Genomic DNA, 71505 nt, shown 5'->3' on the forward strand with positions numbered 1-71505 from the left:
TGCCCCCAGCCCTGGGAGGGGTGAAGGCTTGCTTTCCTCCTGCCATGCCATCGGGCATGGGAAATCAAAAAGAGGGTAAGAAATAGCTGAGCCTTCCCCAAGGACCATCCAAGAGGAGCTAAATAAATATGGGGTTTCTTTTAAGTAAAGTTGGGATCAAAGAAGGAAGGAGATTAGAGCCAATAGGGAGCTAAAAGGTAACACCTGGGCCTTTTCAGGGATCACCAGTAGAAAGAGGCTTTCTCTGGGGAAGGAGAGTGTTCAGAGGAGCCTTTCCTTCAGCACAACTGGAGATGCAAGTGGGGAAGTGAGGTTTGGAGACATTGCTTTGATGCCTCCTTCTGGTCCCAGCATCTCCACACTGCAGGAGAAAGGCATCAGGCCTGAAGATGTGGCCTTGATCACCCTAGAGGACACTCAATCCATCTGTGCTCCACAGGGAAGTACCACATGGAGGCCCTTGAGCTGCCTTCAAGTGACAAAGCGCTGTCAAAAAGGGACAAATACTGTTCTGGTGCTGCCACAGCGTTACAGGGCCAGGACAAGGCAGTGAGCCCAATCTCCAGGCAGCACAGTGACATCCAGGGATGGACACATGAACAGAGAAGCTTGAGGCTGCTCTCCCATCCCCCTCTCACAGCATTCAGCCTTGACATTAGTGCCATTCCACCCATCCATTCCCCACGAGTGAATCCTTCCTGTGCATTTCCATGGGAAACACGGTACAAGATGAGTAGGCAGGGGTGAGGAGAAGCTTTGTGTCCTGCTGGGATGGCTGTGGAAGGCCTGATGGGAGTCCATCAACCCGCCCTGTCACCAGGGGTGCCAATTAACCTGAGTAAAGTGCCTCTGGGAGATAAGCAAAGCCAATCATTGACCTTCTGAGGGCTGAGCGATAGCAGGACAAGCCTTTAAGTTGACAGCTGAGCGGGCAGCACATGACACGTCCCTGGCTCTAGAGGGAAAAGCAAGCTGGCTTTTCCCAGAGGTTCCCTGTCTGCTTTTTAAGCCCGTGGTCCTGTATTTTGGTGGTGATTTTGTGAATTCTTTAAGACAGGAAAAGGGTGGGTGTCATTTTCTCAGGATCGTTGTATTTTTCCATCCTCGCCGTCTGCTGACCCATCTGCCAGAGCTCTGCCACGATGTCTGGCAGATCCAATGTCCTGCAGGCTCCTCAAGAGTGACACACAAGTGTGTCTGCCAGAGGATGTGTGTCAGAGTGCCTGCCAGGGGTTTGTCCTTAAATGTGCTGTTGGTGACATCCCCTGCTCTGCTGAGAATGTATAAAATACCAGACTGCTGCAAAAATCAGCCCTCGAAATGAATCACACCTCACTGTCCCGTTCAGAGTGTTCAGGCAGACCTGGTTTGCTCTGCAAACCCTTCAGGAGTTCCCTACCATGCTCTCCATCTGCCTGGGGTCGCACATGGCAGCAAAGGGAGGGAATAATCTGTCCCCACATCCATCATTGACAGCAAAAACCATCCTGGATGTATCTTGCAGCAAACTCAAGGAACTTTCTAACAGGCAGGATAACAAAGTCAGGATGGGAGTACCTGGGGGGGATGTGGTGTCTCCATCACCAGGTCGAGCTGGCTCTGCCATGGGGCAGCAGGATGGAGGAGGAGACCTCTGGAGTGCTCCCAGCCCTGGGACCCACACATCTGTGCATGCAAAAGATGTGATGATGAAATAATTTTGCTGCTCCCTGAGGCTTCTCAGCCACAAATTCCCCTCATCAGATCCCACTTCTTCTGTATGATTCTGGCAAGAAAATGCATACTTTGAAAAAATAAAATAAAAAAAAAATTAAAAAAAGAAAGAAAGAAAATAAAAACCCTGGGTTTGCTCTCCATAATGATACCAGATATCCTGCCAACAAAAATACAAACCCTGAAATGGATCTAGTTCTTTTCCCACATTTTTCTAAATATAAGGTCTGAATAGCAGCTCCAAGCTCTCACTTGGAAGGAAAACTGCAGCCCAGGGCTGGGGTTTAGCTCAGCAGGGGGATGATTGCCTCCGGCAGTGCCTCAGGATTGCATCCCGGATGGAGGGTTTCCTGGGAAGCTGCGCTGCTCCATCGGGGCTGAAGCACTTGGGCAACCGTGTGGGGCCAGCCCAGGCTTCCAGCAACACCTTTTGCTGCATCCAAGCTAGAGGGAGCCTTTTGGTGGGATAACAAACGGAGCAAAACAAGCCAGGAGCTGGGATCCTTGTCTGGGTGGACTGGGGCACCGAGGGGATTTGCAGCCAGGTGAGCAACCACTGCTGAGCTCAGATCCATCCTTGAGGGTTCCCCACCTGGCTGTATTTTGATCAGATCCCAAAGATGCCTACCTGCAATCCTTATCAATTTTCTTCAAGACAGCTCTAAATCAGCAGTGAAGGGACCAGTGTTATTGCCTACACTGGGCATTTCTAGTTTCCTTTTCCACTTGCTTGAATTGAAACAACAATTTTTTAAAAAATCATTAAAGACAGATGAAAAGCACAACCTTGAGAGCAGAAGTGGGGTTTTTTCCCATTTGTCCACACACAATTCCCCTCCCTCAGGTCTTGCCATAGGGTCCAGGATGGAAACACAGGGATTACAGCCCAGCCATGCACATGTATCAGAAGAATATAAAGGTCCTTGTGAGCTCAGCAGCAGCTGGGGCCAGTGCAATTCAGTGAATGCTGTATGTGGCCAGGGTACACTCACTTCTGATTGCTTCAGCTCTCTCTGGATGCTGTGGAATTGCTTATGCCCTGCCTGGGATATGCTGGGGCAGGGATATCACTCACAGGAAGTACAGCTGAACCTGGGAGCATCACAGGCAAATTAAAGGCCAGGTGGGGAATCTACTGAAATAGCAGCCTTCTTAGTGGGTTGGGGTCCCCATTAAAATCTGAATATTTGTGTCTTTTCAGCTGGACTGTCCCATGGACTGCAAGGTCAGGTTTTCTTCCACTAACAATTTAATCATCAGATCCTTTTCAGGGTCTTTTCCAGGTCTTGGACTGCATTAGGTTTACAGGACCATCCACCACCTCCCTTTCAGGTTGTTCCCATGGAGTATTTTTGCTCCTTTCACCCTCCCTTTTGCCTTGGCAAGAGCCAGGGATGCTGGAGATGCCAATGGAAACACAGACGGCCCTGGAGGACAGGGTGCTCTGAGGAAGCCTGAAGGAATGCTGGAGGTGGGAGTGACCAACACCTGGGGACTCTGCTGGACCGTCCCCGGAGCCAGTGCCACCTTCCCAGCAGCTTTTTGAAGCCACACCTGTCAAACAAAGTATCCATTAAATTACCTTTTTTTCCAAACAGCCTTTTGGAAAAGATCACTGTTTTGGAAACAGTGCTTTTTTGGTTGGCTTTTTTTTTTTTTCTTCATAAGGACATTGGAAAACGCTGATTTTTACTTTATTTTTCCCCTCCGTTTTCATTTTTTCCTCTCATTCTCTCTCTTTTTTCTTTTCCGTTTCCAAAGTCTGGATCCTCCCGTCCTCCTATTAAATGAAAATGTTCCTTTGAGTGGGAAGCTGCAGGGATGTGTCTGGGTGAAGCCTCCTAGGGATGTCTGGCCCTGAGCTTGGTGGGAACGGGCATTCATTCACTCAGAGCAGACTTTTTTTGTGTGGCAGTCTCTGAGCAGTCCCTGGTATCAGCCTGCACTGTTTCAAATATAAGTCATTCAAAACATTCCCTGTGTTTTTTTGCTCATAAAACTGCTGAGGTACATCCTGTACAGTGAGCAAATTACTCAGCTTTAAGCAGATATTTATGCTAATTATCCATGGGAAACTCTTTCTGCCATTGTAGTTTTTCATCTGCTGGCATAATATTCCAAAGGTTTTATGTGGCGTTAACTATCAGCAGTAAAATCCCCCGAAAGTAACATGAGAAGGAAGAATCTGCTCTGCGTACATTTATTTTCTTTAAATGTTCCTGATTTGCCATCTATGAGATGAAAGTGTTTACACTCAGCACTCCCTCCCCATCACTGCAGCAGCCTCCTCTCCCTGCCTGCTCTTACTTCAGTTTATTTACCGAAGAATATTCATATTTTGTAAATCCCAGGTATTTATTCCCTTGATTATTTTGGCATGGTGCATTTTGAGGATGTTTGCTTTGTTTTAAGCAAATCCTTTTTCTGCCTTTGAAAAGAGGAGCACTAGTAAAAACAAAGGCAACAGCAATATTTGTTAATGTAAGTCCACGCTCCTAAAATATTTATTCTTTTTTCATATGAAGAAGATTAAATGCTTGCAAAATTCTACAGACACATGCACATATTTGACCCAGAAGGATGTCTCTTGGGATTTGTAACAGCAAATGTGTGTTGAACAAAACGTCTTGGCCCTGTACAAACTTACTTTGTGTTCTGAAAGCCAAAAACTTCATTTTAGCATGACCTTAGAAGAATAGTGATACTTTTAGTATTTCCTGGTATTTGGTGCAAGGAATGTTTTTATTTGAATGCAGATGTCATTTGGTTTACAGGAAGGATTTGGTAACATGTCCATGCCAGTACTGCACTTATCCCAAATTTCCTGCTATGGAGGAAGAACATATGTCAAAGCTCACTGTTTGTTAAATTGAAAAGATTCAGTACACCAGAAGCTTCTCTTCTAAACATTGTGACTTTGTGCAATTTACAGAATGTTCTATCTCCATTAAACAATAAACCCTTGACCCCTGGAGCTGGCTTTCAGGATCCTGCTATTTGAGAAGGTAGACATAATGGATGGCAATAATAAATGAAAAGTTCAAGAGGTTAAGAAAAACTGTTTAATTATTTCTCTAGAGCGTGGGCTGCAGAAGAACTGCATATCTGCCTTCTCTCCTGCAGGAACCCTGCAAGGAATGGCTGGGGCAGTGCAGCTCAGGCAGGGGATAAAGCAGGTTGCTGGCCCTCAGCTGTGTTTATGAACAAACAGTCTCTGGATACTCTTCCATCGCTGAACCTTTCAGCTTTCTGTGAGTTAACTCCCTGCCAGCAGCGAGCCTGTGCCAGCCCCACAAACCTCAGCATCTGTTTTGCAAGGCTCTTTTATTTGTTAGCATGTGAAAGCTATTGCTCATGTGTGCTTCCCAGCTGTGGTGTGCTTGGGCTTGGTATCTTTAAAGAAGTCTTTGCTTTATTCGCTTGTTAAACCCAGACACACACAAAGCAGAGAGTTCTCCCCTCCCTGTGTGAGCCAGTAATGCAACCTCTGCTGACAGGTCACCCTTCCCTGCCTTTCCTCTCTGCGAACCCAGGACAAACTTCACGACTCAGGAAGCTTTTCCTTCCTCCCTTGAACATGCAGCTCTCCTTTCTTACGCTCCTGTTTGGTTTGTGTCACAGCACTTGCTGCATTCAATTACCGTGGGCTGCATCATGGGACTGAGAGCCCTGAGCTAAAATCATCATCCTCCAGTTATGCAAGTCACTGTACAAACACCCAGCCAGGGAAAGGCTGCTCCAAAAACATCCACAGCAGGGCAAGGGGTGAGGGAGACACAGGGATCAGGAGTCATTGCATCCAAGCTCAAGCACATCCAGGGCAGAGCCTCAGATAGGAGCCTGCTCGAGGTCTGGCCTGTGGCCACCTGCTGATGAATGTTTCCTTCTCTTGGACATACAGAATCATGGAATGGTTTGGTTTGGAAGGGACCTTGAAGATCACCTAATTCTAACCCCCTGCCATGGACAGGGACACCTTCCACTAGACCAGGTTGCTCCAAGCCTCATCCAACCTGGATTTAAACACTTCCAGGGATGGGGCAGCCACAGCTTCCCTGGGCAACCTGTGCCAGGGCCTCCCCACCCTCACAGCAAAGAAATTTTTTTATACCTTTTTTTGTGGTGTCTCTTGGGAGGTCTTCCATGTACATGGAGTGTGGCAGGACACAGGTATGGGTTGGATGCAGTGGTGGGGTCACCCAAGGAGGAGCTGGAGCATCTCTGTCACTGGGACACAGCCCTGTACTGCAATGGGAACACCCCAGTGAATCTCCACCATCTAATTCCGAGGGCAAATGCTCTGCTTTGGGATCACAGCTTGCTGTGCAAGACCTGGTTGCTGGCATGGTTTAGTGGAGGGCTTGGCAGTGCTGCTTTAAGTCTTCGGACTCAATGACCTCAAAGGTGTTTTTCCAACCTAAATGATTCTACGATTCCATGTTTGGCCCCCTTTTTTTATGTGCCTTGCATAGCTCAAGGCTTCCTCTGTGGGTGCTGTGGGAAAGGAAATTCATCATTTAATGCTGGGGCCAGGAGATGGAGCAGACCCTCCTTTGGGGTAAATCAGCTTGTACATGTGACCTCCAAGACCCTAGATCACTCTGTGTTGGCTAGAATGTTGGCCAAGGGCTTTTCATGACTATTTTATTACAGGTTTTGAAAGGTTTTTAATAGATTTTCACACTCATTTTCTCCATCTCATATATAAGCCTTGATCTGCAGCTTATACCATCAGGAGTCATTTTCCCAAGATGGGCCTGATGTACAAAGAATGGCTTGACTTTGCTCCTTCTAAATAACCCTCTTTCAATCAGCTTTCCCTCTCTCCCTACTGTGTGGGATATGAAAGCATCCCAAACACAATCCCTCTGCTCTCCCCACAGCTCCGTCAGGCGGGTGGGAAACACGACGTCACTTTGTGACCCTGGTGGGACCCTCTCTGTTTAAATAAACAGCCCAGGTTTCATGTAATGTTACACTCCATGATGAGCCCTGGAACAATAACAGAGTGGGAACCACTCACGTGACTCCTCTGGGATGGATTGACAAACAGAAGGAGCGTTGGGCACGTTGGGCACTGGTGGCTCGTGCTGCAGGTTGGATGGGACTTGTCCTCAGCCTGCCACCAGATGAGCAAAAGGGCTTTCCACAGCCACCACCTGTAAAGCACCAAATAAAAGAGCTTTGCGTGGCAGAGTCTTCAGGCCCAAAGTAAGTTCTAAGAAAAGGTACAGGTGAACATTGTTTCCAAGCATGGATTTGAGGTAAAAGGGTCTAATGCTTGTTGATAAGGCAGTGAAGGGCGTCATCCCCAAAAAATGTGATTGCAAGCACTCTCCTTTTGCACCCCTGAGGTTGTGATGCAGCCTCCTGCCCAGGTTTGGTTTCTTTCCACAAGGGAGGTGATTTTGGTCCATCAGCCATAGTGAGAGACTTCAGCCAAGGCCTGCAGGTGACGAGAAAAAAAAAAAAAAGGTCCAGAGAGTGGGAACACAATCTGTTTATGGGACATGGGAGCTCATCCTGGCAGAATCTCCAAAACAGAGGGATTTCTCCTCTCTGTCCCGGTCCTGGAGTACGTGACATTTTCCTCACACTGGCTACTTCTACAACGAGAAAACCGTGGGATTTTGAGGTCAGTCTTCCTTGGTAAATTCCCCATCAACTAATGACTAAAATAACGATTCCCCACCCTGTCCCCTCCCTTCCCCTCGTGGGTGTGGTGGGAGAACAGTCTCATTTCCACTCAAGAAGGTGCAAGGAGGAGCTTTGGCTCCTGGTAAAAGCTGTCCCCACTTGACCTGGCTGCCAGTGGTATCTGTCCCTTTGGCCCGGGGAGGTTCAAGGAGACCGAATGGGATCATGACCAGGTCCCTCCCTTGGATGCTGCTGGCCACACAACCTGGCAAGCCTCAGGCTGGGAAGCCTTCGCTGCATCCCCCTCTGGGCACACTGAGTGTCCCTTGGCTCCACGCCACCGGGACAGCTCCACAGCCAACCGGAATCCCGGCAGCTCCCGTCCAACCGCAGCACAGAGCAGGCTTTGGGCCACGTTCAAACCACTCACTGCAGCCCCAGAGGGAGATTTAGGCACTTGGACTTGCAAATGACCCCAGGTTTTTCCACCTTTCCCTGTGGGTGATGTGTCCCCTATCCTTGTTGCTCCTCTCCGGAGTGCCTTCAAGTGCTTCCATTTTTCTGGAGCGAAATGTGACCATCTCATGCGTGGTTCCCCTTCTACCTAAACACAAAACCTCATCCAAAAAAGACTCTGTGCTCCTCATGGCAATGTCACCAACTGCAGGGTCTCTGTCTCCAGAGTTCCCCATTGCCAGAGGCCGACAGGTACGAGCAAAACCAAGGCAGACAAAGCCCTGAAGTCACTGGTCCACCCTGAAATCAAATGGAATATGGGCAGCCTCCTCTCGGGAGATTTTGGTTTTACCTTCTTTTGGGGGAGGGCACCCTGGAGCACACAAGACACATGGCTGAGGTGGGATATGATTAAATCCCAGGGTTTTTTTTGCTTCACATCACATGTCAGCAACGATTTCTCACTTCTTCAAAGCCACCCTTCAGCCCAGCCAGAACAGATACAGACCCACTGTCATCTTGGTTTTCTTTTTTAAAGCAGCTCAGGTATCTTTGAGGGTCCCAGTTTCTAAGAAATAGGTGACACTGTGTCTTGGCAATTTGGTGATGGACCAAACCAACCAAAAAGGCAAATTTTCTGCTCCTGTTCCTTCATCCAGAGGAGACTGGCACTGCTGGAGTCTCCCCCACTCCTGGAAATATCCCTCATCATCTTTGCACAGCAGCATCAGGAGGGAGTTCCTCAGCTCTGCCAAACGAGCAAGGGGAACCTCGTACAAACGTCTTAGGGACACCCTGGCCAGGGGAAAGCCAACGAAAATAATGACTCACTTGACCCCTCACAAGACAGCCAGCACCCAAAACTTTTCCACACAGTGTTAAAAACACCATGCACTGGCCTCAAATCGTGCTGGCCATGCCAGACTCCCACCTGTTTATGTGGAAAACTTTATGCACCCAAAGCATGAAGTTTTTTCAACATAATGTGTTGGGTGGATCAAGGTTTCCATGTGCTCCAGGGCTGTCAAAAAGCAGTGTCCCGGCCAACATGGGACGATGCGAGGAGGGCACAGAAAGTTTGAGTCTTCAGGAATTCATTTGCAGCAGCTCCCTCATTCCTTAGGCACTCAGAGAGCTCTCACCTCCTGCCCTTTAATGCACAGAGTGCAGATTGAAGCCAACTCTGGAGGATGAAAGAAAAGCCCCAGTCCTGTACTGCTTTGCAGCTGTGCCCTGGGAGAGGGCCTGGACAGAGGTACCCCCCAACAACAACTAAAACTGGGAGGATGGTGGGTACAAAATGTGACAAAATAGAGAGTGGGCTTAGGTAAAACAGTGGGAGAGGCAGGGCCTAAAAGCAGAAGAGCAGATGATCAGAAAGCCTTGTTAGGAAAGGTGTGTGGACTCACATGGTGACTCTTGGAACATCCTGTGCAGGGCTGAGAGTTGGACCCAATGATCCTTGTGGGTCCCTTCCAACTCAGAATATTCTCTCATTCTGTGACTCTGCACAAAACATTTGTGGCAAAGAGTGAAGTGCAAACATCCTCTCTCAGGAGAACTGCCCTTGTCCAGGAGCAGTGTCAGTGCTGGCTGGCCTTAATCTAGGATGAGGGACTTGTCTAAAAAACTGGGGAAGGTACCTGGACAAAGGCAACAGCACTCCCAGATGCTCTGGAGCCCATGAATGAGACATGGTGCAACCTCCCAGCCAGGTCTAGGGCAAAGGTGTTGCAAAGTTCAGTTGCCCGTGCTGCTACTTGAACACTTGCCCCATGTGTCGCCTCCTGAAGGTGTGGAGAACAGAGCGTTTTTCCTTCAGCCACAGAACTGCAACACTGTTCGTGCTGGGAGGGACTTGGCAGGTTTGGAGGTCAGGATCAGAACTGAAGCCAGATCAGTTTGCTCAGGGCTTTTCCAGTCACATCTAGAAAGCCTCCAGTTTTTCACTCTCCAAACTCCTGGCTGTCCCCTTATGAACTTCCACTTCCCAGGCTGAACAAGATCTGATCCTTCTGCACCTCCCTATTGGACCATCCAGCCCATCTTGGTGCCCATCTGCTAAACTCAGTCCAGTTTATTGGCATTTCCCTTGTGCTGGGGACACAAACCTGGACACTGCATGCCAGACAAGATCTAATGGTCCCTAGGAAATGGGAAGAATCACAACCTCTCATCTGCTTGCTGGGCTCCTGCTGTACATTTCTCACATGTCACAATTTGCTATGGGTGTCTCAGCAAGCAGTTAGAAAAGCTCCTGGTTGGAATAATTTCCAATAGCAGAATGCAGTTGCATTTCTCAAACCCAGAGTGAGAAAACATCAAATAGTGATAATCAAAAGCGACGTTGTTTGACTGAAAAATACACAACCCAATTATTACAAATTCTGGCGATGATTTCTCTTGCTTCTTCCCTGGAGAAGCCACGCTGCCAAGGGCTGGGTGTCCTGGGGACAGTCACACTGAGGCAATGCCATTCTCTCTTGCTGAGTTCTGCTCTTGGAGACTGATGAGTTGAACTCTGAGTTGATCGAGGTCCCAGGACTGCAGCGGTGAGTGACAGCTTTGTTAAGCTGTGATTGATGACTTTGCTACCAAATTCTGATTAATGTTTCCTTCCAAAGCCTCCTTGCCCTCACAATATGCTGTCCATTAGCCCCTGCCAATATCTGCCTGGAATAACCTCCTGGCTGTGATGGGCGTTGTGTGATTATGGTTATCTAAACGTGTGAATAATTGGGAGGTTATGCCATATTACATGCTTCATCAAGTCCTCTATTCCAGTCTCAGGGAAATATTTGAAGTTCAACACTATGTCTCAATTATGCCTGAATTTCTGGCAAGGGGGAAAAAAAAAAAGGGCCATTAACGAAGCTGTCAAAAACACATTCTGCTTTAAATTTCCTGGGACAATTGGACAATGAAACTTGCTCATTCAGTAAAGAGCTGCTTTCTTCTCACAGCATTAACAGACTCATGAATTTATTGGATTTCTTTCTTGCTTAGGCTCTGAAATGAGATCTTGATAAAAGGGAGTTGCACAGTAAATGAGTAAGCTCTGTAAACAATAAATTCTGTGATGAAACATTTATCTCCAGACAGTCTATATAGAAAGCAATGCTGTTCTGGTGGGATATGGAATGAGTTTGCACTGTGGTGATATTTGTAAATTATAAAAGAAATAAAATAGGTCTGTTGTTGCAGTTCTGGGACAACATTGTTACTGAAAGCAAGACTTTATTCTCATGTGTCTGGCCTGCAACTCTGCCCCAGGCAGGTTTATACTTCAGGACTTTAATGGGGAACAAACCTTTCAATACTCTGACAAATTCCTTTGAAATTTCAGGAGCGAAGAGCAAAATGCTATTGTAGAGTTACAGATGTCAGCGCTGGACATCGTGACAGGCTCTCCAAAGCAGAGCTGGGCTTCTAACTGGGAAGCCAGACCTCCAGCTGTTTGTTGTCCCAGTGCTCATGTTCTGTGTGCTGGCAGCACGTTCTGCCAGGACAAGGGACATTGGTACAGGCTGAGTTCAGTGTGAGCAGACACAGATCAAGAGGTGGCTGGAAAAGTCCAAGAGGTGTTCAAGAAGAGGTGGGAGAATAGCAATATCCATCACCTCTTCAGCTTGTTCTGCCACTGCTCCCAGTGTCAGACTGGTTTGGGACTGGGAGTCCCCACTGAACTTGTTGCGGTAGAGGTAAGTGACATCATCAGAAAAAAACCTTTCTTTTTTTTTTAAATACAGTATAAAGAGCTTTTTCCCTGCACATCATCTCCATGGAGTGGAGCCCATCTGCATCTCAGCTTCCTGCTCAGTTGTCATTGTGTGGAGAGGAGGGATTGGTACAGGGACTGCACAAGGTACCACAGGGCAGTCAGTGGTGCCAGGGCAGGGCTGGGGATTATGCTTTATGCTCTGTGTGTGCTGAGCAGGGGCCACCAGCTGTGGCAGCTCCTTAGTTCATGGCCCTGGAGGGATAAGTCACCCATGAGATGATGATAAAGCCAGTCCCACACCTTGGCTTGCCCAGTGTGTCACCTGTGGTACCTGGACTGGCACGACCAGGGACATCTCCTCACAGCTGTGGTTTCCTTGTGGTGGGAAAGCAGCTGGCAGGCTCAGTGACAAAGCTACAATGACATGAAATCACCTTTAATAGGGACAGTATCCACGTAGGTGGTAGCTCTTCCCCACCTTCCCCCCCTCTTTGGGTCCTTCCCTTCCTCTCTTGGGGTGCTCCCTGCTGCAAATCCCACAGGGAACATCCTCTCCCCAGCAAGGGGCTGGCCATGGTGAGTTCATAGTGCATAGTTCATGCAACAATAGTTTGTGATGAGGCAGTGAAAGGCTGCAGGAAAATCTCAGCAAGGTGAATGCTGAGACAGACCAAGTTGTGTTTACATTTCCCGAAATATTGCAAAAGACATCCAGCCTTGGCCTACAGTGAAAGCACAAGCAGTGGAGGAATCTAAAGCGTGCAGATGCATTGCATAGCAGCAGGAAAAGTGACAGCAAGACAGGGCCAAAGCAGGCCAACCACACTCCCTTGGGAGTCTAGGAAATAAGTGAATCAAACAGGGCTTGGGGCCAAAACAGGCCAAAAAAAAAAAAGGATCCCTTTAGGAGTCCAGGAAATAAAATGAATCAAAGTGTGTTTGGGGCTGATACAGGCCAACCACAATCCCTCTGGAGTCCAGAAAATTAGTTTAAGTCATGTCCAGGCCAAGACAGGCAATTAAGCTTCCCCCCACAGCAACAAGTCAGTTGTGAACAGCAGAAAGTGGGGCCGTTCTGCCTTGCCATGGTCAGGACCCCAGAGCACAGGTCAGCAGCCTCCTGCTCGCCCAGTTTCCCTTGGGGAGCCCCAGAGCCCTGGGATGCACGTCAGGTGTTATGGGATAGAGTCACCTCCTGGCCAGGACCTTCCCTCCCTAAATTCTCTTTGACTTTCCACAGTCCCTTTAATCCCAAAATACCAGAAGCACTGAGGCAGGAAAAGACCTCCAGGATCATCGAGTCCAGCCTGTGCCTGATCCCCACCTCATCACCCAGCCCAGAGCACTGAATGCAACTTCCAGGCCTTCCTTGGACACCTCCAGGGACAGACACTCCACCACTGCCCTGGGCAGCCCCTTCCAATGCTTAACCACTCCTTCAGTGAAGAAATTCTTCCTGATATCCAAGCTGAACCTCCCCTGGGACAACTTGAAGCCATTGCCCCTTGTCCCATCCCTGTTCCCTGGGAGCAGAGCCTGCTCTGCCCCCGGCTGCCCCCTCCTGTCAGGGACTTGTGCAGAGCCACAAGGTCCCCCCTGAGCCTCCTTTGCTCCAGCCTGAGCCCCTTTCCCAGCTCCCTCAGCCGCTCCTGGGGCTTCAGACCCTTCCCCAGCTCCATTCCCTTCTCTGGACATGCTCCAGCCCCTCAAAGTCTCTCTTGCACTGAGGAGCCCAGAACCCGACACAGCACTTGGTGCCCTCACCAGTGCCCAGTACAGAAGGACAATCAGTTCCCTGGTCCTGTGGCCACACTATTCCTCATCCAGGCCAGGTGCCATTGGCCTTCTTGCCCACTTGGGCACACACTGGGCTCATATTCAGCTGCTCCTCTGCAATCTCCCTGCATTTCCTGGGAGGCCCAGCTGCACATGCCCAGGGCTGAGAATTGTCCTGGCCTCTCTGCTCATGGAGGTCATGCCTGTGGCACTGTTGAACATCCTCATGGAAGTGCTGGGCATGTTTGCAGCAGCCTTGCCCAAATTCATGGTGGTGTTGCTCATGTTTGTGGCAAAGATGATTCGTGAACTTCCAAAAGGATCAGGAATAAGCTGCTTCCACCATTCTAGGCTGACATGTGGTTCTGGGCCCACAGATGCTGGGTGAGAAGCATATTCTGCATTTGGGCATCTCCACATGAGGATTTTTAAATTCTTTTTTTTTGGCAAATGGTCACAAACCATGGTGACCTCAGCACCTTCTCTCCAAGGCTGTCACTGCTGTCACTGAGGGGTCACCGAGGGAGCAGAACTGGTGGCGGCTCCATTTTATCCCTGAAGCAAATGGTGGGTAAATGGGGAATAAATCAGAGGAGGTACTGACAGTCCGCACTCAGGCCTGGGGATTAACTGCTGCAGAAGGTTTATTGATAGAGCTGTGGATGCTGCAGGCCTGTCTGTGATGGACTGTGGGATAATTTAATGATCAGCAAGGACAGAAAGCTGAGATAAGGATAACTGTAGTGTCTGTATTAGCAGTGTTCCCTCTCTGTGCTGGCTTACCTCCCTCTGAAGGGGCAGGCAGAGATGAGGTAAATCAGGTCTCCCTGTCCTGTGCCCCTCCATTAAGGCAAATTGTTCTTTACTTACACACCAGCACCCACCTAAGGGCGGCAGGCAGTGAATTGTCCCCTCAGGCTGAAGAACAGAGGAGGACCATGGAGGTCCATCAGGACAAACATCTCAGCATGGTCTTCAGAGGGACAGATGGCACCAGCACAGAGCTGCAGCTCCGGGAGGTGGAGTGTAGAGAGACAAACACTGCCAACCAATATCTAAAATGGGATTTTTAAGTAAGTGACCCAGTCTTAGTCACCCCTGAACAGCACTGGCAATGTCATGAGGAGTCTACCATGTTGCTAAAAATGCTGCTACCACTCATGGCACTTCTGGTGACCTCCAGAGAATACAGAATTCTTGGCTTTGTGACACCCTTTACCTTCTTAAAATGAACTGAGAACTCAGAGTTGGCACCACTGGGGTTTCTCTCAGCTTTTTAGCTTTGGGTCAAATTGCTATTGAGCAGGGTAATTTCTGTTGTAGGGGGCAGAGATTGAGACAGCAGCACAAGTGTCCACTCTGTCCCCAGCTCAGTGTCTGTTCCTGATGGACACACTGAAACAAAGTGCAAAAATCATTTCCTTCCCTGTCTCTGTGATGCTGGAGTAAGTGAACTGACCTGGAGCAACACAGCCTGTTAAAATAAGTTTCTGGAATTAAACTGAATTTCCTGGATTAAAAATGCAAACCCATCAAATGCAGCAAAATCACTGCAAATTCCTTCTTATTTGGTTTAGTGGTGGACACTCCCTCAAGTCTTTCTGAGGAAAGTCAAAAACCATGTGTGTCTTGTAATTAGATCTAAATGATTATGAAATATTGGGAAATTGGTGTTTATGACACCTGCTGAGGTGAACTTCCTCCTCCTGCTGAGAGATGACAACGCAGGAAAAAGACCAAGCCTAACTTGTCTGACCTCCCTCTGACCTACGACAAAATCACTCAAGACAATTTAACTTGAAAAAGTGATGGGCTCCCAGTTGTTTGTTGAACTGAAAAAAATCCCTTTCACTTCCAAGTACTAATTTCATTATTTTGCATCTTCCTTCGGGGGAAAATCCAGAGTTATTTTGAAACCACAGGTGATATGACCCATTAAAGCTGGGATTTAAGCATTGGTTTCATGCAGCAGATGGATAAACTATCAGCCACTCGCCTGTAGGTGGAAAAATCTTTGCTTAAGCCATTAACACTCCCCAGCGTAATACTACCTGTGTTCAGCAAAGGGAAATCTGTTTTCTTACTGTGATTTGATAGTGGGAAATAACAGGAGGAGATAAGCTTTATAACAGCACTGGAAACGTGTCTGTGGTAAGAAATGAGCCACGCAGCAAAACCATCTTTGGCATGAGCCTGGCTCTTCCACAGGGGGCAAGGCAGGCCTGGCAGAAGCTACAGACAGAAGGGACAGAAGAAGAAGAAGAGCATTCTGCCTCATCCTGTGGGCTCCCAACATCCCTGCTGGCACGGGGAGGGATGCCCCAATTAATGCAGCGACAGCGATAATGGAATTTCGGCTGCAGCTCTCGCACAGCACCCGCAGGTGCTCTCCCGTATCGCTGCAAAGAGCTCTGCTCCACTGCCCAAATGCTGTCCTTAGCTGCTCCCGCTCATTTCCGCACACTCCGAGTGTCCAGATCCAAGAGGGGGATGGCTTCCAAGGCGAGGAAGCACAGATGTTGGGAAATCCAGGAAGGAGGCTCATCTAGAGTATTTAAGTATGTAGCTGCTTAAGTGCACAGCTTCTCCCTGGAAACTTGTGCCTCTGACAGGCCCCATCCAACAGTCACTGGAGGCAGTGGAAAGGTGTCCCTGGAGTCAGGTGAGGTTAAGCTGCACTTGCAGGATCTGGTATTTATGCTCCTTTGAAATGCAGGTACTTAAAAAGCCATTGGCCATCCATCCATCACAGGACACTTGACTTGAGTGTTTCCCCCGAGTTACTGGTTTTCCATGATCCAAACACGTGCCTGTTTCAATGCTACTGCCTGATCTCTCTGCTCCTTGCTGGAAGGGATCTCTGGCTAGTAACTAAGGGAAGGTTGAAGGCCGTGTGTGTATGTTCAGCTCATTGTACCTTTCTTCCCCCGTGATTCTCTCTGTGATGGTTCCCGAAGCCTCACACGTGGATGCAAACAGCACAAGTTTCCATGGATGATAATGAATCTGGCCAAGGTTTCAGTCCTTCCCACTGTATGAAAGCCAGTGTAGTCCTGTGCTGGATATTTTATATGCTAAGTAGTCATTGGCTATTTTCTGTCTTACTCCCAAGAAATGTAGGGTTCCTTTTTTCCTCTTCCATGCCATGGGGAGCGAAGGACACATAGCACACCTTTATCGTCCCTTGCCTCTTGACACGTCTGTAGCAAGGACTGCAGAGGCCTGGAACAGCTTCCCATAGAATCAGGAAGGGATTTAAAACATAATCCCATCCACAGACTTAACAAGCTCCTTCTTCAAACTCAAGAGGATCTTTTTGCAGGTCTGGTGAATCCAACCCATCACTGAGCATGAGTGCCTGGATCCCACAGGACCTCCAGCGTTTCACAGCTCAAGGAATGGCCCAGCTCAGAGATGCCGATGCTCTGTGTGTTTAAACTCTCTCGAAGATGTACTTACCCTAACAGGTACCTTATTTCCTAAATGAGAGTGTACTCCTGCATTCCCTTTCTTGCCTTTTGCTCTTTTGCTCTTTTTCAGCCATGAAGGCCAAATCCACAACAGACATAAATCAGATGTGCAGAGCCCAGACCAGTTTGTCCCAGCTGAAGATCCTTGAAGAGAGATTTAGGATCTCTGCATCTCATTTATGCAGGTCCTCAAAGCTCCTGACACAAGAACATTTTCCCAGCCCTTTTCTGTGGAAGCCAGGTGAATCTTGCCTTTGTTTTTGCATGTGATCTGTCTCCACCATTCTTTTCTCTGATGCCACAAGTTGTTTATAAGGTGGCTGTAGAGAACACCCTGACTCTCATCTCAGTGTGACTTACATGCTGTGCCTCTTGGTAGCTTTTCCTGAAACAGTCTACAAGTGTGAAGTTTTTTCTCTATTTCCCCACTTTCCTCTTTTCTTCCTCTGCTCCTGTTTTCAATCATGGACTGCCCAGGCAGCGTAGTGGTCAGGCTTAAAGACTTGCTAGAACTGGATTCAAGATTTATGAGAACTAGATGTAACCAGGCCTCTCCCAGAGGTTTGGGAAGAACAGCTGGAGTCTGGCACTTTCCATCATGACAAGGACTATTAAAAACTACGAGTTGAACTGCAAAAAGCAGGGGGGGGGGGGGGGGGAAATGTTTAGGCTTGAAACGCAAAACAAGCGCCTGCAGTATCCAGCCCGTCTGCACAGGGGCCAATTCTGACAGCAAACGCCTTTCGCAGCTGCCCAGACTTGGGCTTATTTTAGAAACCACTTTAGAAACAAGAGGTTAAAAGACGAGAGGGAGGGAGGGAGAGAGGGAGAGAGGGAGGGAGGGAGGGGGATCGGGAGCTGTCTGTGTGCGATCCCAGGATGCAGAGCCTGGACTGGCGGAGTGGGTCACATCCTGCGCTGTCTGGAGGCCGTTCCGGCCGGACCACCCCACCCAGGGCTGAGGTAATGGCCCGGCCGGCTGTGTTTGTGGAGATCACCAAGGCGTGCGTGTGTCCGGCCATCCCAACTGCGTCCGGCCATCCCAAGCCAGGACGGCAAAGCTCCTCCACAGCAAAGAGGGAGGGGACGTCGGCTATGCAGGGAAATTTGAAGGCTCTGAGCTCCTGCTTCCGCGCTGTTTTCCCGTGGCATTCCGACCCGCTCCTCGCCTTCCATGCTCTCTGTCCCTGTGGGGCCATCTCAGCCCTGTCCCCTGTCCAAAGACTGCCAAGGGTCACCCCCAGCTGGGGCTGGGGGACTCATGGGCCTTCAGCTGCTCTCACCTGGCTGCAACCAGAAGTAGGATGGGAGACCTGGAAAGGGAATGGTGTCACTGCTGGAAAACTGGGAGGAGACCACTGGTGGTAATTCTCCTGGGCAGGTGATTTGTGCCTTCACTGATGGAAAGATGGGGGATGTGCCAGCACAGTCAGGTAATTATTATCAGGTTATCATGGTAATTATTCATTCTCTAACCATATGACTGTTTCAGACCTGAACTACCCACGGGCTGAGGTGGCAGTGTTGATTCAGAAGGGGTCCCACACTCCTGACTCCTGTGTCCCACTCAAATACCAACAGCTCTATGGGATGATTCCATACCAGGGTGCCAGCAAACAATCCAGTTGGACTTACCTGCATTTTTACCTGCCTTTGATCAAAGCTGCTCCATGCTGTTAAATAATATGGTTCTAATTCACAAGGAAAATAAACAACTTCCCTTTACCTGCTTTGCCTCTCCTGCCCCACAGCTTTATCTGACAGCCACCGACAGTGTGACATCCCCATGTGGCCAAGATTAGGGGGTCTGTGCCTTCTTTATCTCCAGGGGTTTTGTCCCCCTTTTCAATGGGAATTCTGACTAGGGAAAAACTCACCTTCATCACTGGCTTTGCCTCATGCTAAATGGTGTTTCAAAGCTCTCTGTTAGTCCCAGACAGGAGCCATAAACACCCAAAAGACTTCACAGGCTGACCTCAGCATCTGTCTGGGTGTCCACACCATGGGTGGGGCATCCCTGTCCCTTGTCCTGCAGTACTCACTGAGGTCCCACACCACCTCCTTGGACCCTTTTTCCTCAAACAGAGGTACCATGAAGTCCTTGAAATTCTGGGGCTCCTGTTGAAGCAAAAATAAATGACCCATAAATCGCCAACTCCCAACACCATATTAAAAAAGAGGGATAGCTGCACAGAAGACACCCTCAAGCAGGGGCTGGATGGAAAAAGAAAGGGAATTCAGCCTTCAAGTGCCAAATATATTAAAAAGACAAATAAAACTGCCACTCTCTAATGAGTGGCAAGACTGGCTCCCAGCTGGTCTTTGGATGAAGCCAGATTGCCTCAGGAAAGTCTGGTGGATCTTTTGTGCACAAAGACACCCATTTGACCCATCAAATGTCCAGACATGGTGGTGGCACAGGCCAGGCCTCCTCAGGGATGGCAGCACAGCTGTCTCTCAGCAGAGAGGTTATTTGGGATCCACATCTGGCAGCACAGGGTAGTCCAAGACTAGGCTTCTCCTAAAATTAAGCTGAACTTGTTCCAGTAGCTCTACCCAGGAAGGGTATCTCTGGTGAAAAGCACTTTCTCACCTCTCCAGGTGAAACTGAGAAAAACTGAAAATATCAGTTTAAAAGTTTAATTTCCATTTCCTGCCTTTGGCTGTTCCCATCATAGCAGTGCTGGCCCCAGAGACTGTGAGACTGTGACAGCATCTCCTAAAACAGGAAGAGAAAAATACACATACCCATATTTCTGAAATGTACCTTTTCCTTTAAGAAATTTCCCTGGTCTTGGAGAGTCTGTGATATCATTTCAACATAGCTCTTCATAGGATGTAAAATAAGGCACAGGCTGGCAAACAATGGGAATATAATTATTATGAGCTTTTCCCTAAAAATGTTTGTTTCTGATTTTTTTTCTTCTTTCTTAATGTTAAAAAACCAGCATCTTTCCCTCAATTTTTTTGTCGTCTCTTAGCAACTGAACAGTTTTGATCACACACTGCTTGGGTAAGGAGATAGGAAGTGATTTGGTGAACACAACATTCCAGAAAGGTGACCTTTTCCTGCTCTGGGTTTTCAGCTTGGGCAAATCTCTTGGGAAAAATTACAGCCAGCACCAGCCCCAACTGCCCCATAACGCTTCCACATACTGGCAACAATGTCCCATTAAAAACCTCGTTGTATTTATTGTTTCTCCTCCTCTTTGGGGCTGCCCTCTGTGTGAGATGGAGCAGAAAGAGGGTCTCCCAGAGCTCGTAACATCTGCAGGAGGGTGAGCACAGGTGTGTTCCTGCTCCACACTTGTTCCTGCTCCCTGTGAGACACAACAGGCAGAATGTGGCCCCATGGAATTTTGCAGGAGTGGGATGTTATCATACCAGGACTGCAGGCTCATAGCCCTGCCAAGACACAATAAAAAAGAGCTGTTTCATGGTGGAGGAATATGAGGAGCACATGTTTGGTCAAGCTGGTGGGCAACATTGTTCCTTCACCTCCCAAGGCTGGCTGGGCTCTGGAATGCCCATAAAAACACCCCCCACTTCCTCCCCTTGCTGCAGGGGCAACAGAAAACCTTGATTTCATCCCATGCAATTAAAACAAACGGTTGCCACATGTAAATATTTGTGTTGTTACCCATCTCGCTTCATCTGTGGGGCTCTGAAAAACAAACAGCAAAACACAGCCCTGGCCATTAGAGCAGGGCCTGGGATGTGCAGCAGGCCAGGAGGCCAAGTAGAGCCTAGGATGGGCCACTGGCTGGATTTTGGATCAACACAGAGCTCATGGAATGGTGCTGGTGCTGCCCTCGGGGGTGTCCCTTTGAGAACACCCTTTTCTCACAGCCTTCCCAGCTTCCCTCAGCGTGATGTCAAAGGGACTGTCTTGCACGTCCATGGAAAATTCATGTTCCAGAGGTGGAAAACCCCTGTCTGGTCTCTGAAACATCCTCCCTGGTGATGTATCCAGAGCCCTGGTCCTCAGCACGTGTCTGCCACCAGCAGTGGGGAATGATCCCTGTGGGTCCCTTCCAATTCAGGGCATGCTGGGATTCTGTGATCCCGTACAGGGATCCCTGCAGCCAAGGACAAATCCCTCACCCCTGATAAGCACCACATTATTTTAATGCAGTTTGCACCCACAGGATTGGGTCCAGAGAGAGGAAAAACACAGCTAAAACCAGCCCTGGCTGCTTGTGCCTGTAACCTGTGTGACACCTATGCATGAGCTTGTGCACAACCCAGGTTTGGTTCAGCTCAGCACAAATATTACAAAATCAGGCCTTTGCCACGTTTGTCTCCAGGGTTCTGCCTTTTGGCATTTGGGAGTGAGGTGGATAATTATGCAGGATTTTTCCTTCCCTTGAGAAAAGACAAGCAACCTGGATCATTTCTGGCTTTCCTTGGTGTCTGTCCAAGCAGAAGTTAAAGCTCTCACAGCAATTTCTAAAATCCCCTTTCAGATAACACAGCAACCGGGTTTCAAGGTTATTCTCAAGGGTGTAATAGCAGTATTTCTTCTTTACTGCAATACCATGATCTTGTGCACAGTTTCAAGAAGCTTTAGGACAACTTTAAAACTGGAAAGTGTTTTGTTAAAAAAGAAAAAAAAGGGAAAAGAGAAAAAAAAAATCCAAACCACCCTGTTAATTCCAGTCTGCTTTCTTTGTGCTGTTTTGAATAAGTTAGAAAGCAAACTGGGAAAATTTAATTTACACCAGGAAAAAAAAAATAATACTGCATTCAAGAGAAAAAGAAAATCTACACTGATACTGTTCCACTTCAACAATTATTTGTAGCATATCCTATATATATGTACAGGGTATATATACACATATTTAGATATATAAATGTTTTTCCCCTCGGGGTTTTCCTTTTAAAGATTTTTGCCTTTTCACATGTGAACTGTAAACAGACTGACAGATGGAATTCTTTTGTATAAACTGTTTCAGATACACTATTCTTCCATGCCTATGTCAGTTGTTTACAGTATCAAAAAGCCACAGATACGCCTAAAAGTAAGGAAAGTTGGAATTCCTGCCAAACATTTGGATACCATCCATCCTCAGAGGCTGTACCCTCAGTGCACCGGGTGGTGCTGAGGAACCTCTCACTTAGAGGCATCTCCACAAGATGTGTGTCAGCAGGAGGCTGGGGATCTTCAAAGCAAGGGCTGGGGAGGGAAGAGAGGGGCACTTTTGCAGACTACAGGCCCCCAAATTTGCTGCTGCCAGTGTCTACGCTTGTTAACGAGCGTCTAATGGGCTGGTGGCTGCTGGGCTGGTGCTGGGAACATCTGGAGCTCTCCGTGTGGGTGGTGCATGGTCCCCATGGCACAATTTTTTTCTTCTTTTTTTTTTTTCTTATGTGTTTTCCTTCCTTGTTTTCATGCCCCGAGTGCCAGGCCAAGAGTCTGACCAGCATGACCAGCACGGAGTGGTACTCAGGGCTCTCCATGACTCTGTGTGAGTTTCTATCAGCCTAGTTTGGGCATTTAAAGTGTGAAAAGAAGCCCAGAGGCTTTGAACAGTCATCCCAAGGAGTCTTCTTCCTGATTTATGCTGTCTCAGCCAGCAAAATTCCCAGTGCTGTCCTGGGTGATCCCCTGCCCTGTGTAAAAGCCATGTAGACAAAACTTTTATTTTCTTTTACCTCCATCTCTGGCACTTACCCTTAGACAGGCTTCACCTGTGTGGTCCTCAGTCATTGAAAACTTCTCCAAATCCTTTGTGCTGCTTTTTTTTTTCTCCCCAAACCATGCCACAGGGAAGAAGGGAAATGGCCACACATCCCCATCACCACCAGAGCCTGGGCTGTCGTGCACCAGAGTTAAACACCCTGAAAAGTCCAGTCATGGTCCATCAGGAAGACCACTGTGCCTTCAGGTCTGAGGGATTGGGAGACCCTGAGAAGTCCTATCAGCTTTCAGATGAAGAATCCTCTCCCAACACGATAAAAAAGAGGCCCCATGACACAGAGAAAGGTTCTGTGAGATTCTGAGTTTAGGGAAATTAGAGAAAAGGGCCTCTTGAATGCCAGCATGTACAACTTGTCCCCATAAGGCTCCCCAGGGATTGTCTGAAGGGCCGACCCCCTTCTTTCCCAGAAGATGTGGTTTGGCAAAGATTTGGGGTTTGTTCACCAGGACATTTATTCATCCAAATTTGGAGCTCAAAAAGGTACCAGCAGTAAACGCTTCGAGAAAAATCTTCACAAAATACCCAGAAACAAACAAACCAAAGAAAACAACTTCCAACTGGTCAACACACCCTGCCCCCATGTTTGCCATCAGAAGTTGTTCTACATCAAGTCAAGCCCATCATCTCCACTGGAACAAGATCAGTCGGGAGTTTGTCTGCACGAACACTAGTGATGCTCTGACTGGGGAGTTTGGATACAGCTCTGTCCTTTTCCTGGATGGAATGCCCAAGCTTGTGGGCACCAGCACAGACTGTCAGCTCAGCAGCTGCCCAGGCATGGCTGGATGTGCAGCTTGGTCTGCCTGGACAACCAGGAAAGCTGCCCTCAGCATTTACTTCACAGGCCCATCACCTTCTGAAAGCTGCTTCTTTATGACACCTTATCCATACAGAGCCACGTTTCCTCATTCCCAATGGGAATAACATATTACAGTGTTGGAGATATGGTGGCTGGCAATAAGGATGGGATCAACAAATGCATGGAAAATTCAAGAACAGATCTAAGAAGTTGCTGTTCAGGCCTCCATCCTCCAAGGAACCAGGTTTCTCCAGGCTCCCTCCACACTGCAAGTGCTTCAGCTCTGGCTCATCCTTTGCAAAGCCTGGATCTACCCTCCTTTTCCTTATAAATCCTCAGCTGGGAGTCCAACTGACCTGTCTCAAAGATTGTCCCCTGTGGACTGTAAGCAGGATGGTTGGATGCATCTTAAAGCATTCCTGGATCACCGCTGTGCCACCTTGCTGAGAGAAACTAGAAAAGGCTGACTGCAAAGAGGGGAACTCAGAGGATGGGGAGGGAGCAAAAGCAGCTCAATAAGCAGGTGGGGGAAGTATATTAATGGATCTGTGCTTTGCTGGAGTATGGAGGAGGGACATGACTGTGCCAAGAGCAAGCTGGACTCTGGAGCTGAGCAAGGACTCCCAAGGGTTGTCCCTTAAAGCCCTGAACCCACACTGGCACGGGTTACCCAGAGCAGCTGTGGCTGCCCCATCCCTGGAAGTGTCCAAGGCCAGGTTAGACACAGCTTGGAGCAACCTGGGATAGTGGGAGGTGTCCCTGCCCATGGAAAGGGGGTTGGAATGAGATGATCTTTAAGGTCCCTTCCAACCCAAACCACACCACAATTCTGTGAATGATTCCCACCCTGTGTAATTGAAGTGGTCCTCTGCAATGCTCTCCAGTGTTTGAACCTTTTGCACCTGCCATTTGCAGGTGGCCACATCAGCAGGTCCTGTCCCTCCTCCTCTGCTTGCTGCTGGTGCTGCTGTGAAGCAGAGAGCTCAGAGAACACGCACACCCCAAAATACAGCTGGGATGAGAGGCAGGGATCCGGGGGAAGGATGAGGCCATTGCAGAAACTCCAGTTGTACCAACAACCCCTTTGGAAGTTGTGGCTCTGAGACAGAGAACACCAACAACAGGGTGTGTGAGACTTTTCCTGCTCCCCCTGCAGCACTCAGCTCCTTGTCCAGGCCAGCACAGGCTCCTCCAGCTCCAGGGGAGTCGGGCTGTTCTCCTGTGAGTCTCCTCTGAAGCTGGAGCTGCTGTTCCTGAAGTCTCTGTAGCCATGGCGAGCTCTGTGCTCATGTAAACATTGCACAACCACGAGCCCCTGCTGTCTGAGGGCAGCAGAGGCACCACTGGGCTCCTCCTCTTTGGATTGCTCTTCCTGGGGGAGGGCAGCACTTTGTGGAGTCACGGCAGCGATCCCCAGAGCTGCCGGTGAGCCCGTGGCACGCTCTGAATTACGCTCACATTGCTGAGAGGATGGGTCACATTTTGGGAATCCGCCCTGACCTCCTCTGGTGATGCTCTGGCTTCCTGAGGATGGAGACATGGAACAAATTCTTGCCCAGACTTGAGGAACTTTACGACACTGGGTGATGAAAAAGCTCCCAAATCCTTGCAAACGGGGCCTTGCCTGGGGGACACCCCTCCTGGAGGTGGGATGGGGACAAGGCGATGGTGTGAGCAGCACATCCTGGGGTAAATGGGGCACAAAGCAGGAGGAGAAAGTGCTCTGGATCTCCCCCATCACTTCTGAAGGTCTGCCTCATGGGCACAGCAGGACGTCTCCAGCACAAATCCTTGGTGTGCTCCTTGCCTCGGGGGCAACAGGGTTTGCAGGCAAGACCACAGCCTTGTCTGTGATGGGGAGAAACCTGTGGACGTGCTGTTTTCTGCCCAAACCCACCTCCTCTGCTTGGAGAAAGGTGCAATCCTGTCCTGTAGCTGAATTTAAGACAGACTGGCTGGTGGTCCCTGAACTACGCTGCCACCTGCAAGTACCGAGTTACTGATTTGCACACTGGAGTGTTCTTTGGAATTTCCGATTTAGAGATGCAGGGAGAAAAGATTGCTCATGGGCAGCTTGAGCCCTTCCCAAGGACCTGCTGGGTGAGCTGGTGGGAAACTTCAGCTTCTCAAATGAGGCAAAGCAAGGTGGAAGCAACTCGATTTGTCCATCTCCATCCCTGACAGCTCCTGGGAGGAGAGGGGGAGCCACAGGAAGAGCTGGCTGGGTCAAGAGGGGCAGAGCACGGTGCTGATGGACAAATCCTTTCCACAGGCTGGAGTTGGGCCACACTGGGCATTCCAGACCTGGCACAGCTCTGGAGATGGTGGAACACTGTGAGACGCCCTGTGAGGCTCTGCCAGTGCAGGGCTGGGAGTGCTCTGTGTGAAACAGGAGCACGATGCACAGACCTTCCACGCCTATTGGAAACAGATTTTTCCTTGACACACAAGCGCAGAAGATTCCTCTGGAATGAGAGCCCTGACCAAGGCTGGGCGGCAGAGAAGGGTTTCCAGCTCCTTGCAGAGAGGAAGGAAATCCGCCCGTGGGACAGACGATATTGTCTTTTGTTTGACTCTGCAACGCTGATTAATGAATGCTTTTTTGGATTTCACAAGAATTTCTGGGGTTTGTAAACTTTCTTCAGAGATTTTTCTGGGAAAAAATCGAAACTGTGCTCGGGGTTCTCCTTCTGCAAACAAACCACTCAATATTTTCATTCAAATAAAAATTTTCCATGGATAGTAATGGGGATTTCTCAACCAGTGTCGTAAACATGGTAGGCACTGCATTATGATCCAGATAAAATTTGTGTTTCAGCAGCAGGAAGTCAGGTCAGAGCCCTCTTCTGATGGACCTTGTGTAGCAAGACACAACCTTGCTCTGAGGACTTCAGAACAGAAAAGGCAAAGGGCAAGAGAAAAAAGAAAAATACTAAAAATACGCTTTAACAGATGGGGCAGTGAGGTGGCAAAAGATGAAGTGATTTGTTTGACGTCAGGATCATGGGAACATCAAGCCAAAAAGGGGAACTAAATCCATCCCTCTTGGAAGGCTCAGTACATATCTTTAACCACAGACCATCCTTTCCCTCTGGTGTTACTGACTTTTGGCCGAGCCTTTGCTCTTTATTCAGGGATGGCACTTGATGCAGGATTACTTGCTGAGGATCAGGCCCCTTATTGGAGTGGGTTTTGGCTGATTCATCCAGTTCATCACCTGGCACATGGGCATAATGCACAATGCCTTCTTTTCCCATCAGTGCCTCCTGGAGAGACCCAGAGTCCTGGTGAAACTTTTCGCCATGTCATTGAGTGCAGGCAATGCTGGCAGAAATCTTAGGCTTGGCCACTGACACAGACATAATAATAATATTAATGATAAAAACAACAATGCCAAAGCCAGACCTGGACCTCAGTGGTTTTCCTTGGATGTCTGGCACCTGCACCCAGGATTGGACAGATCCTGTAATGGATCAGAGCAGAGTGGCAGTGCCACCTCTGCAGAGACAGAAGGAGAACAAGGAGTTTATCCATCATCTGGTAGCTGGGGAAGGTATTTGGGCTTGGTTTCATCCCACCTGGCATGCTGGTGGAACGCTGGCAGCACTCATTTGACCGTAATGGAAAGCATGTCCAACACATGACCGAAATCTTGGAGATTTCCATTCACTTTGCTTCCTGTGGCAGCACAAATCACAGGATGGCCAAGGGAGCTGACCATGTTCTTTGTCCTCCTGCATTTCTTGCAGCTGCTGGACAAGGTCAGAGGTCAAATGCACAGCCTGGTGATGGGGACAAGCCCCTTGCTGTGACCCCAGGAAGAAGGGATGCCTCTGGGAGGGACAGGCCTGGGAAGCAGGATGGCAGTGGGGCACTTTGCCGAGCCCTGCTGGGCCTGGCGTGCGGAGCAGGCTGGGATTAGGGCTGGAACTCACAGCATTTGGGCCATTGTGCAATGCTGGGCAGCTGGAGGGTTTCACTTTTCAGAGGGGAAAAGAAAATGTGAAAAACTAGAACCAGAAAACTCTTTTCTTCCCTCCCCCTTTTTTTTTTTTTTTTTTGGACCTATCCAGAGCTTTCCACAACGCTGGTGATTTAAACCAGGCCTGGAATATGAATGCAACTCTAATATTTCTACCTTCCTCAGTTACATTGATGAGTCAAGGAGCTGGCTGAGGCTGAAATGCAGCAATGCATATGCACAGGCTATGGATGAAACCTCCCCTTGCATGGAAACCTTGTCAGCCAGGGTTGGATCCAGGAGGTTAATAATGTTCTGTCCTTCATGGGAAAGAGAATACGAATTTAATTTAAAATCTAGACATGCCTTCAGCTCTGGAACAGAGAACACAAAGCTAATCTCACCAACAGGCAGAGGGAGATGGAAGCAGGGCACATCCTGGACTCTGCATCCAGGCTGAGTCTGGCCTTGGAGCTGATTTCTTGGGACATTTGAGCCCATAGGTGTAAGAAAGCAGGGTCATTTTGAGGGGAGGAATGGGGGGCTGAGAAGAGAAGCAGGTGCCTGGGGTGCAGGGGAAGCACTCGAGTGCCAGCATCCCTCACTGTCTGGACCTGGAGGCAGCAGCAGGGAGAGCTGCAGGTGACTCTTCACAGGGACAAGAGGACAGAGGTGGCCTCAGTGTCAAACCCAAGCAGGGAGCAGAGGAGTCCCAAAGCCAAATGACTGCCTGGTGCTGGGGGCAGGAACTGGGCTTTGCTCTCTGCAGCCCAGCCAGAAACCCTTAAAACGGCCTCCTGTCCCTTTTCAACCCTCATCTACATCCTCAGCCTTCTCACAGCCTCTCCTCCTCCATCCCCCATGCCAAATAAATCTCCTTAGAGTTTAAATAAATGCCGTAGTGTCCTAAAAGTCTTGCAGCCTTGGAGAGGGGAAAAAAAAAAAAAAAAAGAAAAAAAGAAAAGGTATTAAACCTGAAAGAGAAATAGTAGATGTGCATCTTCTTCCCTTTGGTCTCTCTGAAGGCTATTAAGTGCTGCAGGGTGACTGTGGACAGGTACATGCAAATAATAGGATCAAGGCAGCAGTACAAAGGTTTGTCTCCCAATCTTAATGCAGGTGTGGGAGACACAAACCAGGTGGCTAAAAGGCTCCTTTGTTTGAAGCTGTCAGGAGGAGAAGCTGATAATCTCATGCCTCATCCCTAAACTCTCTTTCAGCCGTGTCAAGGCATCTCCTCACATCAGGAAGTCTGCAATGACATGGCTATGTGCTAAGCTCTGTTAATGTGGTCCGAGGTTTAAACACTTCAGGTTGAAAGTGGATAATTGGTGGCAGTGGATTTTAAAAGCTCACACAGGTGCCTTTGAAAAGAGGTCAGGAGTCAAGTGCATCTCTCCTATGAGAAATGGTGAGCCTTTCCTAAGGAGATCAAAATTCTTCCACGGAGAGCCCCAGGGCCTTGTAGGAACTGTTATTAATTTAGTCCTGTATGTTCCAAATAATGGAAAAACGATACCACATGTGTACAACGCCGAGGAATCGGGGCACGCTCTCTCTGGATAGATAAGCTTTCACCTGGCACTCCTGCATCCTTAATTAAGTAATCCCCTCTCAGCCTAAGCAGGAGCAGCACGGGAGCTGCCATCCGTGGGGGTCCTTGGCAAGTGCGGGTGGGGACAGCACGACCTCAGCTCGGATGGTACCCATGGGGGTGAGGACAGAACCCCTCAAGCACCTCCCCGGGGGGCTGGAGGGCTGTGATGCCCCACTTTTCCAAGGAATTTGGGCACCCCGGCTGCACTGCTGCTCCCACGGGTCCCTGCACAGCCACCCCCGCAGGTACCCAAGCAAAGCGCACCTTTAAAGGACAACTGCTCTCTCCCGGCGCGGTGCTATTTTCTCAAATTGTGCTTAATGAAGGCAAAGCTGGAGGAAATTAACATCCAATTATTCTCTTAGGGCGGATTTCTTTGTGCCGGCCGCGGGACACGGACCTGCCCAAACACGCAGCACATGAAAGCGGCTCCTGCCCGCGCCAGGATCGGGTTGCAAAGGCAGCGAGCTCTCCCCGGCTGAGCCCTGCACCTGCCCGGAGTTTGATGGGGATGGGAGAAAAGACAGCGGATCAGGGCCAGGAGAAGCTGCTTTTCCCCCACCTTCGCCATGTGTTCGAGTTCGCGGCCTGAGCACCCAAGATGACGAGCGCCAAAAAAGATGAAATAGCATCGTTATCACCCAAATTTGCATTAAAAGCGCGGTTTGGTCTCTGTCTGGGCGTGGTGGCCGTAACCAGCTCCTAATTCCGCTGCCTCAGGTGCCTCCAATTTCTCCTGTGCCAGTAGCTCCTCTGATTTTGGGACCTTATTCTTTGCCGTTTTGGTGAGTGCAGCCCAAATACACCCAGAGGTGTCTTGTGAGAACAAGCTTATTCCAGTTGTGAGAGAACACAAGGAATTTGCTCCTTGAAAATATTCAGATGAATTTGTTGATCTACTCTGAACGGGTTGATAGAGCATTTTTAGTGATAAGGCACCTCCCAGTCTTGCTGGATTCTTTGTGAGCAGGTGCTCATTTTGTCAATTGTTCAAGTAAAATAGCTGTTTCTGTCCTCCTTACATTTTTTTTCTCTGTTTGTGACTGAGGACAATTTGGGAAAGATTGTCACTGGTGAAAACATGTTATGTATTTTTGTTATTATTATTTGCTACAAATTTATTTGTGTGACAGTAGCAAGTCAGAGGGTCTGAAGTGACACAAAGCAAAAAAATATGGTCCCTGCTCCAAAAGCTTTAACTCCCCAAGTGTTGAATGGTGGCTCAGAGTCCATCCATTTCATTTGAATTTTACATTACATAGAAACTGAACTTTGGGAGGGGGGGAAAAAACCCCAAACAAAGCCTTGACCATTGCAGCACAGTCCATGGGAATTATGGAAACACTTCTTTTAGATTTATTTTGTTACCTGAGAACCTGAGAAACCAATGCTTTAATAGAATGGTTTGAGTTGGAAGAGACCTTAAAGACCAATTTATTTCAAACCCCTGCCATGGACAGGGACACCTTCCACTAGCCCAGGCTGCTCCAAGCCCCATCCAACCTGGCCTGGAATATTCCAGAGATGAGGCAGACACAGCTTCTCTGGGCACCCTGTGCCAGGGTCTGCCTGCCCTCACAGCCAGGAATTCCTTCCCAAAATCCCATCTGACCCTGCCCTGTGGCAGTGGGAAGCCATTCCCCCTTGTCCTGTCCCTCCAGGTCCTTGTCTAAAGTCCCTCTTCCAGCTCTCTTCTAAAAAGTTTCACTTTTGACAAAATGATCTTTCCTGAAAGGCACAAATATCTCATTCAAAGTCATTTCCCAAGCTCTGGTTATAAGGAAGTTAAGAACAGCACTTTCCCTTTTTTTATTAATATTGTTTGTTGGTGAAATGGCTTAATGGCTGCAGGGTCAGTTGACAGATAGGAGGTAACATTGTTCTTCTCCTCCAGCGAATGTAGTGCTTGGCATGACTTCAAAATAACCCTATTGTTTGTCATCTTCTCAAAATACACTATAAAACCCCTGTTAAAAGGGAAGATAACGTTTTCTAAGCATAAGTCAAGTGCCGGGTTGCCTTTTTTTAAAGCTGCTTGATGAGAATTAATGGTGTTGGATCTCCTGTTTTAAACACATTTGGCCAGGTTTTCTGGAGGCACCTAATTTATCTTGAGGCTCTTTCATCTATTATCTAACTGTGAGCTTGTTCGTAGCTCATCAGCCATCCTGGTTTTGACAGGGGGCCTTGTGATGAGCAGCCAACAGCGGAGAGTGTCGGGGCCGGGCGTCTCTCTGGCAGGAAGGTGATGGGAAAAGCCTAACCTTCTGCCACTCCTCCCAGCACTCACCAAACCCAAAAATAGAGTCTTGGATCGTCACACAAAGCCCCTCAGCGTGGTTCCTGCATCCCAGTGTCAAAGCAGATCCTCGCCAGATCAGGTCCATTTAATGGGGAAATGGTGCCATCGGCTCCTTGGGAGAGCTTGGGGTGGAGTTTGGGGAGATCCCCCTTGTTGAGGGGACAGTCTGTGACTGTAAAGCAAAGAGAATTGCTTTGGCCAAGGCACAGTGTCCATGGAGCCATCAGGAAAGAGGAGAAAGCAGCAGAAATTTTGAAAAAAAACCACCCAAAACCTTATCTAATAAGGGTGGGAAATAAAGAGCTTATGTAAAAGAGCAATTTTTCCACAGTTCCCAAGCAGGAATTATCTGGTGCATGATTCAGGACCTTCGCAGATGTGTAGATTTTGGGCGTGAGCTCCCAAAGCCATTCTGGAACCAGCCAGAGGAGATTTGCAAAAACGAGGACGTCGCCTTTCCTTTTTTCTGCTTTCAGCATCGATGTACGCAAGCGCTCGGAGCGGCAGCTACGGAGCTGCTGCAAAGTTTGTCACCATAACACTGCCTGTTTATGCTTTGTGGGGATGAAAGAACAGCTTTCTTCAATTAGGCTTTGTACTTCAGCTGGCAGGCGGGTGCTGATTGTCTCAAACTCCACCTCTCCGCTCGGCCCGGCTCGGGGAGCCGGCGGCGGCCGCGCACAACAGCGCCCGGCCCTGCTGCGGATCACATCTGCTCAAGATGGGCAAAGTGGGAGACATCCCACTGGGAACAGCAGCCACGTGGACTCAGGTGGACTGACTACTCCGACCTGCTGGAATTTTCAAACCGTAGCATCACAGAATGGGTTGGAAGGGGCCTTTAAAGACCTTCTCATCTGCAATGAGCAGGGACTTCTTCCACTAGACCAAGTTCCCCAGAGCCCCATCCAACCCGACATTAAATGTTTAGTTCCCAGCAATGGGGCATCCACCACCCCTCTCTGCCAGGGCCTCACCACCCTCATTGCATAAATTTTCTTTTTATACCTATCTGACTCTCCCCTCTTTCAGTTTAAAACCATTCCCCCTCGTTCTATCCTTTCTCGACGCTTTTCCCCTTCAGTCCCTGCTCCATGCACCTGCAAGCAGCTGGCAAACCATGGAGAATCCTGCTGGTGCCTAATGAAGAGTTCAGCCTCCTTTTAAAGCCCACGGTGGTGCAGAGACAGCAGACTCTTTCCATTGACCCGGGCAAGTTTTGGATAGGTTGCCTGGATACCTGGCTATGGAACGCAGCGCGTGTGAGCGGCCAGTGGATATCTCTTTAATAAGAAACAGGGCATGGGCAGGGAGCTGCCTCCGTGCCAGTGTGGATTTATAAGGCACTGACTGCTCTGTGTCAGGCAGATTTGCAGATTGAGGGAATTTGGAGGGGGTTTATGGCTCGCCAGAAGCTGATAGCAAAGCCGTGGCAAAAAGTCAAAACGCACCACCCATGGCAGCCCTTCACAGGGAAAACTGACTTATAAAATAGGATCTAGAGAATGCTGTGATTTTGCCTTGGAACTCCTGAAGGATGAAATGCATTTCCTGGGTCAAGCCATGACAGAGAAAAAAATAGGTGGAGACTCTGAGATGAATGAATGACGATTTTTAACAACTAAAATCAAACATACATCTTCACACTCAAGCAAGTGCACCTAAGACACCAACAGCTCTGTGCTATTTGTCATCTCTGCTATTTGTCATCTGTCCTTTTACCATAGTCACCCTACAAAAGGAGGGATCACAGAGAATGTCCACCTGTCCTATCCCCTGCCAGGGGCCAGACCGGCAGAGACACGGTGTGACCCTGGGCTGTCACACAGCTGAAATTCCTCTGCTTAAGCCAGAACTGATTGTGGCGGCTTTTTGCATGTGCCAAACGGAGATTCACCGGTGGAGAAAGATGAATATGGCTTTTTGCACTTGTTCTCTCTCAGCAGGATTCTACTGAGGTCTGGGGTGGGTGAGTAGTGAGTGGTGTTGGTGCGTGAGGAGGCAGCAAAATCATGACCCAGGAGAGGAGCTCTACCACTGCATGGCACTTGCAGGTTAATTGTAAATCGTTTTCCTGGGAATAAACAAAAGCACCACTGCTGTGAGACCCTGCTCGGGCAGGAGAAAGAGCTGCTCTTCATGCTCTGAACTCAGACTCTGATTATTTATTTATTTCCTTTCGGCCTCAAAATGTTTCTCAGCAATAATCAAGGGAGAAACAATGGCCCATTCACGGGGGCACTGAGCTCTCCCTTGTCCTAGGTCCAAGTGGGCATTGCTACTGAGAACGGCACTGACCCGGGGCTTGGCAGAGCCAGGTGCAACATCCTTCTCTCCTGGGGATTTCCAGCCTAACCCTGAGCCAGGTAATTGGGCAGCTAAATCCCTTTAAAAGTCTGGGCCCTTTCCTCAGCTCCTTCACCGTAATTCCTCTTCTCACAGGTGGGTTGTGAGATTAAACACATGAAAGACTCGGAGGCACCGAATGCCGCGGTGATGAGACCCATCTGACAGAGAGATCAGCTAACCCAGGGCAGCCGAGCTGGAAAATGCCTTAGATTTTTCTCCCCGACAGCAGGATGGCCTTGTGGATAATTGATTTCCCCCTCGGAAGACTTGAAGTATATTTTTGGGGAATGCAAACATTTTTATTTTCGCTGCCTATTTTTCTTTCCTCCTCAAGAAATGGCTTTTCCTCCACACGGGGCTGGCCAGCTGCTCTGAAAAGTCAAGGAAAAAAAAAAAAAAAACCAAAAAAAACAAACCTCATTAACTTTCCCAAAGCCTTAATTGTCCCATTTATTTCAGGGCAGTAGGAAAGCCCATCTTTCAGTGGCTCCCTCGCCCTCCTAACAACTCACCGTAATCCTTTCCATAATCCCCAGGAATGCCGATCACTCCGGCGGAGTTTGATTCTCCTCGCTGATGAATTGCAGGGTATTTTATATCCTCTTGTCACAACCCCCTTCTCCTGCCTTTGCTCTTTCAGCAAGGAAAGTCACTTTTATGTTACCCATCTGGGCTTCCCCCACCATCAGCGGCTTTTTTCTCCTCTTAGGTACACAAAAGCAAATGTTCTGGGAGCTCTTTAAAATACCTGAGCAACTGGTAGTAAATGAGTAATTTCCTGTTGTTCTAACCTCTTTTTTTTTTTTTTTTTTCAGCCGAGTAGTTATCTTAGCTTGGCATGTTAAGATAGTTGCATGATCTTCAGTGTTTGTGTGGATAAATATTATCTCAGCTCATTCCTGAGCTGATCAAACTGATTTTATAAACAGCCTTTCCTAGCGGAAAAAGGGCTGGTTTGATGGTTGGTTTTTTGGTGTTTTTTTTTTTTTTTTCCTTTCTTCTTTCTTTTTTCTTTCTTTTTTTTTTTAAATTCCACGAGTTTGGCGGATGCTGGCACGCAGGAAAACTACTGTATGTGTGCTTGCATTGCAGAAAGTACAAATGTGTCCATTTGAATCTTTTCTGAGTGAGCACACTGGGCAAACTAGGTGGTTTTGGAATGACCTCATCCCAGGATCCCGGCAGAAAACTGCCCGTGTACATAGCAGAGTCTGGAATGTGAGCAGGACCTCATTCATAAACTTCCTTACCGTTTCTTTACACTCAAAGGCAGGAATAAAAAGCAGCCAAAACAAGCAGAAATGGTGTTCCGGAGTTAACCAAATGGGAAAATATATAGATACACTTTTTAATTTTATTGTATTATTGAATTGAGATAGTTTTCACCATCTGCAGGAGGCTTGCTGTGCTGATACATTCATTCTTTCTCTTGGATCAGACTGGAAACTTTATTAAGCTTTTTTTCTTTTCTTTGTTCTAAACCTAATTTTTTTTTTTTTTTTTTTTTTTTTTGTGATAACACCTCTGTTTTCCACCACCTGCCCTGTTTCAGTGAAAATACAGAGCTTGAAAAATGTGTTACAAGGGGTGCTATGAAAAGACCGGAGCTCAGAGGCCTAAACTCAGTTACAGAAGGTTTTTAATTAAAGCTGTTAAATAGCAAGCGGAGAAACACAATTAATTTTTTGTACTTTTTATGAACAAAAGCACCTTAGGTCTTCATCCTCCTGAAGCGGGGAGGCAGTGAGCAGCAGGTATGAACAGTGAGGTCATCCTGCTGTGCTGGAGTGAGGACGAAATAAACTCAGGCTGCAAAACCTGGCTGGGAGGCTCCTGGCCTCTCCACCTGGCTCCCTGGTGGCATTGGCCAGAGGCCACCAAACAAGGCACAGGCAAATCTGGGCTCCTCAGGCATTTCCCTGGTGAAACACAGTACTTTTTAGGCACATTTGGAGTTTCAGCCAGATGTGAGCTCCACCATGCTAAGCAACATTTTCACCGCTTTTAAGTCCTTTTTGTCAGCTTGGCAGTAAAAATTGGGCTGGATGATTATTGCAGCCACTGGAAGAATTTTTCTGTGGTCTAATGTAAGTGCAACCAAGGAACTCTGGCATGTGCCTCCAGCAACTTGGATTTCCAAATCCAACTTGGATTTTCTTACTTTTCAGTGCTGGACACTCCCAGGAGGAACTGAGTTTCCAAGAGAAGATGACAGTGGGTGTATTCAGTCCAACACAGCTGTAGGTACGGTACAAACATGCAATTAGAGACAGTTCCTGCCCTGGAGAGCTTGGAGTCTAAATAGACAAACAGATCATCTCCAGATGGTAGGGGCTGAGGGTGAGTTGGTGGGAGAGCGAGTGAGTGCGTGGCACTTCTGCTGCTGCTGGATGCTCACAGATGGTCAAAAGGCAGGGGAGAGAGAAGCGCCTCAGGCCTCGCACAGGGAGCAGGGAGCTCGGATTTCCTGCAAAAAGCCTGCAGGGGTGGGGCCGGTATGTGGAGATGGCTGTAGGGCTGGCTATTGCAAGGGATGGGGAGTGCTGGAGGAGGGAAGAGCAGGGAGAAGGAAGGAAGTCCATTTATAGCAGCTTCCTCTGAAGTGCAGGGGGGCTGCCAATGCGTGTCGATGCCTGGTGGTGAAGAATGGATGTGATTTAACTTTATTAGACACATGGGAATTTGCTGTGGAAAGGAGGATTGATGGAGAGGGCACGAATTTTGGCCAGTCTGTAAATGAAGAGTGCAGTGGTGAAGAGCTTTTCCACCTCTCAGCATCGCCAGCCTGGAGAGGGGGACTCCTGTCCCAAGACCAGGTTGCAGACAGGGGGCTGGAGGATCAGAGGAGCAGAAACCCTCCAAAGGGAACTACAGGCAGCCATGTCTGGCTCAGAAAGTCCCTGATCTGCAAATTTTTGGGAGCTGAGTAAAGTTCAACCTGGTCTAGAGAGAGGTGTCCCTGCCCATGGCAGGGAGGGATGATCTTTAAGTTGCCTTCCAACCCTTAATGTTCTGTGATTCTTAGGGGAGGTTGTACAAACCTCATGCTCTTCCTCAGGCCTGTAGAGGCTTTGGTCCCTTCCAGAGGCAGGATATTTGATGGCATGACCCACAGGATTGCTCTTGCAGTCCTGCTCCCTGTCATTTCCCTGCCTCGGTCACCTCAGCCTCCATTCTGAGGGAATGCAGCCAAAGTGAAGAACCCACCGGTTGCCTGGGAAAACATCTGAGGATTTATTTCATACCACAAGCACTGTAGGTGGCTGTAAGGTTTGGGAGGATGTAGATGAGTAGGATTTGTGGGGAAGTATTGAATTTCCAGTGGCCAGAACAATAAAGAATAAGAAGAGAGAGGCAACTCTCCAAGTAGGGCTTCACCAGAGTGGGACAAGGAGCCAAGCATCCACCAGCCATCAAACACCACATGGTTCTGTGCTAATTCCAGGAGTTCACCACCAAACATGGGAAAACTCTCATATTTAACTTGGCAAGAGGCGAGCTGATTTAACTGGTATAGCAGAGATGTGGTTGTGCAGAATAAATCAGTGGGCCACAAATTACACAGGAAATTTGGGTCTGGCATTCGGGGTCGAGGAAGGTGGGAAGATGAAGGAATTAAAACCTGATACCTTTTAAATATTGCTTCAGGGTAGAGATGACCTTGCTGTAATTCTTTTAAATTCCCTATAAAAAGGGCAGGAATGCATGGCCAGCCACCCTTTTCCAACAGATATCTGGTGACACAGAGAGCAAAATTGGAGCAGGCAGGATGAAAGACATGGCAATAATCAGTCATTTGGAATAAGAGGAAATTATACTGAGGTAGGATGATTTGGATATGATGAACTCTAGGCAATCACCTGCCCTTCAGATGGGCTAAATTTCTAGGAGAAATATTAATTGGAGGAGGGTTCTTATAAGCTGTAACTGGAGTGAGACCCATCAATGGTTTCATCTGACAAAGTGACTGGCTCCACTTGTGCCATGCCAAGGTCCTGCATGCACTTGGCTGCTACCAGGAAAGCTTTGGTCTTCTAAAAACAGGAGCTTTACCTGTTTGACACCCACTGTCTTCAGATTTTTGTAAGCTGAACATTTTAACCTAAAAAGAAATAATCATGATCAACTGAACACGACTGTGCAAATCAGAGGTTGTAAAGCCAGTAAGGATGAAATGAATGCCTGAAGGATGTTCTTTGAAAAGACATTCAGTGTCAAGTAAAAACTCTGCATAGCTGAAAATACGTCACTTTAGGCAAATGGAAAAAAATATACACCTGGTTTCTGGTCAGAAACTTGTTTAGTTGCACTTTCCAGCTAATGAATCTCCTTTTTTGTTTGTTTGTGTTCGCTTGTTTTTCTTCTAATGCATTTAGCTTTCCATCTAGCCCATAACCCTATTCCATCTAGTCTAGACTGAATTTCCAACTGCCTTGTGATTTGATTAAGTTGAGCTAATTCTCATCAGATGATTTGAAAACAACCTGATCCAGCTTCTTCAGATACCTTGGCAAGCTGATCTCTACCTACTTGCAACTGCCTGGGATCACTTCTGATAATTCAGATCGTGTGTGATGCCTTTAGGGACCGATCCAAATTCTGCTAAACCAGCATAAAGGTTTGCCCTGGTCTAATAGGCTTTGGACCAGCCTCCAGCCTCTCCAAAACAGCAGGTCATATATCTGACTGAAGGTAAAATGTTTGGCTAGGTGCCTACAAAATGCATTGTAATACAAGCTGTGGATAATCAGAAGACAAATTCTGTGTATGTGCAAAATATTAGTGCTCTTAATGATAAAATGCTCATGCTCAACATGATTTTTGGAAGAGGCTTGGAAAGGGCAGGCTCGAGCTGCTTTCCACATGGGAATACCTTGCAGGCAGTAAAGAGCAGATGGAAAAGATCAGCATGAAGGGAATGAAGTGCTCTTCATGCTGCAAACCCCAGGATCCGTGGATGTGAGCTACTGACACTTTGTTATGAACTGTTTGCCCTGAACAGGTATCCTCCCAACCCTGGAAAAGCTTTTCCTACAGGGAGAGGCCATGCTCATTGTCAGCTGAACCTATTTAGGGAGTGTCTCTGGGCCCTCTGCTGCTCTCCCTCAGGGGATGCTCCATTCCCTTTGCTCCCTGAAAACCAGAGAGCCGTGTGTCCTGTGCAGCAGGACACAGCTGATGTCTCAGGGAGATGATTGTCCCACCACCTCTGGCAAGATCATGGGCAGGCACCTGAGCACACAGGGAGAGGAATGGTTTTTGCATCCCCAGTCTGCCCAGCTCTGTCACACCCTGGGAACTCACATCTGGTGATGCTGCAGTGCAGTCTGCACCTTCCTGAGCTGCAGGACTGGAACCACCAAGTAATTCAATCAAGGGAGCTTTAGGACAGAAGGAAATTGTGGTGAAATTCAGGAAAGGTCTGTCCACACTGAGGCACTCGGTTCATGGTTTTGGCAGAGCCCTTTGTATCAGCAGCAATGCCTAATCCCTAAACAGATGGGCTGAAAAATCACTTTGTGATATGGATGGGCTGCGAGGAGAAGCATATTCCTAAAGCAAGGCACTGCATGTTCATTCAGCTTTTCCAGAGGGCTACCTTGTCTGGGGCCCAGCTGAGCCAGCAAACGGCTCTGTCTCCCTGTTCCTGAAGTGCACATCCCTGAAAAGCTGTCACAAAATGCTCCAGTCCTCTCCTGCACCCCAGGAGATGGTGCAAAACAGCTGGTGACTGCCTTACCTGTGGTGTCATCCCATAGAGAGGGGATGTTTTGGCAGTGACAGTGGTTCTACACCAGGGTTTTGCCCATTATTGGTTGTCCAGAGGTTTGATTTCTTTTTTTTTTCATGCACCCAACCAGCACAGACATGTTGAAGTGACCTGCTCAATGCACCAGCTCACACTTGGTGGCACTGCAGGTTTCTGTCCTGTCTAATTTTATGGCACATTGCACCAGCCCCTTGAATTATTCTAATTCAAGGATAAAAAGTTCATGACCAATATGAGCTTTATCTACTGTTACTGCTTTTGATAGCAATGCCAATTTGAAAATCTTCAGTCGAGTGAGTATCTCTAAGTGCCCAAAGCCATGTCTGCTAAACTTCCCTTTCTTTCCCTCATGAGGTTCTTATTTTCTTCTTTTATTTACTGTGTTCCCAGCCATAATCCAGCTCTTCACTGTGCAAAGTGCAGCAAAACAAAAAACCCCTCAAAAACTTAGAGAAGCTGAAAAAATTCTATCTCTGCTCTACCAAGGAAAGACAAGGTCCTGAAGGATGTGGTGACTCACCTTGAGTTGCTCCAGGACAGCAAAACATCTCTGAGCTTCTGCATCCTTCAACTACAAAGTCCTTTCCCTTGGACCAGTCCTGGAGTGATCTCATCTCCAAGGAATGCAACATCCTTCTTAGAGGCACAGTATGGATAAGTGGCTGGGAACATGATGCTTGGTAAAACAAGGAGACCAGGGAGTTCTCAGCAAAGCTGGAACAGATGTTGTTCCACAGTGACATTGTTCTCCCCTGGAGTCTATTTACTAATGTCTCAAAAAAGGAATTCTGATTTTTATACAGATTTTTATATTTCCCTGCAGCTTCTTGTCCTACTTTGCAGCTTTTTCTGATCGTCCAGGCATCTCCACACACTCCTGTAGGAGCAGCCACACCGGACTGTGCATTTCACCTGCAGTGTCACAGCTCTTGCTGGAATTTGCCATCGTGGCAGTCCCATGGAAAATATAACAAAACTCTTGAGGAATAACGGCTTTGTCTGGGTTTTTTTTGCTATTCCATGTCCCATTTAGTGTTGTCTGCATGTCCAAATGCTCCTTGAGCTCTGTCCTGAGCTGTGACCACTTCCCTGGGGAGGCTGTTCCAGTGCCCAACCACCCTCTGGGAGAAGAGCCTTTTCCTAATATTTCATATTTTCCTAATATCAAAGCTAATCCCCATCCCCAACACAACTGTAGGCACTTCAGTTCAAGTGATTTGGGGTAGTTTTAGGCCAAAATGCTTTAATTTTGTGCAAGGAATCATGACACTGAGGCTTTGTGTGTTTCCATCACGGTCAGATTCCTTCACAACTCTGCCCATCCAGGGAAGGTGAGCTTCACATGCCAGCAAAGGGAAGCATCCCACTGGTGAAAGTCTGGCAAATGAATCCATTGCTGGCACATCCCAGCCCTTCCACGTGTCTGGGAGCACAGGAGACCTGAGTGGAGTCTTCCCCCTGGAGAGAAAAGGAGCAATACCAAATCACCTCCTCTGCAAGGAGCAGACGCTGTCGGCTTCAGAAGGGACTGCAAAAGATTTCTGAGGTAGATCAGCAAAGCCTGAGCCCAGGCTGACCTTGCCAACAAGCAAACTCACTGCCTGTGGCCTCTGATCCCCACCTCACCTTCTGCTGTGGTGTTTCACAGGCAAAGCTTGGGAAAACGCAGTCCTGGAGAGGACACACAGGGATACTCAAACCTGCAGGGGTGTGTAGGGATACAAAGAGGGGTAATGACTTCAAACTGCCAGAGGGGAGGGTTAGATGGGATATTGGAGAGGAATTCTTCCCTGTGAGAGTGGGGAGGCCCTGGCACAGGATGCCCAGAGCAGCTGTGGCTGCCCCTGGATCCCTGGAAGTGTCCAAGGCCAGGCTGGATGGGGCTTGGAGCACCCTGGGCTAGTGGAAGGTGTCCCTGCCATGGCAAGGGGTGGAATGAGATGAGCTTTAAGGTTCCTTCCAAACCAACCCATTCTGTGCATCTTCCATCAGTGGCTGATGTTGCAGCTCTCCTTGTTGGCTGAAGATCTTTTGGAGAGCCCACATGGACCCTCAGGGCCTGGCTGGCAGCTTTTCTCTTCCTGGCATCTGGCAAATGATTTGAATTTTTCATAATTTCTGATTTCTAGAATAAGAATCCTACAGTTTTACGGAGCTGTTTTCCAACAGTTAACATGTGTGAGGTACTCCTGTTAGGATTTTGGGTCAGGAAAGCGTCTTGACTCAGGGGAAGAGAAAGATTCTCAGCTTTTGAAGTGTCACTGGTGTGAATACACACAGTAAAGCAAAGGGGTCAGCAAAACCCACGTGACAACCAACCAGTAAATACCAGGGAGCAGCAGGTACTTGTGCAGGAGCAGAAACCAATCCAGAGGCAAGCAGACAGCTGGAATTCACGAGCCGAGATAAACCCAACGCAGAACTCGACCTGCCTTGATCACAGCCCAAGGAAGACTTTTATCAGATGTGTTTAAACAAATCCCTTCAGCGATTCCTGACTTGCATCAAGGGAAAAATATATTTTGTCCCTGAAAGAAAAATCTTACAGTTCCTTCTAAACTCACCAGTAAATCAAGACAAGCCAGAGATCTCAACTTGGCAGCCGCTGGTCTTCGTTCTCTTTGCTCAGCTGAAGGGGGGTCTCAGCTTTTGGGGGGCCTGTGCTTGTGCAAAGCAGCAGGACCAGTTCTGCATAAAGCCCATGCAGTGCAGGGGCATTTTGAGGAGCAGACTGGCACTTCCCAAGGTCCCAAAGTGGGTGGCATTGCCAGGAGCCTCTCTCCCCACACTGCCTGTGGTCCCACGGTCTCCAGCAGGCAGCACCAGCACCCACCAGTCACCTTGCTCACCAGCAAAATTCAATGTGTTTTAAAATAAAATCAGTCCCAGGATAGACTCTGACGCCCTCAGACACTGGCAGGGAGCCAGACCAGTTCCAGATCAAGCTCCATGCCAGAACAGAAGTTCTTTCAACTCAAGGAGTCCAAAAGTCAAGACCCAAACACAAACCCAAGCTGTTACTCTTTGTCTTGCACTGGGGAGACTCACTCAGTGGAGTGCCAGGAACGTGGAATGGAAGGGAATCATCTTTGCAGATGCAATTAATTCCTCCAGGCAGCAGAACTGGTGGCTGCAAAGAGGTTTTCAGATATGGTCACATGAATGGTTTGAATCACATCTGGCCTGGATCAAGAACAGTGTGGCAGCAGGGCCAGGGCAGTGACTGTCCCCCTGTGCTGGGCACTGGTGAGGAACCTCAAATCCTGGGGTCAGTTCTGGGCCCCTCAGTGCAAGAAAGAAATTACAGAATCATAGAATGTTGTTCAAGGAGCTGGAGAGTGTCCAGAGAAGGGAACGGAGCTGGGGAAGGGTCTGAAGCCCCAGGAGCGGCTGAGGGAGCTGGAAAGGGGCTCAGGCTGGAGCAAAGGAGGCTCAGGGGGGACCTTGTGGCTCTGCACAAGTCCCTGACAGGAGGGGGCAGCCGGGGGGGTCGGGCTCTGCTCCCAGGGAACAGGGACAGGAGGAGAGGGAACGGCCTCCGGCTGGGCCAGGGGAGGTTTAGATTGGACAACAGGAAGAATTTCTTCCCTGAAAGGGTGGTTAAGCACTGGAAGGGGCTGTTCAGGGAGGCACTGGAGTCTCCACCCCTGGAGGTGTCCAAGGAACAACTGAACATGCACTCAGTGCTCTGGTCTGGGTGAGAAGGTGGAGATTGTCCTCAAGGTGGACTCTGTGATCTTGAAGGATTTTTCCAACCTCCATGATTCTGTGATTCCATGAAATAATCACCCCTGAAACACAGAGGTGGAAGAGCAACAGCACAACCCTGCCTTGTGTCAGCACAAAACCCCCACTTCAGTCACAACCCCGTGCCCTGACCTCCTGTGGGGCCACATCCATCCCACCCCTGCCACTCAGAGGATGTGACCACTGACACTGATACTCTACCCCTCAGGCAGGATTTCATCTTTCCAAGATTATCCCAGACTCCCTTTTGCCCACCTCATGGCTCTCATCCCCTGCTAGGTACGTTCAGCCTGTGTGATTTTACAAGGGTCAGGTGCTGTGCTCCGGCAAACTCCCGTAGCCTCTGTCTGGAGTTCACAGCTATAAATAGGGTCTTTCATAAGGCACTGCCTGCACAAGTCCTGGCACAAACAGTGTGGAACACTCTGAATGAGCAGGGTTTGATGGGAAGAGCCTGCTGCCCGCCTGGCTTGGCAAACCCCACAGCCCTGTTTGGGATTAAATACTCAGATATCCAGCAGAACGAGCTGTTAGCCTGGCTGAGGCCATTCCAGCTTATTTCATAAGTGACTTAGACAGATGTTTAAAGGATTTATGTAAGGTTGGCTGAAGTCAAACACAGGTGTAAGAGATGAAAGGGGAATGGGAAAAATGCACTGTGATGATCATTTTTCCATTTCTCTATTTTTTTTCCCCTGGCTGTTGATTCTAGTGCCCTTTCCATGCAATGTCTGCACTCTGAGTCACTGAGAAAAAAAAAAACAAAACTATTTTTATTTACTACTAGTAAGGAATGAGGTTTTACACAAAGCTGTGCTGTAGCTGTGCTCTCTTCTCTTGTTTCAGCTCTCCAGTTTATTTTTGCTCTACTTCAGCTGCTTTCTGCTCACAAGATGTGCTGAGCAGACATTGCCACTCTGAGGAAGGGGAGAAAATTAAAGATGTGGAAATTCATTGCAGCCTGCTCATTATTTGCCTTCACCAGCATGTAATACATGAGTCTCCTACCTGCCTGTGCCAGCCTGGCCTCTGGATATCTCCAGTGGTTATGGAATAAGTCTTCACATCTTCTTGTGTGGTTCTGAGCTGACCAAGGTGGGTCAGCACAAAGGATCCACGTTGTGGTTCTTTAAGACCCTTCACACGTCACTTGCAGCCTTCCCCAGGGCACTGCACATGGATTTTGTCCATGGAGAGGAAGTCCCACCTTGCACCAGGTTCTCTGTCCCAACCCAACTTGGCACCCACCGAGGGAAGCTCTGGCACAGATGGATAGAGTGGAAAGAGCTTATGGAGCCCTGGTGGAGCAGAGTGGGTGTCTTGGAGCATTCCCCTCTGAGGAAATGTGTGTCCCTACGCCTGTCTGAGCAGGGGTTGTGGGACAAACACAGCCCAGCTCACTGCTTTTCCAAACAACGTGGAGGATCTCATCCCAGCCTGCTAATGGGCTCTCTGTTGATTCTAAAAGTTGCCTTGGGATCAGGCCCTAAAGTAGCACCCACAAATCGCCCGCAGGCATCTGTGATCCCATCCAGTAAACAATTACTGCCTCCTGCCTTCCAGGTGCATGAGCCAGTGCTCCTTGGCATGCTCTGGACACATCTTGGGCACAGTTCAGGTCTGGAGACCCGAAGTGGTGATGGGTATTTCTAGGGGATATTTTGGTGTCTCCTCCATCAACGATACCTGGGAAGAAAAGGCAAATCCCTGGGATTGAGCCTGTGTTAGCATCAACCTGTGTCAGCTGGGAGCATCCAAAGGGTGGATGGCTGAGGGACAGCGTCTGCCTTGATCCACCTCCCACTTATGTGTCTCCCCTTTGCATTTTGCATTCTCACCTTTACAGAAAAACCCGTTCTGTGATGGTGCAAAGCTCAAGGAGGTGCAAAGTTCAAGGAGGAAGACGGAGAAGGCTTTGGTCCCAGAAATTCTTACAAGACAAGCAAGGGGGAAGAAAACACAGCTCATAGGCAAATCCATAGGAATCGCTCCCCCTTGTTAATTATGGAGCCCAAAACCCACAGGTAAAGGCAGAGCATCCCCATCCTGCAGCTGGCAGGGAGTGCTGGAGGCACCGGCTCAGGCAGCCGGGGAAGGTCATCGGCGGAGGCGGCGGCAGCGCCAGGAGCTGAGCTCACATCTCCCGGCTCCCCAGCCAGTCCCCGACCCACAGGGCCATTTTTTCCTCTCCGTTCTGCCTCATTAGCACCAGTAAGCACTTCTGTCATCAGGGACACGCACACTCTGGTGGGGAGTGTAACAGAAATGCCTATTAATAAATGAAATAATACTTTCCAGTTTTCAAGGCTCTCGGTGGCGGCCGCTCAGCAGCCCTGGCTGAGTCAGGCTCTTTTATTTACACCCTCAGCCCTGCCAAACCTGTTGTTTGCCATGGCCTGGGCTTGTCCAGGGACATACCCGGCTGCTGAAGGATTGCCTGGAGCTGGCCACGCAGGCAGCCCCAGATGGGGAGCCGGGAGCCAGCGATGCCGGTAGTGCAGCAGGCAGGCATGGAAGAGCAGCCGGCGGGAAAGGGGCCCTGGGCTGGGCTGTTCCAATGGGAGGACAGGGGCAACTTCATAACAAATGTTCTGTGTTAGCCCTGAGAGCCTCCAGCCCCATGGTGGGGATCCCTGCGCAGGCACAGAGCTGGGGCAGAGTTATTGCTCCATTCTCCTCACAACAATGTCACACCACAGGACGTGTTTTATGGGGACATTAATCCACACAGCAATGGCCTGACTGCGTCTCACCACCCGAGGTGTGTATTAGCTGCCTCTATAACGTAGACTCCAGTGGGTTTTATTGCTGTTCCAGCATAAATCCTGGGGTTTAGAGCCTTTTAAAACTCTCCTGTTAAGCTCTACTCTTCCAGGTCCCAATCTAGAGAGTGGTGGGAAAGCCCCAAACTTCCTCACCCTTATCCCATCTCTCAGTTGATGCCCAAGTCAGCTCAGGCTTTGCAGACATCGGAGCTGTTCTCCTGTATTTCCTGGAAGAAAACAAGGATAACAGGGATTTGGTATGTTCCTCCTTCTCATCTATTCATTTTACAGTTATTCAGAGACTCAGGGCAGTGAGTTTATCTTGTTGGCCAGGACACCCATCGCTGCATCCGAGACCTCTCTGCCACCAGCACCTGAGTTGCCACCACCTTTTGTATCCCTGAGAGTCAGCTGGGAGCTGCTCCCCATCTCTCTAGTCCTTGCTGAATCTATTACTACAAGAAGAAGGATAATCAGGAAGGGAAAGTGTTCTGCTCTTAGGAGGTATTTATATCATCAAGACAGAAAGAAAAACAAACAAACAAACAAACAAAAAAGGAAGAAGCCCAAAGCAAATGCTCTGGCTGGTGAAACAGTGATGGAAAGCATCAGGAGCTCTCACCTGGCCTGTGTGCCATCTGTGAGGTACCTGTGGCATCACCATGCTCCAGGGCCACCCTGCCATAGCACAGAGGGCCAAGCCACAACTCTGCTTTTTTAGCTACAACTGCAAAAGACCACCTGGGAACTGCCTCCCCAACCCGTTTCATTTCACTTTTCACCAAACTCTCTCCATCCACTGCACAAGGGTCAGGTAGACCCCTGTGTTTGCTTTGGGAAGGTGGCACACTGTGGCCATAGGGGGTTGGTTTTCACCTGCCTCACACCCTTCCTGTGCTCTCCCACCCAGCTGGATCCATCCCCCTCTTTCTGGAGGAACAACCCAAAGCATTCCTCACACCAGAGACCTCCCCAGGGAGAAGTAATTTCCTTGCTGAGGACCAAATTGCATTAACTCATTAAGGCTGCACATCTTGACCCAGCTGCAAATCTTGAAAAGGTCCCCACTTAGCACTTGACAGGAATGTCAGCAATTCAGATGCTTAATAAAAGCAGGGGAAGGTTTGTCATTCTGACCGTGCCAAGGGATAAATTCCCTGTACCTCTGCACTCCAGGGAATGCCAGGCCACAGGATGCTGCCCTCTCCCTGCGGTGGGGGGCACAAGTGGTACCAGCCATGGGATAATTTGTAGATAGGGAGAAAAGATTTGGTGTTGGGAATGTGATTTTGGAGAATTTGTTGTCACCCCATCCCTGGCAGTGTCCAAGGCCAGGATGGACGGGGCTTGGAGCAGCCTGGGCTAGTGGAAGGTGTCCCTGCCCATGGCAGGGCTTCGGAACGAGATTGGCTTTAAGGTCCCTTCCCACCCAAACCATTCTGGGATTCCATGATTTGACCATTCTGCCCTGGACTTCCCAGAGGAGCAGGACAGATTTTTTGGGATCCTGCCATCATCCCAACAACAGCAGTAGTGGAGATGGCAACAGTTGGCCTTGAGTCATCTCTGACAAACACTGACATTAATTCTTGGCAATTCTCTGTCATGCTGAAGGAAACCTTTAAGGAACAAAGTGGTCACCCATTAAACAAATCCCCTGGAGATCCTGAGAGCAGAGGCTTCTGCCTGGGACCAGAATTACTCTTATCCCAATATTCACCTTTAGGCTGACTCAGCTCAGAGAGGCCAGATCAAATTGCCAGAAACCCATAAATCTTAGGACGATCTGTTTTTCATGTTTATGAGAACACCACAGCCACAGACTGAATCTCTCCTGGGCAGTGTCCACAGGGGCATAAGGTTTTCCTCCTAGGACTTTCCATCCTCGATGATGGATTCAGTGACCACACGTGGAGTCTCCAGGAGAGTGGCTTTTGGGCAGGTGACCAGCTTGGGTGGGGGATTATGTTTTGTGCCACCAGCCACAGCACTGGTGACCACTGCTAAAGTGGTGGCAAGAGATCCCAAAAAAGGACATTTTGGAGTAGGAACAAGAGGCAAGACAAACTCACCAGTTCCAGCTTGCGTGGCTGACCAAGAACAGAATTTCCACTGGCATTTTATTTGAGATACCTCCTACATTAATGCAAACACTTTTTCTCCATACAAACACACTGTGTTTGTAAAAGCCAGCCCATGAGGATCTTTCCTGAACATGGAAACTGGATTCGACCAAATCACGCCTCTCTGCTGTCCCCACCAGCTTTAAGAGATGCTGTTTGAGGATCCCGTTGCACAGAGGGAATGTGAAACACATCTGATGTCTGAAAGCTCTGTCAGCGTTTCCTCCAGAGGTCAATAAGCCTGGCTCTGTATTTAACTCTTATTTAACAATACTCCTGTGGAGAGGAGCAGCACAGATCTTTTCCCATCCATTCTTGGAGGAGGTGGAATTGCCAGCATCATGGAGAGATGTCCCACCAGCTTATGAGCACAGGCTGCAGAGGGAACCTCAGTACAATAGTATTCTAGGAATGAGAACATTTCTCCCACTGCTGCCCCTTGGGATGCAGAGGAGTCACCATACAAAATGCAATTCTTTTCTGGCTGGAAAAAAAAAGTCCTGAGCAACTGCAAGACAATAGCTGGGCCCCATCATCTCCCCTCGCTTTCAGGAGACATGTGTGGGAGATGTGTGAGGCTTCTCTTGCTGCACACTGAACTGGCAGTGTCACAGAGAGCTGGATTCTCCTCCACTTTGTGTCCAGAGATGATTTTGGAAGCTGAAATCTCACTTTAGCCATGAACAATCTGTGAAGGTCAGCTTGCTGTACTGCTGGGTGCTTATCCGGTTTGGTTATCAGAGTGACAGAATTTTTCTCCCTCATGGAAAAGTCTTTGACAAAGGAGAAAGGAAATGAAGCTGCTGTTAATGCTGAAGCTTTGCCTGTTTAGTGGTGGGTTTGGCAGTGCTGGACTTGATGGACTCAGTCTCAGAGGTCTTTTCCAACCTTAACAGTTTTATAATGCTATCCTTTCCACCTTCTCAGTCCTGGTCACTGGCCTGGCACAATGACCACAAGATGACACCGTCCTGGCATCCAGATAGTCCCAGATGAGCCATTCCAGCTGGTTGCATACTTGCATCCCTCTCCCAAATGGCCACACCATGCACGTTGTCCTTCAGCTTTTTGCCAAGTTTGCTTCATACAGGCCAGAAAAAATGAAGAGAAAAATAGCTCCCAAGAGCTTCATCCTGCTCTGCAAGTGTGTCTCTGGTTTCTAAAGTAAAGAAAACCTCCAAGAAGCAGGATAAAATGAGGAGAGTTACTTCTAAATTCTGGACAAAAAGAAACTTTAGGCCTTGAGGTAAATAAAAGCTGTTCCAGGATGTTTAACAAGGTGCAGACTTGTAGAAGACCACCAGCACCAGGGAGGTGGGACTGAGAGCTGGGTTATCCCTGCAGAAACATCTCCCAGCTGATCTCTTCAGTGTTCAATGAGGAGCACATCACAGTCCTGTTGGTCTCCTTGGATAAAACCTTCGCCAGGCCTTGGACAGTGGAAGAAAAAGGATGAAACTTAACTAAGGAGATTTCTGCAGGGGAAAGGTCCCACCTTGACCCTCACAGAGCAAATGATGTCACACCAGTGACCTTCTGACCCCACTAGAAAGCAGGGAAAGGAAGGTCACCTGAGTGCTGTGTTCTTGGAGCACGCTCAGCTCTGGTACTGGTGGGGTCTAATGAGACCCTAAATGTAGCAGAACCTAAATCTTTGCCAGACAGAGAGGAAGACTTTCCCAAATGCCAAGATTTACAGGGTTTTCAAGCACAGCTCAAACCCAAGGCCATCCCAACACATCATCATTCTTTGGTGCAAGGAGTACCAAGAAGGGGTGGAATCACCCCTGCTCTATTATTGACCTCTTGCCAAAGCCTGGCTTGGGACCAGGGAGTTGAGCCAGGGGATATTTAGCTTCAGGACTGGTTCTGACTGAAGTTCAAGCTCAAACCACTCCAATCAGAGTCCAGCATCATTTAAAGCCCAGGTTTGGCTGGGCTGTGGTTCAAAATAAAAAGATCCCGCTCTTCCTGTGGAATGTGGCTGCTCATGCAGTGCATGGGATCCATGGGATGTAGAGGTGGATTTGCAGGCCACTTGTCTGTGAAAGGAAGGACTGTGCAGTTTTTGTTTAGTCTGGTTATAAATGTCATACGTTATATATCCTTCACCATTTCCTCGCAAGACCACTTCACTAATGGATATCTGCACCAGAAACTTCTGTGGCTAGACAGCCAAAATTTTACCTTCTTCACTTTCAGCCCTTCCTTATAACACTGTAATTCCTCAGGATTTATGTCATTCCAATATTTGTTTCATTCTCCCCCAGTTGCTGCTCGCCAAGCCAGTGATATTTCATTTATTTTAATCTTTCTTCCAGAAATTCCATTTTTCCAAGCTGAACCTTGGTGCCTTCTTTTTTCTCCCCTGATGTTCATCTCATTTGCCAAGGGAAGGCTAAGGCACTGTTGCATTATATTCCACGTGAAAATTATCCTATTAGTGCAGTGCACTGGGCTAAGAGAAGGACTTGTCTTAACCAGAGCTGAGCACCCGCCTTGCCTTTTGACTTTGGTAGCTGTGACATAAGAACTGAAACTGCTGGATCTGGTTAGTTTCTAAAAAAAAAAAAAAAACAAAACCAAAAAATAATTAAATTGAGAGATTTGGGTTTTTTTGGTATTGCTGAAACTACTCATATATAAGCACCAGCAGTGTCATGTATCACAGACAAATCTATTTTTTGTGGAATAACCAGAAGGTCATTTTTTTCAGGAACACCTGGATCAGTTACATGCATTCTCTACTCGTTGCCATTTATAATTTTGTGTATAAGGAATTTAAACTCTGAGTTGTGCTGCCCTGTGTGGAGGGGAACACTTGGCTGAATAAACCTGACAAACTGTTACATCAGACCCGCAACAGGCAATTACTAATTATGGAGGGAAATTGCTTCATACATCAGCCAATACATCATGTTGTAATTATTTTAACATTAAAGGGGGAAAGATCAGTTTGGATAGGTGTGCAGCCATATTAATAAATTATTTTGGGGTGCTTCCTACTCAATTTGCATGAGCCTTTCCTCAGGGGATAAGATTTCTCTTTGAATTTTGCTGAAATATTGTCCAACACACCTATGCTTGCAAAGTATTTGACTGGTTTAAGGGAAGGGGGAAGTCAAGAACTGGTTATGCTTTTTAGCATTTTTAAAAACCACTTACAGCATTTTAAAAAACTACTTACAGAATTTGAAGAAATAAAGAGTTTGCAAACCTCCCCAGAAAGCTGTGATTTTCTTTGTATGGCTAATTTTGCTCACTGGAAACTGAGTTTTCTGTAAGACCTAACTTTTCTCTTTAAGCAGAATATCGATTCTGTGACACTGCTGGGGAAATACCAAAACAGATAAAACAGCACCATGTAGGTCTATTTTAAGTCACAAAAAAATATGTCTTCTAACACTTTCTAAAAACAGGTTTTGGGTTTTTTGAGCAACTCTACAACCCACTTTTCTTTTTTTTGTCAGAATGGGAGAACAGTCAGGAAAACTCATGTCGTGTTTTGAGAAGTTGGAGCAGCTTTCCAGGATAGATTCTCCTCAGAAAACTGTACTGACAAGAAAGGACATTAATGACCTTTACACTGTGATAAAATTAACTAAATGATTTTATCCTTTCTCCTGTAAATAAGATGTGACTTCGGGGCTCATGCTTGGGAATAGTGTAACTCCACCAAGATGAATATCCCTGTTAAGGAGGAAGACCCGAAATTCCACAGCAGGCAAAGGAGATTCCTTGCCAGGGAGGTTCTTGGTTCGTGGCATCCTGGTGCAGCACAACTGGGATCCAGGTGTGATGAGGGACCTCAGAGTTTCCCCTGGTGGTGCTCAGGGTGGGTGATGCCTGCACAGCTCCCCAGCACTGCTTTCCATGCCTGCCCAGAGCCGTGTGTCTGATTTTCCATCTCTTTCACCCTTGGGAATGCAGCCATTTATCCTCCTGCTGCAGGAAACTCCACAGCCCTTCCCTCCTGGGGAGGGAGCCCTACACACAGCCCCAGCCCTACACGCTCCCCCTGGCCCTGCACCCCACACCACAATTTCCCCCATCATCTTCCTGCCCCTCCCTTCAGCTCTGTTCCCCTTTCATCTCCCCTTTCTCCTCCCTCATGGGCTACCTATGGTTTTCAAATGCTCATATTCCAGTCCCTCCTTCTCTGGTGGAAACTTTAACAAATGCACCAACATCTGCTACAGTTAGTCATCACACTTAATGTACAGGATATTCCAGCTGGCTTCACTCTCCTTTTATTATGTATTGGAAAGAGGTTTCATCTGTGCTCCTCTGGCTTGGCCAGACACACACCCAGACTCACCTCCACGTGGTGTGGACACAGCTGGGGTACCATGGGGTGTCCCTTGGCCACCTGCCCACGGCTTCCCCCAGTCCAGCACCCCACCCACTCTCCTGTTGCCCACAGTGGGAAGTGTTTGGGTTGTAAGGACCTTCTTTGAGGAGATGTGATGTCCCATGAAGGCAGCCTGAGTTTGAGCAGTGGTAGGGCGAGAGATACCCACTGCTCAAGCAATTCCTGATGGCTGGAGATGGCACCAGCCTGCATGGCAAGAACTCCTGGCTTGTGGTTGGGTATGGAAGCTCGTGATGCCTGCAGGCTTTCCAGGAAAATCATTAAAAGCTCACATTAGCAGGAAATCCATCTCTTCCCAAATCTGAGGGCAGAACACCCACCCTCCATCCCTGACCAAGGGAAGGTGCTCAGTGTCTTCACAAAAGGGACCTGAAATGGGAGAAAGCCCAGCCCAAAGGCCTCATTTCACGGAAAAAATGAGCCAGAATGACTTCAGACACCATCACAGGGACTTTATCCACAGCAGACTGAGAACACAAAAGCTGCACAACTGCGTTGTTGGGAGCTGGAGCATCAGGCAGGTGAGGGCAGCTGGGATGAGGGGAGAGCAAATAAATATCTTAAATTAAAAAAAAGAAAAATAAGAAAGAATTTATTAAAAATCTGGTGTTTGGGTAAAAAAAAACCCCAACATATGCTCCCCTTTTTCTTCCAGCAAGTGTTCACCAGTTTTCTTACAGCACTGTGGTCAAGCACTGGCAGCCATGGAATGCTGCATGAATTTTGTTCAGAAAAACACATTACTAAAGGAAGCTGCCCTGAAATAAGAGCAGAAAGCAAAAATTAAAACACGAGAGGGGACTGAGGATTTAAAGACTTCAAGGTGCACGTCCTGACGTGGGGGCCTGGCTGGAGAACAAGCAACTGCAGAGCGTTTGAATGACGCTGGTCCCATCAGGTGTGCGCTGAAGGAAAACACAACAGCAACACACTGAGGCCATGAACACCCTGAAACAGGGCTTGCAGCTGACTTCACACATGATTTCTGTCCTCGGGAGTTTCCAGCTAATTCCCTGTGCAAGACGAGCGCTTTCTTTGCTCTCCTAGATAAATACGGACCCACGTCATGCACTTGTTCCCCCGACAACACTTTACAAAAGGAGCATTTTTCTCGAGTGTTTGATCGTCCTCAGAAAAGAAATAGCAGATGGTTAACACAGTTGTCGGCTTTCTCTAATTGCAGGTGAAATCCCCGGGTCAGGAGGATTTCCAGCTGCTAATGGATTTTCCTCATTTTGGTGTGAAATCAGTAAGCGTAGAATCTGTGCTGCCAAACTCCTCTCTGTGCCTCGGTTTGGGGTCTCTAAATGTTATTCTGGGTAAGTAAAAGCTGTGTTTTCCAGTAGATTTGATGGCAAATCTGTATGGTCGTGCTAAAAAACTTTTTTCAGCCGTATTTCCTTTCATTGCCCAATAATTTCCCATCTCCTCCAGAGACCAGCAGGTTACATATTCTTCTCTGTGAGGGTGGGGAGGCCCTGGCACAGGGTGCCCAGAGAAGCTGTGGCTGCCCCTGGATCCCTGGCAGTGTTTCAGGCCAGGTTGGATGGGGCTTGGAGCAGCCTGGGACAGTGGAAGGTGTCCCTGCCCATGGCAGGGGGTGGAAGGAGATGAGCTTCAAGGTCCTTTCCAACACAAACCATTCCGGGACTCCATGATATTAAAAATCAAAGACAAGGCTGTTCTAAAAGCAGCTTCTTTAGTTACCAGATACAATTAAACCTGCTGAAAACGAGCAGACAAGAGACAGAATCATAGAATTGTTAGGGCTGGAAAAGACCTTTAAGATAATCAAGTCCAGCAATCAGTGCAGCACCACCCCCATGTTCACAATTAAACCATGTCCTCAAGTGCCACATCCACATGTGTTTTGAAAGCTTCCAGGGATGGTGACTCCAACACTGCCCCATCTGTTTTAATCTTTTACAACCCTTTCCATGACAATTTTTTTCCTAATAACCAACCTAAACTTCCCCTGGTACAACTTGAGGCCATTTCCTCTTGTCCTGTGCCTTGTTCCCTGGGAAAGAGCCCGACCATCCCCTGGCTGCACCCTCCTGTCAGAGAGTTGTGGAGAGCCCAAAGGTCCCCCCTGAGCCTCCTTTGCTCCAGGCTAAAATGTGTGGTGGGGTCCCTGTGAAGTCTGGGCTCACATCCTGGATCTGTGCTGGAATTTGGGGTGCAACAGAGGGGTACAAAGGAGGAGTTTCATGGCTGAGCTCAGACTGAAATGTGCAGAACGGAGCTGGAAGAAATCCCATTTCTTTATTCCAGAAGACTGAGACTGTGGGATAACAAAATGATGGAGCTTATCTACATGATCGATGTGAAAGAAATCCAAGTGGAATCCATTTAAGGTTGAGCTTCCCATTTGAAATATTGACAATAAGTGGAGGAGTCATTCCATTTAGAGAGAGTGACATCATCACAAATGGAGCTTGGGATGCGCTCCATAAATTTCCCTGCTTGCTGCAGGTGACAGACATTGTCTTCGAGGAAATGGAGGGTGTTCAGGGAAGCCATAAATAACTCCTGCACTGCTATAACCACAAAGTTTGACATGACAAAATATAAAAGAATCCAGAGAAAATCACTGGGAAATGGCTGATTTACCCATGAAGAATTTTAGATACTCCTTCAAAAGAGTAAAAAGTATTTGAAACACATCGTGGCAAAGCAGATCTTCCAACACATTGAAATTCAAAAGTGAGAATAATTTCCATGTGGCTGAAAAGTTATGGGAAAATAAAGAGAATTCCACCAGAGGGAATATTTATCTGTTCCTGAATTCATCTCTGCTATGAACATTGTCTGACACTTGAAATTTGGTAAATGTCTGGCAATCATCCAGTTTATTTTGGAAAATTCAGGATAATCTTAATTCAGGTGTGGTGTAGTACACATCAGCCTCAGGTGTCTTGATGTGCTTCACTTAATTCCCTGCTTTAACTTGGTGCTGGAATATGCAAATAAATGCAGGGAGAGTTTTATTTTTACTTCATTGCACACGTGAAAATAGGTTGCTGACTTAATGCTGTGTAGCCAAAATGGATCTATTTTTAAAAAATAATCATAGTATGCTTAGTCTACACCACTACCTAAAGTCTGATACCTGGTAGAGCAAACCACAAGTATATGAAGATTCCCAATTTCTTTTAAAAAATAGGAGGCTGATAAAATGCATGACAAGTGTTGATGTGAAACTGCCACTACACAGGTTGAGTTTAGCCTTGCTCCTCTCTAAAAAGAAACATTAAATCTTATATACAAGGAAACTGTGCTTATTTAGAAATATAAAAAAACTCATGCAAAACTTAGCACTGCAGCATGAGTTTCTTCTTTTAGTAAAAACAACCCAGTGAGGCCTGGGAGAATGACAAACCCACGCAGGTTTGGACCAGATGACCTCTAAAAGTGCCTCCCAAGCCAAACCATTCTATTCCAGGTTTGGAGGGGCAGCAGCTGGAATGGGCTCAGTCATTTGCTGGTGTAAATCAGCTGCTGATCTGCACCAGCTCCTGCCTCCTCCCTGCACTGCCATTGTCTGCATGGACACGCTGTAATTTAAGCCAGCATGTTACTGTAATTAAAAAAATACACAAATGACAGAATTTGACTCAAACCCCACCATCCTTCATGGTTTACATTTCCTACAGAGGGAGTTAACTGGTAAGATGTACATGTTTATTGGTTTCCTTCTTTGTGCTTTTACAAGTATTTTTCTCTTTGATGATCTAAACCATATGTCGAGGTACTTTGGAGGATTATTTTATCAGTTTCTCTGCAATATGAGAGAAATACCAGGGCAGAGCCCATAGGTTTGCACACATCCAGGCCACTAAATCATGCCTCGTTCCCGAGCAGCCCAGCTGCCATATTGATAAATAGTCCGTGTCACATTAATTTAATTCTGAATCACTCTGAGACATCGTTTTGTTACAAATATAAATTTTGTGGTGTAATGGAATGTGTTAAGCCTTTAACAAATGAACATTTAATGGCCGCTCATGAAAAAACATAAATAATCAGGAATAAAATTAGCAGGGTTGGTAATGAGTGGATGGAGCAGCGTGGCCTGGCCCTGGGAGCAGGGATAGGTGGGAGCAGCATCCATGTTTGCTCCTTCCCCTTGGAGGCCTTGACAGGGATATAAATGCTTGAACTTGACACACAAAGTTCTTTTAACAAACTAAAATTTAAAAAATAATCTCTTACACCATTTTTCATGATGACTGAAAATACCTGTCCCTTGATTCATCTCTACCTTTATTATACTGTACATATTATTCTGTATGATATTATTATGCATTATTATAATACTTTCCAATAGATTATACTATGTTATGGTATTATTATTGTATCATTGCTTAGGGACATGGTTTAGTGGTGGGCTTGGCCATGCTGGGTTAATGGTTGGACTTGATGATCTTAGAGGGCTTTTCCAACTTGGATGATTCTTTGATTCTACAATTCCATGTTACCTTTCACTTGTTCCCCTCCAGTGAACCCCACCAATGCCCCATACTCAGAAAAAAATTCATTTTCTCATTTTGTACATTTAAGTAACATAAGTGTTTGCTCTCTTTTTCACTGAATAACCTATATCAATTTTTTTTAATTGAATAATTATTATTTTTTATTGAATTCTTGCAGCCAGTACCTGTTAGAGGCAGCGGCTTTCCAGCAGCTCCAGCTTTACTGGACTTATCCACACACCATTTTTTGGGGAAGCCACAACCACAGTGTGCAGGAATGGGGATCCACTGGTCGCTGGGTCAACTTGAGGGCAAGATGTTAAGCACAAAGGTGTTGCCTGATTACTGGCAGTCACTGGAAAGAAGTTTTAGCATCTGTGACTGTAGGCAGTGTGTGAAATTCAGCCAAAAGGCTCTCTTGAAATATCAAAAAAAAGTATCCCTAAAACTGCAAGCCTTTGGAGACCACGCTGCTGTGCAAAGTGCCAAGAAAAACAACACGTAGTGCATAAATCTGGAACAATCACTTACTCCAGCCAGGAAGGGACCCAACGACAAAACACTTACCTAAATGCTTTTTATTTTATTTGCATTAACATTTATTCAGGAATGATCTGAAAGCCTCAGTCACTTTGCCTTGGTGTGTGTGTGTGTGTGTGTCTGTGTGTTAAGGGTTCCTGCATGGCTCCCAGATGGGAATTCCCATCTCTGGGATGGTGGGGTTGCTCAGACTCATTCACTTCTGGGGACAGGAAAAAGGGGATGAAAAAGGGGACATTAAACCACCCCTTGGTTTCTCTGCTACTTCTTTTCCCTTCCCACCAGGGCTGGCAATTTGCGTGTGGCTAAAGCCATTCCCTGGCCTTAAATCCGAACATCTGAATGCAGAGGGGACCCCTCCTGGTTTTTAATTTATAATGATTAAAATTCACATGTGTTTGAGTTGGAAATCACCCCAGTTCTAATTCCAGCCTCTGTTTGTTCAGTATCATCCTCCTCTGCACTGACCTGGCCAGAAAGGTGGTCCTGGTCCTGGTTCTGGTCCTGGTGAATACCCCCAGCTCCTGCTCTGTGCTTTCCTCACTGGAAGCATGGGATGGTGGTATGTTCTCAAGCTCCACTGTAAATCAGTGAATCTCTCTCCCAAGGATTTGCTCACGATTTGAAAATCTGACTTGAAACAATCCCCTTTCCCCCAGGGCACCATATGCAACTTCAATATATTGGTGGCGAAGGAAAATATGCTGCGCTTGGCGTTTACAATTCCCACTCTAATTTACCAGACAGGTGTTTCTGAGGAACAGCTCATCTGGCAAGGAGAAGGAGGGTCACTGGGTTGGGGATTTTTTTCCTCCCTCTTATTTTCATTAAGGGGGCAGGCTTGCAAACAGCTGGTAGAAGGAATTGCTCTGGGGAATGCTGTCCCCCCACATGAATGAAGGGTCAGGAGAAGATGGCAGTGCTCGCTCAGAAAGGGCCCAGCCAAAATTCCTGATTTTGTATGAAACAGCTCCCTCATTATCAAAGGTGACCAGTGAACCAGACTGGCTCTGGTGAGCACCAGGATCTTGCCCTTCCCCTGAGAAACAGCCATTTCTTGAGACTTTCTCCAGGATGAGCAACAGCTTTACTGGTCCTGAAATACTGGTCCTAAAATACTGGTCCTGAAACTTGTGACATGCATTCCCTGTCAGCCAGCCAGCAAGTTCTTCCTTAGAGAGAAAGAAAAAGAAGAAAAGACAAAAAAAATCCAGCTAAACTAAATGAATCCTGTTCTGAGAGCTAAATATGGTCAGGACATCTGTGACCTCCCCCGACTTCACCCTGGCTGAGCGAGGACAATAGCTGCCATGTGCCACCCTTTGTTGCTGAGCCTGGCAAAGATTCCTAATCCCAGAATAACACACACGTGCACCCATGCACGTAGGCACACAGACAAACACACACACACCAGTGCTGCTAAAACTGGGATTTCTCATCCAACAGGGAAGAGCTGGCAGCAGGGCAGCATTGGAGGGATGAAAGAGCCCCCCCTTTGCTCCATAAAACCCGTGTGTACACCAGGGGTTTCCTTTCGTCTACAGATGTCCATTCCTAGTGTTACAAGGTGCAAATTCCGAGGTTGGGCAGGCGCTGGGAGCTGTGTTCTCGTGTTGAAATGCCGGTATGTGGTCCGCGTGCCTCTGATCTCCAGAGTTTCCTAGCATGACATCTTTCATCATCATCATCAAGCCAGAGGACGTGGATACATGTGGCCACCAGATTCCCTTCCAGCGGGAAGACGGGCCGTGTCCTTCACCTCCCTTCTTTCCCCCATCCTTTAAAGCTGCTCTTTCCCGACTTTGCGGGATACCTGGCCTCGCAGCACCAAGCCAAAAACTCCTCTGTGAAGGGCTGGAAGGGGGTGGTTGGGGCCAGCACAGCTCGAACCTCTCCCTGCTCCTTTGAAGGGGACGGGCAAGGGTCACCCCACCATCTCCTGCTGTTCGGCTCGGCTCATCTTGCCCCACGTCAGGAAACGGTGGCCTTTTCCTTGGTTTTTTTGGAAGGAAGTGGTTAACTCTTCCTTTACCGCCCCACAATGGGACTCATTTGCAAATGCCCTCTTCAATCAAGAGCAAGGAGACCACAGAGATGGTTTGTGTGGGAGGGAACCAGGCTCTCTGGGAAGCCTGCGGAGAGCAGCCGTGACCGCCCGCAGTGAGGACCCCCTACCATGGCCACTCTGTGTTAAAGCCATCTCGGCCACCCCACTGCTCCTGGTCCCACAGGTGCAGGGTTCCCTGTGTGGGAGATCTCCCTCCAGGGCTATCACTTGCTTTTGGGGGATGTTTCTGATTCACATCAAAGTGAAAGCTGCAGCAAGCGTGCGTCAAGTCAGCTTTGGCAGGACTCGTGGCCCTCCCTTTATTTCTTTTTTTCCCCTTCCTTTTTCTTGTTGCTGCTCAACCCTGCAGAATGTAATTAGAAAATGAGCCATTTATAAAACAAATGTTTCCGGGAGAAACTCCCCTGAACACCCATGTCATAAAATTATTGAACACAGCGTCTGAGACCGTTCAGGATCCAAAATTTCCTCGGGGCTCACCCTTATCCATTATTCTGTCACTGCTTCAGCTGGGCGGTGACATTTTACTGGCAGCACCCTGTTCCCCTCCAAAAGAATTTGGTCCTTTGGCTGTTCTGTTCAACCCTTGGTGTCCTCCTCCATCTGCTAAAAACCATGGTGGGGATGCAGTGAGACTGGGACTGCCTGGTTTCTCTCGCTCCCTTTCTCAGCACATCCAAAGGGATAGAGAGGGATGACATCCCCCCACCCCACATAATGGTGGCATTTCAAGGGCTGAGCAAAGCAGTGTGACTTTCCCAGCTGGGATGTCCTCTCCTTTTAAAAATGCTCATTGCTTTTGCTCAAGGTAAACACTCTGGGCTGGAACGTCCCGCATTTCACCCTCCAACGGGACCAGTTTTGCCCAACGCCTCAGTTCCCACTGGAGCACCATATAACTCGCCAGACTTTCCAACACATTCTACAAAGTGCTTTGAGATCCCTGCCAGCTCCCTCTCTGGTCCTCTGGCGCAGTCCAAGAGGCAGATATTAATCTTAACAGCTATATGCTGGCCGGGCCCTGGTTGCCTGAGAGATTCTCCCTGAATTTATTTATTTGGATTTATTCAAAAGAGCATAAAAAGGAACACTCCTCCCAGACTCCAGGCTCACCAGCCATAAATTACAGAAACAACTACAATGAAACCACCCACAGCACCTCCCGCCCCTGACACGACTGTTTTCCTCCAACACCCGGCTGTGCAGTGGCAGCGTCCAGCTTCCCTGCAAGCCTCAGCATTCCTGCCTGGAGATGTTGACTGCAGGTGGCCCAAGGATTGGTGCTCTGGGAAGCCCTGTCCTCACTCCTTCAGAGCTGCTGGGGTAGCACTTACATGAGAAGTGGAAGAAGCTGTTGATGTGATTTCCAGCAAATAGGATGATTCTCCAGCACTTTTAGAAGTGCCCATGGACAAAGCTAGAAGGAATTCACATGGGACAGGGTTGGCCAGAGAGACTCCAAGAGGTCTAATCCCTGCCAGTCTTCTCATCCACCAGTCTGTCCAGACACATGGCTAAATAACTTGTTCTTGAAAACCTCCGGTGGTGGAGTTTCTATCTCCTCCCACACCAGGAATCCTGGTTCTCGCCCTTGGAAAATGTTTCCTGAAGTCTGACCTTGGTCACCCTTGCCCTTAACCTAATCACTTTATCTGCTGGCCCCAGCAGACACAGAGGAACTGCCTCCTATCCCCCATCCAGTGGGGAAATCCAAAATACTTGAAGGCTGTTATCATATTTTCCCTCCGTTTTCTCCTCTCTAGACTAAACAACCCCAAATTTCTCAGTGTCTCCTCGCAGGTCATGTTTTCTAGAGCTCTGTTCCTCTTTGTTCTTGCCGTCTGGATCCTCTCCAAGGACTCTGCATCTTTTCTCAAGTGTGGTGCCAAAAGCTGGATTCAATATCCAGCCGAGGTCTTCCTGGAGCTGTGTGGAGCAGATGGATAACTTTGCATGTCTTCCTGCAAGCCTGATGTGTGTTTTGCTCACAAAAGGCACAGCACTGCTGGCTCCTCTTCAGCCCATGATACCCTACGCCCTCCTCCAGTGCACCCCAGCCCCGGATAGGGTCTGTTCTTATCAGCAGGGTCCTCTCTGATTGAAGGGTTTTGGGCTCTTTTTGCTGCTCGTGCTGAGCTTTGGCACTTTCAGCAATGTGGGAGCAATCCCTGGAGGTCTGAGTGTCCCAGGGCCATGCTCCTGCTGAGGGAGGGAAGACAGCCTTGAAGCATAATGTCATGCATTCCCATCACACATTCCTTGGAGCAACATGGTCTAGTGGAAGGTGTCCCTGCCCATGGCAGGGGGTGGAACAAGGTGCTCTTAAGGTCCCTTCCAACCCAAACCATTCTGGGATTCTCTTTTGCTTCAAAACACAAGAAGTTTGACCCAAGAGGGTAAGAGTTCTCCCAGGCCTTGTTTCCTTCCCTGGTGCAGCTGTACCCAAATCCCAGAGAGATGCTATGGATGCTATGCTGACATGATTTTTCAGACTGTGCTCAGCCAGTCCATGTTTTCCATGCCATGCCAACACATCTTAAGGACTACCTTCACCCCTGGGATATGATGACCCCTTGACTTCTGTCTGTTCTTCCTTGCAGCCCTGTCCTTGCCTTAGACAGCTGTGAATGAGGAGTGATGGGATGGCCACCATCGGGTGGGAACCCTGATCTCTAGGCCCAGATGCCCAGGGAAATTCCCAGCTGGGACCAGGGTACAAAATGAAGTTCATGCACTTGCTATGCTGGGCTCCACCACATTTAGGGACCGAGCTGAAGGTATCACAGGGCACATCAACTGTAGGTGGCCACACGGTCTGCAAAATTATAGAATGATAGAATCTTCTGGGTTGGAAAATACCTCTAAGATCATCAAGTCCCACACATTATCTGATAAAAACAAGTCCACTTGGGCTGAAAGGACCATCAAGAGGTCTCTAATCCAACTTCTGAGCCCAACTCAGACCTTTATCCAGTCAGTCTCAAAAACTTCCAAGGATGGAGACTGCACAACCTCCTTGGGTAACTTGCTCTAATGGCTGACTCGCCTCATCATAAGGAAGGTTTTTCTATGTATCCAAAAATTATACTCATGGATTATGGCAATCTGTTTACCCATTGCTTTTCCTATCTCAGGTTGTTCCCCCGCTGTTCCTTGCCCTTAGCCCTGGCCACTCCCTCGGGCTCTCCCTATTGGTTCCTGTACCCCAACCCCACCCATGTACTGCCCCTGAGGCCCTGAGAAAACCCCCCTGTGCCAGGATCACCAGGTCTCTCTGCCTCTGAGGGTCACCAGGACAAGATGTCATTAAAGTCTTTTTAAACCCTCACAGGGAGACCCTTCTCGCCTCCTTTGCCATCACTGGGTTGTAACGCTGCTACCTGCTGGAGCAAAAACCACGGAGCCGTCCGAAATGGACTGCGGGAGGGCGACATGGTCACACTGCCCTAAGCAGCCCTGCTGAGCTCTCAGGGAAAGCTGCAGCTTGCTAAACTAAACCTAGCATTACAACAGTGGATCACAGTGTTTTCTCTGTGATTTACCCAGTCCTAAAACCTAGACACCGGCCTAAACGAATCCTAAGACCTCAGTTATAGCTCTGTTGACCCTTCTGCTGCCCATTTTATCCGGAGTATAGGCACAAAGTGGGATTTAGTGACAGGTGGGGATGTGCATGGTGCAGTAGGATCCAAGTCATCAGGATAGCAGAAGGATGAAGCCAACAGAGAGCACTGAAGGGAGCAGGTGTGCCCATTCTTCCACAGTGGGGTCTGGTCCTGGAGGGGCTCTTTGGATTTTGGGGCCCTCCCTCAGCAACTTGATCTAGTGGGTGGCACCCCTGACCATGGTGGGGGGATTGGAATGAGATGATCTTTATGGTCCCTTCCGAGCCAAACCGTTGGGATTCCATGATTTTGCTGCAATTCTGAAAAATAAGCAATTTCAAGCAAAGATACAGGCTGAAGTGGAAGCTGCAGGTGGAGTAATACCATTACAGAGATGTTGGACTCATCCCAAGCCCCAGGAGCTAGGGTCAGAAAAATCAGAATTAAATTGCAATGGGAAAGAAATCCAAACCAGTCCAGGGTGTGTTCATTCAGGATATTCTTTCTTTAACTCTGCCCTACAGTCACGAAATAATGACGCAGTTATAATTCGAGCATGGTTGTGTTTGTAGCCCTTGATTAGATTCAGCTAATTAGATTCAACAAAGACTTTTCTTTCTCTCTTCTCTTTTCCTTTATGCTCTTCGAAGTTACAGTGTCATTTTGGGCAGATGAAGGCTGCCAAACAGTTAACAAACCAACCAGCAAATTCTCATAAAGATCAGCTTATTCTGCCATGTGCTGTTCCCAGAGCTCTGGGGAGGTGAAGCAGGGCAGGAACAATCTCCACCTTGCTGACAGCATTGTCTAAATCCCCAGGATTGTGTTTAATGTTTAATGATGGGCCCAGGAAGTGAATTTGTTTTTTGTTTTTTGGGGTTTTTTTTGCTGCTATGTGATGTTTTGATCCATTTTTGGTACCAGAGTCCAAGGAGCTTAGGGCTGGAAATCCCAGCCCCACTGGATCCAAATGCAGAAATCACCTGACCCGATCCGACCAAGGTCTCACCTTGGTGAAATTAAAAGGCAAAATGTTGTCCACAAGATAGGAAGGAAGGTGGTACTGTCTCAAGAAAGCCTCTGAAGCAAGCGTGGCTGCACTTTTTATTCAAGAGTAAAGCAAAGATCAGGAGAAAATAAAAACACCTCAGTGTTTTGCATGGCTGATCAAAGACATCTGGAAGATTTAGAACAAAACCCAGCAAGCTGCTGCAATTGATAAAAAAAGATTAGTGCAGAAGGGATCCACCCTGAGGTGTCCTGTCCATAACCACGACTGACTCCAACAAATCCAAGAATATTCTGAGCTGGAAGGGACTCACAAGGATCATGAGTCTGATTTGTGGCCCTGAACAGGACATCCCACCATATGCCTGAGAGCCTTGTCCAAACACACCTTGAATTCCATCAGCCTTGGGGCTGTGACCATTCCCTGGGCAGTCTGTTCCAGTGTCTAACACCCTCTGGTCCAAATCTGATGAAAACTGCACCAGGACAGAGTCCAAACCCAAGCACTAAGGAAAGTCAGGAGACTCCTTGGGAATCAGAGGGTAGCTTAATACACTGAACGTCACAGCAATAGATCCATGATTCAGAATGGGTGGTCATCAATGCAAGATAAACTAATTATGGGAGTCAGAAATAAGTTGAAGTGATATAAATTGAGGTTTTTGGTCTCACTGAAAGGGGCAACAGCCACAAGGTTTCAGCTGAGGACTCACAGGAAGAAATGTTAGATTTCCTGAAAGGCCAGTTGAGGTTTGGGAGGATGGAGCCCACCAAGACCTCCAGAAGTAGGAGAGGGGATGAAAGGATGAAGTCAGCAGGGACAAAAACAGGAGAAAAACCATACTTGCCAAGGAAACTCCAGGAGCGGTGATGGCAACAGCAGCACTGGCTTCAGCTTCCTCTTCTTTAAGGTGTGAAAGGGGGAAAAGGGAGGGAAGATGTCCTCAGAAGAGGGGAAAGCTTGGCACTGATGGGGCTGTGGACTCCTCACCTGAAACTCCTTGAAACTGTGACACTCACTCAAACCCCAGCATTTTATAAAGCAAATTTTCTGGTCTTGATAGCAAAATTTTGAGTCTTTAAAGTGATCCCAGGCTTCACACCTTATCTGAGAAAAGTTTTTAAACAAACACTGAAATTCTCAGTCCCATGATTCCAAGAACTGAGATATAAGGGTAGGTGTTGAGAACTCCTTGATTCCCCTGGATCATAATACATCTTATGATCAGATTAATAAAGGAGAAATGGATTTAGGTGCTGGCTTGAGGCCAAAATTCATTAACATTTGTGGATGTGGATGTTGTGGCTGCCCTTGGATCCCTGGAAATGTTCAAGGCCAGGCTGGATGGGCTTGGAGCAACCTGGTTTAGTGGAAGATGTTCCTGCCCATGGCAGGGGGTGGAACTGGATGAGCTGTAAGGTCCCTTCCAACCTGAACCATTCTGGGATTCCATGAACGTGTCCACACCCAGCCTTACTCCAGACATGTCAAGTAGGGATGGGGAGTTGGCAGTCCCCAAACAACAGTGGGCAGGAAGAGATGAAGCTGGCACGGATTAACTGAGCTGTTTTTTCCCAGAAAGAGCAGTAAGGGAGATTCTCAGCCAGGACCAGCCACAGAGGGACACAGGGTCCTCCCTGGATGAGAGGGTGAACGCAAACAAGAGGCGTCACACATTCCTCTGTGCATCCCTCACCTACAGCTGGGCCCGAGGAGGTGGCCAGCTCACCGCCGAAGGGAAGGGTGTGTTTGTGCAGCATCCCAGCTTCCATGTGGGCCATCCCAGAGCCAAACTACTGTTTGATTAATCAGTCCTTCGATCCAGCTCCCTGCCTCCCTCCGCGTGCAAGGAGCACGATCCGAACAGCACGCACTGCCGGCCTTCAAGGGCTGGCTGAGGCAGCTCCTGATAGCGCTGTTTATACAGCTTCCCGATGGAAACAATGTGGATTTTATTAAATGATCCCATTAGTGTTTCTCCATGCTGTCATTGCAGACTTCAAACGATGATTTATGTTGGCTCATAGGTCTTTGTCCTCGCACCGCGAGCGGCATCCAAGGACAAAGTGTTCCGGGACGGGGCGGTGGGAGTCCTGCTGCTCCGGCTGCGCGGCCGGGCCGGGGTCTGAGCCCCCTGTGCCACACACCAGGGAACAAAGGGGACCACTGGCCAGCCAAGGATAGTGACACGAGGTACACGGACACCTGGGACCGTCCTTCGTGGTGTCAGTCTCCCACACAGACGGCTTAAAGGGAGAGAGGCACAGCCCATGGACACCCAATCACAGGCAAGTTTTTTACCCTATTTGGAGTGGGACAGCTCCTTTTATCCCAGAAGAATTGCACCTGTTTGTCACCTGCTGGTTCTTAGCCCGAAGAATTACATTTATACTGCCAGGCTGGTTTTTCCCCTGTCTTTTGCCATTTTTCCACCCCATCATTCCCTGGCTGGTTTTATCCCCCAAACCAATTTTGCCTGGTTTGCATGTATGCTGGTTTTTACCTCAGGAGTGAAGCAAATAATCCACTCAGAGGAGAAAACACAGCTATGGAGTGGAGGACTGTCCCCTTTGGGACATACAAGCCACAGACATCCACACTTGGACAAAGCAAGATGTGGCAATGCCAGGAGTGACTGAGCAGTCAGTATGGATGGAGCCAGGAGTACATTCCCCAGGGAATCCTTTACATGAGCTTTGAGAGGTGTCAAAAATGCAAAGCCCATTCTTTTCAGAGTGCTCCCCTGTGTTGCTCTGGTGTGTGCTGAATTTGTGCTGAAGCTGTGGGAACGAGGCAATCCTGAGACATATCTTCCCCTACTAAAAAAATTCCAAGGTTTGTGCTGGCAGGCACCACTTCTGTGTGTGTGTCCAAGGGCTTTGCTCTCAAAGCTCACCCTGAAGATCCACCAGATGACTTGGTCACTTGGTTTCTCTGCCAAGTGAACAGAGGGCTCAATGCCCTCATGCTCATCACCTCTGGGTGGGGGGGGTCACAAAACTACATCCAGCAACTCCATGGCCCCGTGAGCTGCTGAAAAAGCAAGCAAGAAGGTCTGAAGCTGCTTTTCACACACATGGGATGGCTGAGTGAGCCTGCTCCTCACCCTCCTGTTTAAACACAACCTCTGCCCTCGGCTGCAGCGAGAGTATTTCACCCTGTGGGAATCTCCCAGGGAAGATCTTCCTCTTTGGAAAACTGCAGTTGGAGTAGATATTGTGAAGAGGTTCAAACCTCCTCTCTCTCACACATGTAAGGTCACTGTAACCACTGTAAAACAGAGCTTTCAAGTTTCTGGAGCTTAGCGTGTGGCTTTCCCAGTGTTTTTGTCAGCACCTGCACACACCAAGGGTTTCTGTGCCTAAAACAGCACTAGTGAGAGCTGCAGAGTGATGTTGTAGAGGGGATTTGGGGAGAGCCTGTGCAGGACAGAAAAAGTAAAGCTCACGTTTCTAGCATATTTTTGGTTTAAAAATCATCACGTGCTGAAAGCAAAAGTCAAAATTAAGCCAAACAAAAATGCATTTTATCATCCACGTGTAAGTCTAAGATCCTGCAGCATCAAGAAGCTTTCCTTGCCCAGCTTTGGAAAGATCACATCTCTGGGCTAAAATCCTTCTTGTGCTTCTTGTTTCTTCTTTATTTCTTAATTTCGTTTTTTTTACTCTCCTTAGGTCTTCAGTTTATCAAGGCATCCTCTGGCCAGGCAGAATTTGATATCCATAGCACTGCAACAAACCTTGGACCGAACTCCAGGAGCTTGTAGCAATGCCCAGAGCAGCTCTCCAGGGACCGGCTTCTGAGGACTGGGTCAGGGCTGTCATCATGCAGAGCAGGTCACCTTGCAGAGGACTGGCACCAGCACACAGCTGCTCTGCTTGCCCTCCATGCTGGCCCCTTGACCGGGTGATATGTTTCTTCTTCTGGCAGTGGAGAATGAGGGTCCAAAATCTGGCAGCAGTAGCAAGAAAACTGAACAATCTTGCCTTTCTTCAGGATGAGGGCTGCTGTGTCTGGATTTCAGCAGCACTTAAAAGATCACCAAGCCAGCAGATTTCCTGCCGCTCCAGTGGGAAGTGATGGTATGAAAGCCCAAGTCTCAGGTGTCCACATGGACATGCCTGAGTGGGGATGAATCCCAGAATGGTTTGGGTGGGAAGGGACCTTAAAGCTCTTCTCATTCCCTGCCAAGAGCAGGGACACCTTCCACTATCCCAGGCCGCTCCAAGCCCCGTCCAACCTGGCCGTGGACTCTTCCAGGAATGGGGCAGCCACAGCTGCTCTGGGCAATCTGTTCCAAAAAGGTCACAGAGAGGTCCACATGCACTTTGCAGGTGAATCCCTCACTCGGGCAAGTAGACAAGCTCTTCTCCGTGGGGTTTTGCAGGGAAACGTTTCCCCAAGGACAGCATAACGACTGCCTATATTACTACAGGCTAGAGAAACCCCTAAAACAGTGAAATACTGCTGAAGGGAAGAATATATTAGGAAGGGAATCATATGGCTGGCTGGGAAACGCAGGGCTTTGAAAGGGGATGGGGCGGGACAGGAAGAACATTCCTTTCTCACTACAAACGCCTCTGGCCGCTTGGGAAACATCCGCCGAAGCCGCCCGCTCGCAGCCCAGGGCCGGCAGCGCTGCTCCTGCCACCGGCAGATGCTGCGCTGTGCGGCCGCAGGCTCATCCCAGACCACCACCATGGATGGAGAGGGATGAGGTGCCCGGAAAGAGGCAGCCTGAGCCCCAGATGCTCCGGCTGGAGAGCTCCACATATGCTGGGTGCAGGTGGCTGCAGGCAGCAGGGTCACCTTGCCTGTGGCCACCGCTCAGCTGCGTGCATGGAGAAGGAGGGAGAGGGGAGTGTGCTCCTGCAGGGGTGTGTTTTGCAATTCCATGCGCTGCTCTCTTCCCTCGGAAGATGGGGAGAACTGCAGTTGCTTCATGCTGTCACCTCAAACTTCCCCACGTTGCTGAGGGGCACAGAGGATTGGCACCAGCCTCAGGGTAGGGCTCTTTTCCACCATCCTGTTCCTCATCCCCCTGTCCCTGCATCTGCTCTGCCTCACTGTTTGCTTGATTGTCTATTCTTCCCCAAATTTCTGAATTATTGTCAAAACCAGGGTTTGTGGATACGCGGAAGTGAAGAATTAAACCCCTCCTCTGCATCTCAGGCTGACAAAGCCATCACTTGGGATGTCGAGGCCAACCCAAATGACCAAATGAGAATCAGAACTGCTGAACCAGCCCCTGGCTCACCCTTAAGCAGCACAACTCCTTACATTGACTTCTGCAGACACCCAAAAGAGGGGACCCAGCCCTGCTCCCCCACTGCTGCGTGTAATGCCACCAGAATTGGCATCAGGATAGACCCCATCCTGCAGTGGGCTCTTTTTTGTTCTTATTTACAAAGAGCTGGCTTTTCCTTTTGATAATTATCAGCCACCCTTTGAAGTCGTTCGTCTCCACAGATGTTTGCTGCTGCCTGGAGACACGTTACTGTCCCAAATTGCTGAGGACACCCATGAAGAGTCACAGTAGGGAAGCAAGCCCACTGCCTCCTCCCTGGCACAAAACCACATGGGAAAGGTCTCTCTGCTCATTCCTAAATTGGGACAAAACTCCCAAGTGCCAACAGAGTTTGTGTTCTGCAGGAACAATATTGAGTGAGTTCTTCTTGTTGAGAAAACATTAATGTCCTGAGCCCCAGGAGACCCTGAGGGGGGAAAAGAGCCTGATTGCAGCAGGGATGGGAGCAGGATTTCATGGATCAACACCACCTGGGGCCCGGCTGGGTCCAGCATCCCCAGAGCTCAGTGTTTCCCACATCTGGAAAAAGGCACTGCAGAAGATGCAACAGCCTCCGGTGGGGATGCAGGCAGAATGCATCTCACCCTTGGCAAGCAACAGGTAGGGAGCAGAATTTCCCCTGTTATTTTCGCATCCTGACCAGAAAGGAAGGTTTTTGGAGCTGGTGGGAGAGGTGTGATAGTTTAAATCAACAGTTTGCTGTTAGCACTGCAGAAGCCTGCTCTGCACGTTACCTGGTAAACAAACTGTGCTCTGAGAAAGAAAGGCCTGTTTATAAAAGCTCCTCTTGACATTTGCCTCCTCAAACATAGCAAAACATGTGCTAGGAATAGATGCATGAATGATCGAGTCTGGTTTGAGTCTCCTCTATTCAACAACCAAGGAAATCCCTATGTACAAACATTTAAACTGGAACATCTGGAGCACAGTAATTTTATCTTGAAGATCCACATCAAACAAACCTGCAGCTCGGCCCAAGAAGATCTACAAATACTTCCCTGAGGAGACCCCAGTCTTACAACTCGGGTACCAGGAGACCTCTGATTTAAAAGAAAGATAATTCAGCATCTCTTTATCCACGCCTGACAAGGATTCCTTAAGAGGGCAATAGCATGAAATTATCGATATTACTCAAGCCCAAAGTAAAAGAGATTTGTCCCAATTATCTGATGCAGGCCTTGAAATACCTGTTTTTAAATTTACAGCCCAGGAAACCCTATGCATCATTTGCAGACAGAAGTTTACCCGAGAAATCTCTCTTTGGTTACACTTTTTCTGTGCAGCTGAACTGCTAAAATAAGCACCCAGCCATATATAGCACAGTACGCTGGCACTCACAGCAGTGGGGAACGACTGGATTCAATTTTCCATGGAAGATGACAATTAAAATTGCTTTCTTTGGTATATCCCATCCTTTCTGTTGTTTTTTCTGTTACCTCCAAGCGCAGAGTAAATTTAGGACTCCAAGCTCCTTTTCCTTCAAAATCTCACTTCCAGTTTCCGTCTTATTAAAGACATGACTTTAATGTGTGTAACATAAACGGTATCGTAAAGAGGAAGAATTAAAACAGCATGGTTGTTTCAAGAGAAGGGAAATGGCACAGCTTCTTTCCTTTTGGGTTGTTGTTGTTTATCCAGGGGATAAACCTTGGCGTTCTCGCTCCTACCGAATACTTCGCCTTGCCTTGCAATAATTGGGAATTCCACGTTTTGCAAAGTTGTTACATTATATCCACAAATAATCCATCTTGTCAAGTCCATCTCGTCCATCGAAGATAAAGTTGGAGCTGAGTCACTGCAGACATCTGGAGAAGGTTCATTACTTGTAATTGCGAGCCCCTCTGTTAATGCACCCCATGAGAAAGGAGCTGACAGGCTGCATATTTCTGCAAACTGTTCCCAGAAAGAACCAATTTCCTGACTTCCATGTGGTGTCAATAATATAGGCATGAGATGGAGCAGTGCTTATGAAATATTAAATCTGCTTACAGGACCCAGCTATAAGCAAATTCAGACCACCTGGGAGATGGAGGTTTGCACTGGGTATGTGGAGTTTGGCACTCACCTGGTACATGAGATGGGCTCTAATCTATACATTTTGGCTTATTTACCACAAAACTTCCTGACAGTAGTGCAGGGGGAAGGGAGAAAAAAGGTAGAGGGTGGAGGGGGTAAAACACATTTCCTCACGTTTAGGACTCAAACCTTTCAAATAACTGACATTATTAAATTTACTATCA

General features: G+C 48.1%; 1 long non-coding RNA gene across 1 annotated transcript; it reads left to right on the top strand.

Annotated features, from left to right (window-relative positions):
- The first annotated feature begins 25981 nt into the window (after nucleotides 1-25981).
- Nucleotides 25982-40229, top strand: LOC138111994 (uncharacterized). Its single transcript, XR_011151522.1, has 4 exons — nucleotides 25982-28646; nucleotides 29198-29617; nucleotides 35652-35727; nucleotides 39644-40229. It is a non-coding gene; the product is annotated as an uncharacterized lncRNA (long non-coding RNA).
- The last annotated feature ends 31276 nt before the right edge of the window (nucleotides 40230-71505 follow it).

This window comes from Aphelocoma coerulescens, chromosome 5, assembly GCF_041296385.1.
Source record: "Aphelocoma coerulescens isolate FSJ_1873_10779 chromosome 5, UR_Acoe_1.0, whole genome shotgun sequence".
Classification (NCBI taxonomy): Eukaryota; Metazoa; Chordata; class Aves; order Passeriformes; family Corvidae; genus Aphelocoma; species Aphelocoma coerulescens.